The 62,818-nt window shown below is 49.4% G+C and overlaps 1 protein-coding gene and 2 long non-coding RNA genes across 4 annotated transcripts; 2 read left to right on the top strand and 1 right to left on the bottom strand.

Moving 5' to 3' along the window:
• Positions 1–3,123: 3,123 nt before the first annotated feature.
• On the bottom strand, positions 3,124–6,444 carry NXPH3 (neurexophilin 3). Its single transcript, XM_073325698.1, has 2 exons — positions 6,381–6,444; positions 3,124–5,039 (listed from the first exon to the last, which is right to left on the bottom strand). Exons 1-2 carry the CDS (start codon positions 6,435–6,437, stop codon positions 4,311–4,313), a joined length of 786 nt encoding a protein of 261 aa, XP_073181799.1. The 5' UTR covers positions 6,438–6,444; the 3' UTR covers positions 3,124–4,310.
• Positions 6,445–17,462: 11,018 nt separating this feature from the next.
• On the top strand, positions 17,463–31,691 carry LOC140903965 (uncharacterized). Its single transcript, XR_012156396.1, has 3 exons — positions 17,463–18,069; positions 20,479–20,644; positions 31,633–31,691. It is a non-coding gene; the product is annotated as an uncharacterized lncRNA (long non-coding RNA).
• Positions 31,692–34,549: 2,858 nt separating this feature from the next.
• Positions 34,550–49,953, top strand: LOC140903964 (uncharacterized). 2 transcript variants are annotated; one of them, XR_012156395.1, is made up of 4 exons: positions 34,550–34,978; positions 36,695–36,858; positions 43,881–44,055; positions 44,444–49,953. It is a non-coding gene; the product is annotated as an uncharacterized lncRNA (long non-coding RNA). The 2 variants fall into 2 exon arrangements; XR_012156394.1 differs by having other exon boundaries at positions 43,881–49,953.
• The last annotated feature ends 12,865 nt before the right edge of the window (positions 49,954–62,818 follow it).

A 62,818-nucleotide genomic window follows, 5' to 3' on the forward strand; every position in this document is an offset into this window, starting at 1 on the left:
TTCCATATTTTCGTTAAGCTTCAAAGTCTGCCATCCTTACGTTGAAATGGGCCTTTCTTTGCGACTAGTCCCATTGTAATCAATTTGACCAGCATTTCTCAACCTTTTTGGTACTAGGGACCGGCTTGCTGCCTTCCTAAACTGTGTTGGGGACATCTCTGGGACCGGTGTTGGTCCACAGACCAGTTGTTGGGAAACACTGAATTAGACCACTCAGAGTAAGGAACTACGGTAAATATGACTTAGGGTTGCATAATCAGTCCCTTAATGTCAAGTAAATATCCCATTTAACATATCCAAAACTAGCAGTGGCAGAGCTGAGTGTGGTGACTTGAGAGGAAAGACCAAAAAAATTAAAAATGTGTCATTGATCAGATGATGGCAAGGGAAAGCTACGTCTACAAGTATGTAAAGGGTCTAAATGCCCCCCAGTAAAGGAGATGGATTTAGGGTTTGGTTTAGGCAGGTACCCTGGGATGTAATTAGGAGCAATGAGATGAGAAACTAAACAAAGGAACGTTTAGGCTGAATGTAGGGATGGGGAAGACGTACTAACTATTCAAGTGTAAAATAGTCTCGTAAGGGAAATGGTGGAAGTCCCATCATCTGAACCACTGAAAATGGACAGGATAGAACCAGAGAATTTACAGTGCACAGAAGAAGCCCTCAGTGGCAGGGGGAATAGAGAAGAAGCCCTCAGTGGCAGGGGGAATAGAGAAGAAGCCCTCAGTGGCAGGGGGAATAGAGAAAATGACAACACTATAGGTGGTCTCCATCTCCAATTCCTGTGATTCTGTAGACCCTTTTCATCAGCGAAAAGTATCATGTCGCTGTTCTGTAATAACTACATTTGATTTGTTTCTCAGTAGCTTCTGGTTTTCCTGATTCTTCTTGTCCTTGGAGCAGTGGCCAGCTGGCTTCTTTCTCCCCTGGAGTTCTGACCGTGTTGACTGTTGAAAAAATGAGTTATGTTAATAGCAGGGCAAGGGTGGTTGACTTTGGCATGGGGCAATTCATTGTGGGAGGCTGAGTTTCTGAACAAGCTAAAGCAAAGGTTGAGATGCATCTTTGAGATTCATTAAAACAATTAGAAGGATTTGGTGGGGAAGGAAGAGACTCTATTAGCCAACTGGGAATTCCATACTGGAGATGGAGGAAATCACTGCCATGTACTGTGTGGTTCTACATCTCAGCCAATAGCAGATGCAATCGAGAGCTGTTCTTTCTCCTGAGACATAGATATCAGCTTCCACTCCCATTGAGTTACTCTGCATGGTGGGAGTCTGTTTATAAACAGAGATGGATGATTAACTGCAAAAATGTTTCATAAATATTGCTATGAATTTTTTTTTAATGAACTCCCCCTGTCATGGATGCATGACTTTTGGTTTTGCTTTCCACAGTTGTTCCTGGAACTGACTTTTTATTGTTCGCATTTGCAGTAATAATAGTGTCTTTCAAGTGTATGTACTCATGGGAAAATAACTTACACTTGCTTTTTGTATGCATTTGCAGCAGATATTCCATCATGAGTGCTAGACTCATCTCGTCTGGGAACAAGAACAATATTGTGTGGCCAATCTCCACTTCATAGCGCAGCTTGAAGAGTAAGCCACAGAGCAAACCAAATTAATTACAAAATAGAGCTCAATAAATTCAAGGAAATCTCCATGTATTCTCAGACATTTCCTTGAACATAAGGTGAATAAATTGTTACAAAGGGTCTCATTCGGATCTAGTTGGAACAAAGAGGGGTGAGCCACATAGTTGATAGAACGTGTATCTAGCTTGTGTGTTTTACCTTCTTTTGTTTGCCGTTTAGTTTAGTGAAATTCTCTTTTGAACATCTTGTGTTGCTTGGTTAGTTGGGAGGAGATGATTCTAATCTAGAATAATAGACGGTGCTGGTCTCCTAGTAACCACCAACTGCCCGATTGCTTTCTAAAATACTGCATCCCGTATAGCCTGGCTGTCTGTTTTTGATGCTCTGAAAATTAAAATTTTCAGAAATATCTCCAAGTGAGCAACTTTTGTGTATTTTTTGTCCTCTTATGGTGGGAGGGAAGGGGTTAACAGATTTTTCTTTATTTCTTTTCAAAGGAAGCATGAAATCTTCTGGGGATGTACCTCAGCTTGTTCCCCGAGAGATGAAAGCAGTCATTTCAAAATATCAGATATTATGACTGTTTGTTTTTTGTGTTGGTTTTTACAACTGAACTTTCAAGGTATTTTGTGCTCTGGTTTGTGAAGAGTAAAAATTCTTTGGTTATTCAACTAAAGCAAATTTTTTTAATTTTTTTTTTTTTGAGTGATGTAGTCTGGCTGGATTCTCTGTGTTACTCTGTAAATGTTCAGATACATATAATAGAGCCTCGCTGACTTTCTGTAATAACCAGAAGATCCATCGTGAATTAGCAACCAGGTAAAGAAACATTTAAAAATAAAAGCAAAACAGCACCACACTGGATAACAAAACCTACTTTAACTGTCAGTCAGTTTCAATGCATAATACAGTAGTAAATGTACTTGGATAGGAGTTTACTGATGTGATAAAGTCTTTGTAATGTGAGACCTTGGCACAGTGTGGGGGTGGGACAGGACAGAATGGAGTGCTCGCTGGGTCTGTGCGTTCTGTGCGTCAAGGTGAACTTTGTGTGGTTTTAATGTATGGGGAAAGGCAGAGAGATTTGAGGCTATGAAGCCCCGTTTAGAAACTCAGAAGCCACACATCCACTGCAGAGTTTCAACCCCATACTGTGCTTGATTTAAAATGCTAAAGGTCACACATACAAGTCCTGCAGGCTAATAAAAATGTATCCAATGCTCAGATGATAGAAAAATGAGTGTAGGGGAAGAACCTGAACAGAATAGTATATATGGGCAGTGGGGTTGGGAGAGGGCATGCTAGGAGAATGGATCATGCATTTTGCATTTCTCATTCATAACTGTGAAGATTTTGTTTTTTAGCCAGGGAAGAGACTCTTTTAAAGACCAGATGGTTCTCAGTGAAAACACTTACCCTGCCCTCTTAGCACTGGGGAAACTTTATTCTCCATTTCAAGGACAAGATTTTTTTTTTTAAATAAATTAAATGATATAGGCAGCACTTGACTTCTCTCTCTCTCTCTCTCTCTCTCTCTCTCTCACACACACACACACACACACACACACACACACACACACACACACACACACACACACACACACACACACACACACACACACACACACACACACACACACACACACACACCCACCCCCTACCTCTTTTCACCAAAATAATAATACAGAAGCTACGTAGTGTATAGGTCTGAGATGCTATGGAGCTCAGTGGCGGGTGGAAGAGATCTGCTGGAGGTAGACCAATAATGGAGAGCAGGAAGAATGTGGGGTGCTGACATGACTGAGAATGCAGATACAAGGGGAGAACAGGAGTGATGTGGGTCATGGATTTGATGAAGGGAAATTTGTGAATCCTATATACTGTGTCAGCGATTTTGACTGAGTTGACCAGGCTTTCTTTATCTGTCAATCCACAGGGCTAAGATTCTGTAAAAACTCCAGCTGTCAGGAGTGCCTAAGTCTGAAAACCCCCCAGGGAGGAGAGATGACACTTCATCTGGAAACTTGTCATCCCCAGACAATCTAATTTCCCTTCTTGGTTACTGCCTAGTTGTGGCAGAGGATCCTCCAAACATTTCTACTTCTGAGCTTTTAGCTCTTAGTCTCTGGAGGCACCTGCACTCCCAAATACAGATTGTACACATAAGACCCAATAGTCAACTCCAGCTCATACTTTGGTAGAGTTCTAAGTACATGGTTACCCACTGATGTCAAACAGCCATCTTTAATACACTAGCATGAGTCCCCTTTAATATCCTCCTCTCCAGCGAGACCTCTTACTCTAGAGCCAGACCACAGTTTGTTTGGTTTTTAAAGCATGTGTCTGAAGATCCCTTGACCCAATGTCCAGGCCTTCATTTCTTGGCCATGTGACCTAGGTCCAGGCAAATATTCTTATGTTGAGAAACCCAAATCCTGATGTTGATTTCTGTACTTCATGTCCAGGCGTCTTCTACCTAGCCCAGTCTCTAAAGACCACAGCTCTGGGTCAGGTTTAGAAACGCCAGTACCCTGAGTCTAGAATTCCTTTCTTCAATGCTTAGGCTTTTAGGGAAAATCAGTACTCCTTCCTTTTCTGTCCTGCATCAGAACTCTGGTTTCTAGAGACCCCTGCACTCTGCTTCAGCTTACAAAACCGTTTCCCCAGGACACGGGTCTCTGGGCTATCCTGAGATGGAAGAGGTCTATTATCCAGAGGGGTAATAAGGTACATCGCTGTGGTAGTTATAGTCAGGACACACCTTCTGCACTAGCCTGTAGTCTATGCTGTAGAAGGTGATGTAGATGCAAATGACTTTGAAGGGTTTGGAACAGACCCAGGAGACATGACTCTGGGTGTGCTCATAGTAGCAGGTTTTGGAAGGGTCGTAAGTACAGAGTGTGGTTTTCTTGGCACGATCCACTTTCTCATAATCCACCCGGCAGTTGAAGATCTTGGATTCTTTGGCCTCAATGAAGATCTGCTGCTCCAGGTCAAACTCCACTGTCTTGGTGGGAGGGACGAGGCTGACGGAGATAGTCCCCTGTCCAGTGGAGTTGTGCCGGAAGAAGACATTAACGGTACCGTTACCATGATCAACGACCTTCCCAGTGATCAAGAGGTTCAGTTTTACTGTCTTGATGTTGGAATAAAAATCACCCCAGCCAAAAATTTTCTTAAACTTTCCTGTGTTTGCCACGGGTTCTCTGCGTCCTCGAGAGTGTGGCCCCTGGTCCAGCTCAGACAGGTTGTCCAGGACTTCCCAGAACTCTTGTGAACTAGAGACCAACTCTAGGTGAGTCAAATTCTGCAGTGGGGTTTGAGTTAGTAGAGACTTCGGGGAGAGGTGCTCCCTCTTCTTCTGCAGTTGAGATTTGTCTTGAATTTCATTTTCACCTTGCGCAGCATCCTCCCCTTGTTCCTGTCCACAGATCACCTGAACAGGACAAGAGGTGAGAATAACAGATGTATTTTCTTCCTCCTGCTGTTCTTGTACTCTACCCTCTTTCCACTTACCTCTAGACATGTCATCACAAGTCTCCCCTCTTTCTCCTTCTTTGTTTGCTGATCCCCTTTCTCTTACATGCTTCTTTTTTCTCTGACCTTCCTCTGAATAACCTTGTCAGTCCATCTACCTTATTCTCTCTCTCCACTCATCCTTCCTTTCTGCCCTGAGTAACTCTCTCTCTTCCCTTTTGCTTGGCGGGAAACCTAATCCCTCCGACTTTCCAAAAATGTCAGCTGAGGTCAATTCCCTGGGATCTCTGCTTAAAGCTGGTGGAGAGGGGCGTAGAAGAGATGGGCAGGGGATTGGGTTAGTGCTGGCTGGATGTAATGGACTAACACCAATCACTGTTTTAAGAACGCTGGTCTTATAGCCTTTCCTCAGTTACCGAGATTTCCCCCTCCTCCCTCCCCCACCGCCCCTATGGTTCAGTTGACTATAGCCCCATCCCCTGGCCCTGCTGTGGCAGTCAAGCAGTGGGTGAGAGGGGAAGACAGAAGCAGGGTCAGCTGTGGACAGGCAGTGACAGAGCCAGTCCTTGGCAAGGTCCAGTTCTGAAGCCGGGGGGGGGGCAGTGCCTCTCCCCCCCCCTCCCCCCCACCCCTAGGCTGGCTCTCTGCCCCGGCCCGCGGAGCGCTCTCGCCGGTGGGAGGGGAGGGCAACATCTGGCCGGGAGGCAGGTGAGAGATGCAGATGTCAGGTTGCCGTGGTGATTTCAGCCACACCGCTCGGTGCGTGTCCGCCGGGGGAGACGGGAGGGCTGGCTGGGACCCTGCGGGCGTTCCGCGCTCACCTGGCGGAGGAGGATGCCCGGGATGGGGGGGAGCCACCTAGGGTCAGCGCCCTGTGCCGCCCCCCCCCCAGCGGGCAGGCAGGGGGGGACAACGGGGCACGCTCCCACGGGGGAAAGGTGCCCTTCGCCCTCTTCAACTCGCCCTCGCCCCCTCGGGCTGGGGGACGGGGAGGGGGGGGGGGAATTGGTCACACGAGTCCTTGAACTCCCCACACTTTGGGGGAGCTGCCTCCTTTCCTTTCCCCACAGCCCCCTCCCCATCAGCCAGTTTCCCTCCCCCCGTCCACGCACCCACCCACTCCAATACCAGCGGCACCGTCACACAAGTTGTGGGGGTTTTTTTTGGGGGGGGGGGGCGGTTAAAAGGCTTCTTGCAAATGCCTCCTTATACTTTGAAAGAGTCTCTCTCCCCCTCCCTCCCATCCCTTTTCCCCAGCCGGCCCCCGGGAGCTTCCCCCTGCCCCCCCCCCATCACTCACCAGCAGGGAGATGCTCCCCTGGACCAGGAAGAGCAGGCAGGAGCCAGACAGCTGCATTTTCAGCCGGCGCCTGGAAGTGAAGGGGGGCGGGGAGCTGTGGGTCCTCTTATAAGCGGGGCTCCTGGCTCCTACGGCCCCCCCACCCCCAATCCCATGATCGGTCTGGCAACTCCCCTCCAGATCTCGCTGCTGGGCAGAGGCAGGCGCCAGCGGCCGCCCCTTACACCTGCTGCCGCCGCTGGCTCCCTCCATGTGACGATCTCTCCACCCCCCCCCCCCAGCCCACCCCCCCCCGGGGCACTGTTCGCCCCCTCCCACCGGCAGGTACCGGCAGTACCTCCAGGCTTAACCCTTCCCTGCCTGCACCGCAGCTGGACGCTCCAGAGGGCAGGGTTCCTGGCAGGCTTGGGGGGCTCAGTGTGGGGAATGCTCCCAAATATGACTTGAGACCAGGCGTCCCTATCGGTGCCTGAAACATCTGGGCTGGGGGGGGGGGACACACACACACACACACACGAGAATCAGGAGCAGGAAAGATCTTTGTGCGCCTGAGCTCCCCCAGGCACTATGAGATCATCAGGCCAATGCTGAACAAAGGAGGATGAACTGTGAAAGGTAAGGAAGCGAATGAAAGTTTGGGGAAAGCAAACCCAGGACAACGGATTGTCCTCCAAGCCAGGATTTTATCTTTAGGCTCTGTACTTGGAGGAACTGGTCTCCCATTGCCCTGCTGCCCTGACTTCCAACCTTTTGAGTCCTAGGCCCACATAACAGGAAACAAAGTTTGGGGAGCCCCTGGGGGAAGGGTAGTCACGACCTGGCTGGGACCTATTTCATGAATTCAATGATCACCGTTAGAACCGGTGGGGAATTTTTTCAACCAAAATGTGTTTCATCTGCAAACGGGGATTCACAGAAATGGACACTGTTCAGGAAAAAAGGTTGGTTTTGGGTGAATGATTAGGCTTGGGGGGAAAGTATCAGTTATTCAAATGTTTTGACATTTTCGTAATGACTTTTTGTTTAGAGGTTTAAGCTAATTACAGTAAAAGCAGGTTATTTGTTTAGGTTGTTGGTTCATGAAATTTTTTTGAGCTTTATTTCTCTGTCCCATTCAGGATGGTGAAAAAACATTTGACATTTTTGTAGGACAGGAAACCTGTCCCCTTTGGGGAGGGGTAGTTGTGTTGTTTAGAAGCTATTTGACTCATTATGGGGAGATTCTATAGGAATGGAAAGAGGGGAAATGTAAACAGTGCTTAAATAATAAGAAATCAACCTTCCTCTAAAATCACTGGTTCTTGAATCGCCACTGCTTTGTGCAGCCACTTGCAGTGTGGATATAAAATGCAGTCATTCTGATTTCTGAGGTATTTTAAACTCCCCTTGCATACAGGTGTAAGCGACTTATTTAGGTGTATGGAAGTGCAGAACTGGGCCCAATATAATTGTTCCTTGTCACTATTTCTTGCACAAGAGCGGATAAAGTCGGGGAGGGAAGAGATTTGAAAAAATAAGCGTGGAATAAATTCAGAGAGATGATCTCCAGGTGAATAGTCCAGGAATGGAACCTGTATTCTTCTAAGAGACTTGAGAAGCAGTGCGGTCCAGTGCCTTGCCCATTGGGCTGAGAGTCTGGAGATCTGTTCCCAGCTGTGTCACTGACTTATTGTGTGACCTTGAGGCAGTCACTTCCCCCTCTGTTTTCCCTGCCACCCCTTTGGGTGTCTTGTCTATTTATAAACTCCTCAGGGCGGGGTGTCTCTCTTTTATGCGTACGTACAGCGCCTAGCCTTGATTTCAGGCACTACCATAATACTACCACTAGTGAATATATTGCCTATGAAAGCCCTGGTCCTGTACTATCAAAGTCCAATGAGAGCTTTGCCATTGTCTTCAATGTGCATAGGATCAGGTCCAAAGTAGGCATCTATTCAACTTGTCATTTAGCTTGTCAATTGTTCATAACATATGAAGTGCTCTAAGATAAAGCTAGGAGAGCTTAGTTTACCATATCTTCCAATGTCCAGAAACCTTGAAAGAACAGTAGTTAACTTTTGTGGTGTTTTTGTTTAGTTGACCTGGCCACTGGAGGTTCACAAGACTTTATGTATTTTGAATTTCAGCTGTAAGCCCTGCTGATCACTGACTGGCTTGGAAAACACCACAGGAAATCAGCATAGTGAATAACCTACCCCAATGCACAATCATAACTTTGACCCCTCCTCTTTCCATTTTTTGTCGTAATTTTAGCTCTGGCCTGATCTCCTCTCCCTCCTGTGTCTGAAACTCACAAGAGGCAAGGAACTGAAGAAATGTAACTTAATTCCCCCAAAGCCACTTTATTTGTATTTATATTATCCCAAAATTAAAGCAGCCATCCCAGACTCTGACCCTCTTTAAAAATATAGAATTCCCCAGTAAAATAAACAGCCCCCACTGATTGCTTCCAGCCACAACTAAGAGAGAAAACGGAGCAGTGTTTTAAATCAGTAGCTCTAGGTGGTATCATTATGCTCATTTCACAGATGAGGAAACTGAGGCACAGAAAGGGGGGGAAATGTCTTGCCCAAGGTTACTGCAGCAGGGCAGTGGCAGAGCCAACAATAGAACTCAGATCTCCTGAGTCCCAATCTAGTGCTTTAGCTACTAAACCACAGTGTCTCCCACAATAATCCCACCAGAAATATCTCTCTCTCCCTCTGCATCCTCACTAATCTCCCTCCTCCTCATGAACCAGGTAGAAAAGATGAGCCTCGCAGCACATCCTGAAGGTTAACAAACTATGGCTCAAGGAGGGCGAATTCGAAAGGTATTGGAAGGGGTACTTGTGGAAAATGCCCTGCCAGCAGCCCCATCTTTATACCAATGGGGCCCCAGCTCAGGTGCTGCCTTGTGGCAATGTGACACAGGAAGAGAGGCTGTCTCTCCAAAGGTAGGTCTCAGGCCCTTTGGGGCCAGGGGCAATCAAAAAGGACAAAGATCTGGCATAATTTTTAGCAGATGCTGAGTTAGTCATGCATTCAGAGTGCTCTTTCTGCTGCTTGTGTGGGGATATATAACCTTGTGGGTTTTTAAACCTTAAATGAAGGTGAATAAATAAGGGACATTTTAATCTCACCTTGATGTCTAGGGAGTTTCACTGGGGATTGAGTCATCCTGTCATCGATGTTTAGTTAGGGTGGCAACTTGTCATGGAAGCTTAATGCCCCATGTTATGGTTTTGGTGTTGAGTTTACAGACAGTGTTGAGATTTTCTTTTGGAGGAAGGAGGTGGGCGAGAGCACCCTCTAAACTGAAAGGGGAGGGAGGCTGTTGGATGATCCTAGTAGATATAACCAGGAGCAATGGGACCCAACCAAGGATGAATCCTGGGGGAAATCTTCCTAGCAAAGATTAAACTGCAGAATACTCATCCAAGAGAAATGGTGGAAGTGTGACATTTAAAACCTCATTGGACAGAGCATTTGTGAATGATCCTGTCCTCACCCCTGGTGGGCGGATTATATGTCATCATGGCTTGCATGTCTCTAACCACTATGATTCATATGGAGAATTGTTGCTCTTTCCTCGGTGGGAGTCCGTGGAGAGGGGAGGTGGAGGACGTTGAGAGTGTCCCCTGGCAAGCAGGAAGAGCTGGTGCAATGTTACATCCCGAATCATTTCACCCGTTGTGTTTGCAGAGTTGCAGCGTAGAGGCATTCGCTTTTCAGAAGCGCTGGTTGAGCAGGGCTCAGGACCAGTTTGTCTAATCCAGAGCTGCAGAGCCACCTGGTGGGTGGTCCAGAGGCTTTCGGGAATTAGTCCTGATGGATTCCTCTAATGTGGCCAGTTCTAGTGGCAACCCACTCCTTCCTCGTCTAGAGAAAGATACTCCTTCCCTTTTCCTGCTGAATTCATTTCACACCATGGGGCCTTGAGCCTCCTCACAGGGGACATTTTAAAAATGGACAGAGGTGTAGAAGTTGGAGAAGGAAAAGCACTCTTAGGAGAGGTAGCTTGTCCAGTGGGAGGGGTGCTGGCCTGGGATTTTGGAGACCTAGGTTTAATTCTCAGCTTTACCACTGACCTGTGTGACAGTGGGGAGGTCACTTCCCCACTCTGTGCTTCTGTTTTCCCCTCTCTGTCTTGTCTATTTCAACTGTCAGCTCTTTGGGCCAGGGACCATCTCTGACTATCAGGGGGTAGCCGTGTTAGTCTGTATCCATAAAACTAACAAGGAGTCCAGTGGCACCTTAAAGACTAACAGATTTATTTGAGCATAAGCTTTTGTGGGTAAAAACTCCTTGTCATCTCTTACTATGTGTTTGTACAGTACCTAGCACTGTGTGTGCTACTGTCATGCAAATCATAATCATCCAGTCCGTGTCCCTGGAGCTGGTGCAGGATCTCTCCCCACACCGTGTTTCTAGTATTTTGTGCAGTCTGGGTTTACAAGCAATTGGATATTTCTTGTGGGACATTCTGACGTTGCTTAGGCCAGGATTCACTGAAGCCTGGCCTGTAGGAGAGTGGTTGGTTGATTACTAGTGGGCTTGTTGAAAAACTCCAGTGTTTCCTATTCTCTGCTCAAAATAATGTCTCCGCTCTTGCAAAGCCTGGCTTGTGGTTGGAGGCCCTTTCCTGTTGGGTGTAATAAAAATGGGTCGTGGGTGAGGGATCGCAGCAACAGTGCCAGTTCTGGGTAGCGAAGAGATGATGGTGAATGAAGTGTTTGTGACCATGGTAACAGTGGCAGCTGGATGACAGAGGGATGTCAGTTGCAATGGATTATTTTTTAATGTGTTGATCCTTGCAGAACTGTCCGGCCATGGGTTCCCTTTGCTGGGTTTATGCTGCCCTCTAGTGGATCTCTTTTGTTTGGGAAAAACTTTTCCACTCAATGCATCTGATGAAGTGAGCTGGAGCTCACGAAAGCTTATGCTCAAATAAATTTCTTAGTCTCTAAGGTGCCACAAGTCCTCCTTTTCTTTTTACGGATACAGACTAACACGGCTGCTACTCTGAAACCTTTTACCAAAACAGGTTTCAGAGTAGCAGCCGTGTTAGTCCGTATCCGCAGAAAGTAAAGGAGGACATGTGGCACCTTAGAGACTAAATAAATTTGTTAGTCTCTAAGGTGCCACAAGTCCTCCTTTTCTTTTTACCAAAACAAAACGCATGGAGGTGCTATGGGAGACTGGAGTGAGGGCTTGCAATGGGTGGAAGGAGCTACCTTGGGGAAATAGTGGAGAGCAAATTAGACAGTCAATTGGGGTAATGTATTGTCTTTTCTGTCGGCACAATATTAGTATGAGGAAACCACGCGGACACAGTTGGGACCCAGATAACTGTATTTATTAACGCTATACAAACATACACGGCCTGCCTACGTATACACAGTACTGCTCTGCTAGGTTCTGGTGGCTTCTGCCGTAGAAGAGAGGGAGGCCAAGTAGAAGGCTATAGTACCCAATTCCTATACACTGTGCAGCGGAAAAGGCGCGTGTGGCTTTGGGCTGCCGATGCAGACGAGTGTCATTACAAGTAGTCCCCTTCTAACTATGCACTGCTAATGCAACTGCATCGGAAGTATTGTCTTCAGTCCAGGGAACCTCGATAACCAGAGGCATAAAGACAAGATCCAGGGAGTTCAGCGAGAGGTCATGAGGTTGGGAGGGCTCCCTTGTGTGAAGGTTAAAAGAGCTAAATATGTCTGGCTTGGCCAAGGAATTCCTGGGGTGGGAATCTAAGCCTTCAAACGTCTGAGCGTCTACATGCTGAGGAGGGCAAGGAATTATTGAGGGGGTGGTTCAAAGGGGTACAATAACATTGCCTAGCTCCTACATCGCGTTTTTCCCCTCCGTTGATTTCAAAATGCTTTCCCAAGCAGGTCAGTATTGTTATCCTCATTTTACACATGGGGAAGCAAAGGCATGGGGACAAGAAGTGTTGCCCAAGGTCATCCAGCAGGACTAGAACCCAGCTCTCCTGAGTGCTGGTCTTGTGCTCTGCCCACTGGGCTGTACTGCCCCTGAATGAGGCTAATGTGACGTAATGCCGATTGGGGGGGCGGGGGAAGAGAGAGGAGGATATTGTGCTGAATGTTGCGAGGAGGGAAGAAATTCCTACCAGCGAGAGCTCTTAAACTTTAGACTAGTCACCTGGCCAGCGGTGGCAGCCCAAAGGTTTTGAAAATTTAAGACTAAGCAAGAATATGCACTACATATTGTAGAGAAGAATCCTGCACTAGCCATTGGGGTAGGGGAGATGGGCTGACCGATTTCTCCATCTCTCATTTCAGTGACTTTGTGAATGTGCTTTCTAGTCCTCCTCAGAGCAGGAAGCCCAGTCTAGGGGTCACAACAGCGGGCTGAGAGGTAGAACTTCTCAGAACTAACACCAGCCTCCTGTCTGGCCTTGGGCAAGTCACTTAACCACCTGAGTACAATGGGTAGAGTTATTTCCACTCTCGTAAAGGTGATGGATGAAATAATTAATGCTAGTAATGCATGCTTAAGACAAAAACAGCCAGTAGTATGCCTACTAAGAAATACATTAAGGCTGATGGAATGCAGCCTGGTTAATAACACCTAGCTCTTTTTGTGCTTTCCATCAGTAAAGATGGAAGCACTTTACAAAGCAGGTAAGTGTCATTATCCCCAGCAATGGGGACACAGAGGTGAGCAGATTTGCTCCAGGTTATCCAGCAGGTCAGTGGCGAAATGAGGAATAAAAGGTTTCCAGAATCCCAGTCCACTCACCACACTATATTCTATATTGGATATAAAACCCGAGTGGGTTTCCTTAGCTGAATCTTCTAACCTGTGCACATGTCTCTGTGTGTGTACGTGTGGACATGTGTGCATGCCTGTATATATAGGTTTGTACGTTCCAAGACCAGAAGAGACCACTGTGATCATGTAGTCTGACCTCCTGTATCACACAGGCCAGAGAACTTCCCCCAAATCATTCCTAGAGCAGATCTTTTAGAAAAAACATCCAATCTCGATTTAAAAATTTCGAGTGATAGAGAATCCACCAGGACCTTTGGTAAATTGTTCCTAGGATTAATTACTCTCACTGTGGAAAAAAATTACCCCTCATTTCCAATCTGTTTTTATCTAGCTTCAACTTTCAGCCACTGGTTCAGGTTACGCTTTTCTCTGCTAGACTGACGAACCCATTTTCAACCATGTGTTCCTCATATAGGCCCTTATCGATTGTAATCAAGTCACCCCCCTAACCTTTTCTTTGTTAAGCTAAATAGATTGAGTTCCTTGAGGCTGTCACTATAAGGATGTTTTCTAATCCTTTCATCCTTCTCGTGGCTCTTCTCTGAACCCTCTCCAATTTGCCAACATCCTTCCTGAACTGTGGATACCAGAACCGGACACAGGATTCCATCAGTGGTCGCACCAGTGCCAAATCCAGAGGTAAAATAACCCCTCCTTGAGATTCCCCTGTTTATGCATCCAAGGATTGCATTAGCCTTTTTGGCTACAGCATTGCACTGGGACCTCGTGTTCCTCCCAAATCTTTTTCAGAGTCTCTGCTTCCCAGGATAGAGTCCTCCATCCTGAAAGTATGGCCGACATTCCCCAAATTGACTTGCGTGTATAATCTGTCTCTCACACACCACTGGGGATTTCCTAAATGGGATCAGAATCAAGTCCGTAGTTTTCAGCTGGCAGTGGGCCTTGGACTTCCCATTCTAACCAGAGGCTAGAGGGAGTTCTCATAAATCCCTTGTCTAAATCCCACCACCAGATTAAAGGGAGGCTTGGGGCTGATTGCCCTGTCTCTGACGGCATTCAGCCCTTCTCTGCGTACAGCTAAATCATCCCAGCAAGGTGTGATTTGTATCCACAGGGCTCATTTAAAAAAATAATCTCTGAAAAGCAATGTGTAGCCTTTGGCCTGCACCGATGCCAGGGATTTTAGAAAAGGTTATCCTAGGTTTCCTCTGCAAGGTCTTCACCCTCTATTTCATAGGGCACATCTTGAATGCTGTGCTCTATCCTCAATATACATTGTGGGTGTATATGTAGGTATGTGACCTGTATGAATGAATGAATGAAATTTAAGCGTTTCCGGGCACACGGCATTTAAATCAAGTGTCTTTGCCAAGTGGTTAGGTCTCCCTTCTTGGCTAGGCTTAAGAGAGCGTGTTTGGATTTTAAGTGGCAAAACCAATTAATAGAGTCCTCCCTGCATCTTCCCTCATCTTTGCAGGGCATGCACACACAGATCCCACGGGTTATCATAAAGGTGAAGGGGGAGGAGGAGAGACACATCTGGGGAGGGCCTTGTTAAAATACAGGTGATCCATCACCTCTTGTAATTCTGCAGGCAAAATGTCTCGTGACATAGATGCTGCCCCACATACCATGCAACAAGATGGGGCACTGCCCTGTTTGCCACCTGTAAACTCAGTGTTACTCTCATTGGTGCTAGTGTGGACTTAACACTAGTGTGACTCTCCATGGATTGCAGTGGATTTTGGGGGAGGAATAGCTCAGGGGTTTGAGCATTGGCCTGCTAAAGCCAGGGTTGTGAGTTCAATCCTTGAGGGAGCCATTTAGGGATCTGGGGCAAAAATTGGGGATTGGTCCTGCTCTGAGCAGGGGGTTGGACTAGGTGACCTCCTGAGGTCCCTTCCAACCCTGATATTCTATGATTCTATGAACTCATGGCTCACAGAGGTGCAGTGGCATCAGAAGCCCAGCCAGTGATGGGCTTTCCCAACTTGCGACTCTAGAGGGCAGCAGGGAGCTGCTGTTTGGCTACATCTGGGTGGATTGATGACTTGCTTCAATGGACCTAGCTGCTGATGGAGATGAAGATCAGTGAACGGTAGCTAGATTTCTTTATGGTGAGCTACTGATAATGTGCTATGCCCCCTGGATTTTGGTTTGGTGGCCAAAACTATTTCAGAAACATGGTATTATATATGACCAGTAGCAACTAACGATCCCATAGCTTTTTTTTTTTTTTTTTAAATCGGAAAGGAATGTTTATGTTGGTATCCTGGCCAAATTCTCACATGGGTAACTACATTCTATCTACCCCAAAATTCCCCATGCAACGTCAACTGGATGTAGCACTGATTTGTTGTGTAGAGTGGTTATGCACTGTTATAACCGTTCCCGTGTTCCACTCCAGAGACAGCTGCATTGTTTGTTCTGGTAGATATGTAATTAACAAAGTGCTTTGGGATGGAGGTAAATTTAGGGTATTAATCTAGTAAAGAGAATGATTTGCTATGCTGGAGAATGTTTCAATTATTTCTCCCCATGGGTTGCTCCCCAGATTGGCTTGTTTGATAATCTTGGTCCAAGAAAGCTCTAGAGAGAAGATTTCAGAGTAGCAGCCGTGTTAGTCTGTATTCGCAAAAAGAAAAGGAGGACTTGTGGCACCTTAGAGACTAACCAATTTATTTGAGCATAAGCTTTCGTGAGCTACAGCTCACTTCATCGTGCATGCATCCGATGAAGTGAGCTGTAGCTCACGAAAGCTTATGCTCAAATAAATTGGTTAGTCTCTAAGGTGCCACAAGTCCTCCTTTTCTTCTAGAGAGAAGAGACTTCTTGCTTCTGAGCCAAGGTGGTTGCGGATCTTACTTCTCTTTCATCAGGATCAAGGACTCTAGGAAAAGCCCCCTCACCCCCCATCTCCATGCCTGGAGGCTTCCCAGCTCTGATCTGAAGGGACTTATATTTCACCCCCCATACTGAGGGAACAATGTCTCTAATTTCACCTCCCTCCCTCCGCCAAGGCTGAGGATCATTTCATAAAAATAACACAGAAAGCAACTAAACTCTCTGGGAAAAAATAATTATGGGAAAAACAAATCAGCGCCAAAGGGGCTTTCATAAAAATATCAGGTTTGGAGAGAAGGCTGCTGAGTTTGGAACATGTGCCCTTTCGCTGAGCGGGTTAGGGCTGCAGTACAATCTCCAGCATGTTTATTTCCTTTCAAATCTCTGGCTTCCCAATGGAAATGCTACCCTCCCCCATTTATTGGGAAGTGTTTGGGTATCTTTTCCCTCTTTGTGTTCAGTGAGGGGGGCGGGAGGGACACATTATTGTGTTTTATTTTCTCAAGGGTTTCTCTCTCAGCCCTGTGGGGTTTTTTTATGTGCTCCCAAACTTCATCACTTGAGCTGTCTGCCTCTGCTAGCCCCTTTAGCCCACTCTTAATCTCATCTGTAAACTGCAGAATTTGTTTGTTTGATCCTTTATTTGTAAATACTTCCATGCAGGGCCTGGGGTCTGTCTCCCTCTCTTGTAAGGCAGCATGTGTACATTGATGGCACTAACAATAAACCTATAGGAGAGGGAAGTTTGATCTTGCTTGGTCAAGCCTTGGTCTCTCTGCTGAGATAGTGCCATTTGTGATGGGAATTCATGTGATATGGACGTGCATTCATCAGGAATTGGACAGTGACTCACCAGCTGACTTCATGCCAGGGTCAACAAATGAAGGGTAATACCTTTTGGTTATGAGGACAGATTTGAACCAACAAAGTAGAGAGGAAAGGGTTCATGTTTCATTAGCAATCTACCAAGTCAACATAGTCACGCCTCCGTAATGATTAGCGCTGATCGATGAAACAGTTTAGTTTGAAAGTGCCAATTCATAGAACCCACAATATTTCTTGGAACCATCTTGGATTCAATGGACTTTCAGTGAATCAAAGGCAGGGTTCCATGGGAAATTTGTTTGGTTTCCTGCCAACTCACTGGGTGGGCTGCTGGACAGTTTCCTCTCCCAGTTTCCAGGCTCTCTGCCATGGAGTAGAAAGTGTGGAAGTCCTGGGATGAGCTCCCACAGTCCATGGGTGTGGGACTCGGGGGGTCAGCGAGGAGCCCCAGCAGCCGCTGAGTGAAATGGACATTTATTACTGAAACAGGGTGGATGAAGTAATAGCTTTTGCTAGACCAACTTTTGTTGGTGAGAGAGACAAGCTTTCATTACTGCTAATTCAGAACAAAACCACATTTCGAAATAACAAAATTTCCTGTGAACCGGAAATCCCACACGTCAGCCAGCTCTAATAAAGATGCAAGGTAAGCATGCACAGATGCAAACTAATGGCCCCAAGATGCAAAGTTTGCAGATATCGGCATTTCTTATGCACCTCCCATGGTGATAATGATGTTAATGCAAAAAATTAAATTGGACTTGCCAGTCAAACTGTGTGACGCTTTCGTTGGGGAAGGTTAAAGGGTTGTCTGTGTTCTCCTGGAACTGGACAAGAAAGGTCAGTTTCTTGGAGGGCAAAGAGTGATCGGTGCCAGTTTAGTCTGGAAGGGTAAGAGGCTGAAATCTCTATGGTTAGCAACTTGGAAACCTGATCTGGAGTGAAAGGCTGGAAATAAGAAGGTCTCTAACCATGAGAGGAGGGAGGTTTTGGAACAGCCTCCTAACAGGACTAGAAGGGGCAAGAAACCTACCTGGTTTTAAGATGGAGCTGGATAAATTTATGAATGGCTTTATATGATGTGGATGCCTTCAACAGCAGGGGACTGCACTCTGACTCAGGAGTCCTTGCCAGTCCCATGTTCTTATGAATGGAAAATGCCTAGCAGTAAACCTCAGAGTTGAAGGCTTATTTGGGCCCCAGGAGTTTGGATGAATCTCTGCATACTGCGGCATCAGGATGGAGGTTTCAGAAGGACAGCCTTTCTCAGGGCATCTTGAAATGTAAGTAAGTGTGTGCGGAAGCTAACCAAACACTTCTGAACCTGAACATCAAACCAGTTCTAGTGTGGAGAGTAAAAGTCCAATACATTTTCTCTGATGCACCAGCCCATGTATCTGTCTGTCTTTCATTGTATCAAAATTGCAGAATCATAGTAGCTAGAGATGGAGAAGACCAATAAGATTCTATTCAGCCCAGTTCCCAGACGGCCAGTGCAGGATTGTTCCCTCTGGTATGGTTTTTTCAAGTGAGTAGTCTGGTCTGGTTTTATGTCTCTTGCATGGTGGGCTTCTACCACTTTCCTTAGGAGACTGTTCCACACCCTCCTCGCTCTCACTATTAGGGAGAATATTTTCCCTAATATTTATTCTTTATTCCCCCTTCTTAATTTCATCCTAGTTACATATAGTTGCTAAATAAGGTCAAGCAGCACCAGCCAGAACTAGTTGAACTGCATAAAATAGGGCTAGGCTTGGGGTCTAATTGCGGATCTCATGCCAGGTAATGTTCTCTTTAAAGCTCCAGCTGCTGGAGTCAAGTGACTATGTTAGACATTAAAAAAAGTATTGAATTTTCCTGGTTGCAGAGAGAGGCCTGAACATGCAGCCAAGTGCACCTGAGAGGTTTGGAAACCAGAAATCAAATGAAAAACCCCCAATGTACAATTATTTTGGGAAGTCTCATGGTTTTTAAGCCAATCTCCTGACTTTTGGGGGGCCCGACTCAAAACATTTGAATGTTGGGGTTGGTAATACTGGGGCTGTCGGAGTGGGGTGGGAAGAGGTGATCCTAAAACCAAGGGTATGTCTAGACTGCAATCAGAGGTATGACTGCAGCTCCAGGTAGGCACCCACTCTAGCTAGTCTGGCTTAAAGATAGCAGTGAAGATTTCCCTATGGATTGTACAAGCCCACCTGGAAACCTGGGTACGTACTTGCTTTGCTAGCCCATACTGGGGTCTGTGCTGCTGTGTTTTCACTGCCATTTTTAGCTATGCTGGCTAGGTCAAAGCTAGTGTGGGTACGTCCGTAAGAGCTGCAGTTTGCACTGCCAATTGCAATGTAGACGTATTCTGAGTGTAGCAATCCTCTCCCCTGCAAATGACGGCTCTGTGTGGTGCAGAGGCAGGTCAAACAGCAGCTGAGGTTTCATAGAATATCAGGGTGGGAAGGGACCTCAGGAGGTCATCTAGTCCAACCCCCTGCTCGAAGCAGGACCAATCCCCAACTTTTGCCCCAGATCCCTAAATGGCCCCCTCAAGGATTGAACTCACAACCCTGGGTTTGGCAGGCCAATGCTCAAACCACTGAGCTCTCCCTCCCCCCAAGGGGTGAGGTGATATAGCCTTGTCCCAGCCAGAGGCTGCAATGAGAAATACCACTCCCCCGCTCTCTGCTCCTTCCCTTTCCCCCGGGGCTGACAGCTGAAGCTAAGCTGTCAATATTTGATTACAGCTCTCTCTTCCCCCCACCTAGCAGGTGCTGTCAGCCCAGGGAGTGCCACTGTGGTCAGTGAAGCACAGCGGAAACTGTCCATCTGTCTGGATTAAACAGCACGGACGTGCTGATCCATGGAGGGGAGATTCTGCATCTCCAGCATCCTGGCTGAGCTGGTCCAGGCCAGGGATCGTTTTCTGAACAAACACATTAGTGTATTTTTGTTTCTCTTAGGCAGAAGGTGGCCTCCAATGAAAGTCGGCTTCACACTCTCAACCATTAGATAAGCGGAGAAAGGGTGGGGGTTTTGCTGCCCCCCCTTTCATTAATCTCCTTTCTTTGTCTCCCCATCAACCCCCTGCCTTTCTCTGTCTCTTTTCAGTCTCAGCTGCCAGTGTTGGTCCTTGGTGTTCCCATCCCTCCCTGAGCTGGCTGCAGAGTGAAGATAAGCTCTGGACTGGGAGCCATATCATAATAATAAAACTTAGTGCTAGAGTGGGTCAAAAATGGGCATCCCTCCCCACCCCCACCCCAGGAAAATTTAGACTTTTTGTTGAAAAATCAAAAACAGCAAAAGAAAATGTAGCTGAAAACTGCCCAAAGATGCGGGGGAGAAAGGGGGTTTGGGGGTCATTTTTCCAACCAAATAAGTAAATAAACCTACATTTTTTTCTGGACAGGCCTTCCACTTAGTCAAAAACCTAATTTCCCATCCAGCTGTTACAAATCACCTTTCATCCCTGGATCTCAGAGCGTTGCCTCTGAGAATTAATTTGCCCACTCCACTGCACCCTATGTGTCTTCATTCCTGTGCTCTTCAATCCATGAGCAAATAGGTTTATTTGTGATTAAATTTGCATTTCAGTAGGAGTTAGAGGCCCCAGCCCCATGTGCTAAGTGTTGCACACACGGTAATCCCTACTCTGCTTGCTTTTTCTGCTCTTTGTTAATGTCCGTCTGCATTTGACCCTGCAGGTCCGTGGAAGCATAAAAGTGAATAAGCCACAGGATTGACTACATGGTGTGGCCTAGTGGATAGAGCTCAACTGAGACTCAGGAGACCTGCATTCTAATCCTAGCTCTGACTTTAGGAAAGTCACTTCACCTCACTGTGCCTCAGTTTCCTCATCTTTAAAATCAGGTAATGATTCTGATCTGCTTTGTAAAGTGCTTTGAGATCTACTGGTGTGGAGCAAGTAAATAAGGAAGTGTTATTTATTCTTCATAATGCAAGAACTAGGGGGCACCAAATGAAATTAATAAGCAGCAGGTTTAAAACAAACAAAAGGAAGTCTTTCTTCACACAATGCACAGTCAACCTGTGGAATTCCTTGTCAGAGGATGTTGTGAAGGCCAGGACTATAACAAAGTTCAAAAAAGAACTAGATAAAGTTCCTGGAGGATACATCCATCAATGGCTACTCACCAGGATGGGCAGGGATGGTGTCCCTAGCCTCTGTAAGCTGGGAATGGGTGATAGGGGATGGATCATTTGATGATTACCTGTTCTGTTCACTCCCTCTAAAGCATCTGGCATTGGCTGCTGTTGGAAGACAGGACACTGTGCTAGATGGACCTTTGATCTAACACAGTATGGCCGTTCTTATGTTCTATCTAAGAGCTAGGTATTACAATTATTTCCTTGTGCTTCTCTGATTCTTTCGCTCTGCATCCACCTGTTATCTCTTGTCCTGCTTAGATTTTAAGCTCTTTGGGGCAGATTGTGGTTTTTGTTCTGTCTTTGTATAGCACCTAGCACCCGGGGGTCCTGGTCTGTGACTGGAGCTCCTACATGCTATGGCAATATAAATAACAATAAATCCAGGTAGGCTTGTTGCTCAGATCTGGTGCTATTGATGGCAGGAGAGGAGAAGACGGGTGTTGTGGGGTAGTGGTGTTAAGGGTTGGTGAGGTTGCGTGGCTGGGTGGTCAGAAGTGCTGGGAAGAAAACAGACAGACAATGAAGGTGGCGAGACCCACAGAATACCTTCTGAACTCCCACCCTCCCAAAGCACTTTGCACTGCAGTGGATTAGATCCTGGCGATTATTTTTGATGTACCCATGAGACAAGGTTCAGGCCAGGGAAGAACAATAACTTCTGACCCCAGTAAGCAATTCCTCCTGTGACTTGAGCTGCTTTGGGGGATTTTGCAGGCAGGGTCGCAATAATAGTGCTGTCTGCATTGTCCCATCCCCTGTTTTTGCACATGGGGATGCTAGAGCACTTCGTGCTCATGGGATCCTTTGGCATGCCTCATTTGCGGAGTTCAGGATTGAATTTTTCTGTGGCTTTGAGACTCAGAGATTCAATATGCAAAACCGTGCTCTGATGTGTCCCTAGCTTCTGTTTGCCAGAAGCTGGCAGTGGGCCACAGGGGGTGGCTCACTTGAAGATTCCCTGTTCTGTTCAATCCCTCTGAACCACCTGGCATTGGCCACTGTTGGAAGACAGGATACTGGGCTAGATGGACAATTGGTCTGACCCAGTATGGCCGTTCTTATGTTGATATCATCCGGGGCTCCAGCAATACGGATATCCTGGACCCTGACTTAACTTTCAAGTGCTTTCCATTCTCTTTCTAGCAACAGAGCTGTTCATGGGGCAAACCCCCATCATGTCGCCTGCAGTTCCAATTTCCTCATGGCCTAGTCTTTTCTCACTGCTGGGAAACCTTGAATCTAGAGGGCTGACAGCTTCCTGGAAAGCAGATTCCCCTTCACTCCCTGTTGAGGTGATGCATTTTGAGGAGAGGCTGTCTGTAATATACAGGGCCAAAATCACAGTTTGGTTGTGTCTTGCTCTTTACCCAATGCCAGCAATATGGACGTGGGCCCAGTTGCGTCCCCAGTAACCATGTTAAGTAATATACACAAACATGCTAGGCCTAGCTACAGACACACTGCTGCTCTGACTGGTTTCTGGTGGTTTCAAAAATACGTCTACACTTCACACTAAATCTGGGCTCTGACTCAGGTTGGAGCCCAAGCCTCTCTTCTTTCCACGCACAAATCAGTCTGACTCAGGTCAGGAAGCACTAAGGAATCAGTCCTAGGACCCTGCTGGGGTATGTGTCAGAGCCCGAGTCCTGCTGCACCTTGGGTCCGAGCCCTGTTTTGCAGTGTGGATGCAGCATAAGCCACAGACCCAAGTCAGAAGGTCTGGGCAGTGCATTGTGGATGCACTAGCTAAGCCCAGGTTTCCAATGCTTCATGGATGTTCAAGTGCGGGCTTGGAAACACTGAGTCCCCAAGCCCACGTCCCACAGACGTGGGTTTACTAGACATATAGACATACCCAGAGTGAGCAGCTAGCATGCTCACAAACTATTTACAGGGATTCGACAGGTTTCCCTGTACTTTTCCCTGTGAAGTGCTTGCTTCACCTCCACTTGACACCGAGCTCCAGACCACGAGTGGAGAATTACTCTCCTGGAGCAGCCCTTAGGTGTTCGTGGGCAGGCTGGAACGTTAGCAGCTGTTCCATTCAGCGCCGGGATGTTATCCAGGACATGCTCCTTTCTGTTCTCCTCCCCGCCACTCCTTCAGAGGCAGGAAAACCATTCCATTCTAAAGGCTTTTATATCCTAATAAACGCCGGGACTCGGCAGGCACCGAATCCATTTACAGAGGCCAGAGTGAAAACGGAGACAGGCTTTCTTTCTCCTGTCTGCTTTAGCTCAGGTGATGTGGGGGACAGGACCTGAATTGAAGTAGGGCCGTTAATAGGTTTAATGGCCCTGTTTTCCCTTGATCTGGAAGGGCGGGGGAGTGAATCATGTGGCTGTAAACTCACTGTGTTGGCAGCCAGCTGCCTCTGCCTTGCTCGTAAAAGTGGCCGTGGGGATCTGCATTTTGTTTCAAACCTGGGAAGCTACTTGTCTTTGAAGGGAGCCGGGGTGAAATGGATGGACGCTGCGCACGCCACATGCTGGAGCTGCCATCTCCACGGCACACTGCGCTGGGAACCTCACGGGGCGCTAAAGGGCTGCGGGGGGTGGCACGTCCAGAAAAGCCCTTTACATGCTGGGTTTTGGGTTTTTTTTTCAAAGCACGCCACTGAACTTTTAGTGTGAGGTAGCAGGATCCGCATGGCAGCAATCTAGGGCTCTGTCAATCAAATTGTTGTTTAGATAAACCCTGTGATAGCAGTTGGGAGGGATGGGATCCTACCAGGGACCAAGGCAAGACTGTTCCCTCTACTGTGTTTTCAAGGGTTTGGGATCATAGGACATACCAGATCAGACAATGGTCCATCTAATGCATTTGTCTGTCTCCTAGAGCAGACAGTATCACATGCTTCAGAGTGAAATATTAAATCCCTCAACAAGGGCTTTACCCAGCACGATATTTAATATAAGACCCTAAGGTTTGCCCAATTGGTCTATCTAGTCTGGAACCACGCCTCTTGCTGTTGTTATTATTAAATCTTCATGTTTTATTAGCATCCCAAGGCCCCAGGTGGGAACGGGGGCCCATTGTGCTGGGTGCTGTGCAAACACCAAAAGAGAGAATCTCTTCCCCAAATGGCTATACTGGCCTCCACACCACTGATCTGTTCCCCTGGCTGTAGTCAATACACAACACTTCAGAGGACCTGAGACACCCGAACCAACCCGTGACGTAACAGTCCAGCTGTGCAGCGCCTAGCCGATTTCTGTCCAACCCCTCTCGTGATCGGTGTAGATCCTGAAGCGGAAGGCTTGATTATCCTCATCTTAGGGTGTGTAACTGCAAATGAACTACGTGATCTCCGGATCCATCTGTTGTCTCTTGTCTTATACTTGGATTGTAAGAGGTCTGGGGCAGAAGCCATCTTTTGGTTCTCTGTTCGTGCAGCACCGAACACAGTGCGGGGGCGTGGTCCATAACAAGGGCTCTTAGTTGCTATGGTAATACAAGTGATAAAATAATGATGGAGCTTCCACATTCTTCCCTTGGACAGCTGTCTGTTCCGCAGTCCAGCAGACCTCGCTGTTTGGGATCTTTGTTCTGATATTCACCCTTGATTTCCCCCTGCTCAGTTTCAGCCGAATGACGCCTGGCTGGGTCCTATAAGCTGCTCGTGGGTGGGGTGTATCAAAGGCCAGGGCAGGCTAAACCTCCCCTGACCTAGGCCGTGGCCCTGTGCATGTTCCGCCCAGAGGCCCCGCCCTCCCGCCCCCTCTACCCGGAAGCCGGCGGGGGCTCAGCTCCAGCTGGCGGCCTGGGGCAGCCCAGGGCAATGCTGGAGGGGCTGGCCCGGCACTGGGGGGGCCAGCTGGAGTGGGCAGGCTGGGGCTCCTCCAGCTGTGGGGGAGGGCTCCGGTGGGCGGGGCCTCAGGCAGAAGGGGCGGGGCCCGTGGGCTAGCCTCCCCGACGCGGGCGAGGGGGTTCACCTGCTGCCCATGAAGCTGATGATGTGGGGGGATGTTTTGTTTCATGTGATAACGATTTATTCTGGCGGGGGTGGGGTATTGTTGAGTCTTCTCTTATGCTGTTATTTCCCTACCTCCCCCCACCCCCGAAAAAAGGGGAAAAAAAAGAGAGAAAAGAAAAATTTCAGAACAAAAAAGATCAGAGGGCTGCGGGTGTGGCTTTCCCAGGGAGTGCGGCAAAGGGCCCGTGAGTGAATGCAGGCAGAGGGCTGGTAGTGCACAGGCCCATGGAAGAAGTGGGTCCAGCCTGCTGCAGGCTAGCATGGCCTTTCCAGCACGCAGACCCCAACAGCGGGCTGGGTCCAACACGGGGGCAGCTCGGCCCTGGCTGAGCACCAGGCTCGGAGCTCTGTGGACTTCGGGACAGGGCGGTTTTCCGTTCCAGGGATCATGTTGCTTGTAGAAAGGGCTGTGTTGGCCGGGTGTCTTGAACTCGCACCTTGGAGGGAGCGGGATGGATTTTTCCGTCAGCGTTACTGGCATTGTGTGCCGAGGGCTTTGTTGTTGTGGCCAGGGGAAGAGTGGGGCAGGTGCCTTGTGCCTAGCAAAGATCTGGACGCATCCTTGTTTCCCGGGGATTAATTGCTTGGCATGTGCGTCATTCAGCAGCCTTGCTGGCTGGCGTCCTCATTCGCCGTCCTGCCCTGTTATTTAGGTAACAGTAACGCCTATAAGCCTTAATAAAGATGGGTGGGGTGGCCACGGCATGGGTGCTATACAACACACGAAGCAAGAGGCGCTCCCGAAGGAAGGTGAGAGCCAAAGGGAGGGAGCAGCGGCACAGAGAGGGGAAGTGACTGGCCTGAGGTCGCCCTATGGGTCGGTGCCAGGGCTGGGAACAGCACTCAGGGCTCCTCACTCCCAGTCCCGCTCTACGCCCTGTGCACTAGCCTTTTGTTGAAATTTTCAGAAGTGACTAAGTCCCACTTTCTGAAGCGACCTGGGGGCACTTAGGAGCCTAAATCTCAATATAAGTCAAATGCCCTTAGACTCCCCAGTGGCTAAATCACTTCTGCCAATAGGACTTAGGCTCCAAAGGCCCAGATCATCAGGAATTAGGCACCTAAATAACTTTGATCTGTGCCTAAGTTACTAAGACACTTCTGATAACTTTACTTCAGCTTCTTAGCAGGAAGCTCTCTCTGTTCCTCCTGGCCTCACCATGAAAGGGGGCTACCTATCTCCCATACATAATGGCCATCTTCATGAGTTGCTGGGGGGGGGGAGGAGATATGCTGGACCCCTGCTCTGCCCCAGGCCCCACTCCACTCCTTCCCCCAAACCCCCGCTCCACCTCTTTCCACCCCCACCCCACCCCGTCCCTCCCAGCACCTCCGGCACGCTGCTGAACGTCTGATGGCCGGCCGGTGGGAGGCACTGGGAGCAGGGGCAGGGGGGCTGATTGTGGGGGGCTGCCGGTGGGTGCTGAGCACCTGCAATTTTTTTTCCTGTGGGTGCTCCAGCCCTGGAGCACCCACGGAGTCAGCACCTATCCTCCCATATAAGGAGGGTGCTGCTTGCCAGAATGTTAGCAGCAATTTACGAGGTTTGCGTGGTATTTTCCATACAAGCAAGCCCCTAGGTCATGGCTCCATGTGGGTCGCTTCCCATAGTGACCGGTGCAGAGCATCTGAGTCAGCCGAGAACTCTATATCTGAGACCCGGGCAGCCCTCCTGTGCCCCCACACAGACAGGCAGAGCACAGCTAGACAAGTTTAGATACGCATATTTTGACAGACACACCTATGCTGAGCCATGCAGCATGTATGGTGCCCCTTTAGTTTCTTTACCGATCTAAGGCGTTGTCTGAAGCGTAAGTAGCTCACGAGTCGGAGAAAAAAACTGCAGTGTAGTAAATGCTGGCTTTTAAGTGCACGGGGCTGTACATGGATACTCGGAAAAACACATAGAAATGTGCATCAGGTGACATGTATCCTCAGGCATATGCCGAGTCCCTGTCAAGAGCATAGATACGCACACAGCTAAACTTCACACAGGCCAGGAGTTGCTGAGAGGCAGATGTTCAACAGTACAGTATTTCACACCTAAAACCCCCTCTAGCCAGTGGTCTCCAATGTGCTTTACAAATGCTAATGAAGCCTTAAAACACCCCTTTTACTCAGTAGCTATTGTCCTCTCGACTTGGATAGACAGGGAAAGCCAGGCACAGCAAGTTAAGCGACTTGTCCAATGTCACGGGGGCAAGTGGCAATGCTGGGAACAGAGCCTGGCTCCCAGACCTTTCTTTTACCCATTAGACGTGCTCCCTCCTTGATATGGGAGCCTGACAAGCTCAGAGGTGTATCCAGTGTGGTGCATGGATGCCCACGTTCTGGCACAAGCAGATACGAGTGCCCCTTTGCACATCTAAGCCCTGGAATGCTAGTGGGGTCGATGTGGTGCAGCCCCAGGGAGGTGAGGCAAAGAATCGGAATCGCTGCTTGTTTGCGTTCCCTGAAGCTAGAGTATTACTGTGTGAATAAACATGAGAACGTAGGTGCTGGAAGTAGGGGGGCTGCCGCCTCCCCTGGTTTGAAGTGGGTTCCATCATATCCAGGGTTTACAGTGGGGTTAATGACTCTCAGCGGTGCACCCCCACTATCCAAATTGTTCCAGCACCCTTGCATGAGAACCAAGTGCCGAGAGAGCACAAAGGCAAAAATGTCAGTAAATATTTTCCCCTCGAGCTCCTGAATGCTGGGGAGTTGTGCAATTCTGAACAGCTCCTCCAAAAGGAAACATTTTAATTCCATGCAGTTCATGCAAAGGTTAGCTAGACAAATGTTACTCTTGCCATGAAGCCAGGACCCCACTGCACCTTCCCTCCCAAAAACGCCACTCACCACCCAGGGTTGGGGCTAGTTTATTCCCTCTGACGTACGGTAAATCTGACTGCGTACATCATTCCCCAGACACCTGCACTTCCACCTTCACGCTTACTGCTTTGTTGTGTCTTTCGCTGAGAAGTCCCGTCAGGTCCAGGAAGTGGAACAGCTGGGATGGGTGGGTTGAAAGCACATTTCCCACCCCTCATTCTCTTCTCAGCTCTGCTGCCTGTGGGTGGACATGGCTTTAAGACAGCTATGTTTGATGAGTGACTCTCACCCAGCCTCTGCCCTCTCTGGTAGGTGTTGCGTGGGCAGTAGAGACGCTCAGTTTCAGAACTGTTTGTTCAAGGGTTTCCGGGGAATCCTTTCCTTTGTTCCCCTTTTTGGCTGACTTGACTTTTAAACCTTCTTGCTGCAAATGAAGGGGGCCGGGTGGGGTGTGAGACACTGGGGAATCGAGCCTCGGCTTAATAGGCAAAGACATTTCAGAGTTATAAGCCCCTCAGATTTCCCATGTTTAGTTGCAATTAGCTGCCTCTTGCCTATATGTCATGTGGATTTTTATATTTGTTTGTGTTGTTCTGAAAGTGGAATTCCTTATTCTGCTTGGAAACAGGAGCAGCCTGGGGCTGCTGAGCTTTGCCCCAGTGGTCCGGGCCTGGTAGCAGATATTTGTGTATGCGTGTGTGCATTCTTGGCTCTGTGCTGCATGGGGTTTTTGTTGACAAAGCCACCAAGCTTTAGGCTCCGTGGGAAATAATCCAGATGGGGTCACTCCTTGATAAAACCCCACTGCAGAAAAGCTGGGATGGGGGGTTTCCTGGTTATGCTGAGAGCCGGTCCCACAGCTGATGGGAAGCAGCCCAGGTCCATTGCAACCACTGGAGTAACGCTAATCCACACTAGCTGAGGAACTGGCCCTTTGGTGGGTACCACGGCCAGGCAGATGACTTGATGAAGGTTGCCTAAGGGTGTCTTGCCACCACTCACACCTTGTTTTTTGTGAACGGCACCAAAACCTGCTCATGAATCGAGGAAAACCATTTACTTTGACACTTCATAGAATCTTAGGACTGGAAGGGCCCTCGAGAGGGCATCTAATCTAGTCCCCTGCACTCATGGCAGGACTAAGTATTATCTAGACCATCCCTGACAGGGGTTTGTCCAACCTGCTCTTAAAAATCTCCAATGATGGAGATTTTACAACCTCTCTGGGCAATTTATTCCAGGGCTGAACCACCCTGACAGGAATTTTTTCCTAACATCCAACCTAAACCACCCTTGCTGCAATTTAAGCCCATTGTTTCTTGTCCTGGCCTCAGAGGTTAAGAAGAACAAATTTTGTCCCTCCTCCTTGCAACAACCTTTTATGTACATGAAAACTGTTTTCCTGTCCCCTCTCGGTCTTGACAAAAGACAATTGTTTTTTTCCGTTTTGACTGAAACCGTTTGGTGAAATTGGCACATGCTCGTGAACCGTTTTGGTCAATGTGAATTTCCATTGTTTTGTCCAAAAAAAAAAAAAAAAAAGTTTCGGCCAAAATATCTTCGTCCAGCTCTTAGTAGTAGCGAGATGAATCACAGAAAATAAAAATGGAAACCATCCAACAACACTGTAAACATTGGACCATCCAATCCATTTCCTTGCGAATGCAGGATTGTTCCCCGCAGTTGGTAACTGATTGATTGAAATGAAAGGCAAGGATAAACTGGAGATGGGGAACAACTACCTAGTAATGAGATCACAGACTGAGGAATAGTCTCCCAAGGGAAGCAACGGAAGCTGCATTTCTTGAGACAAATAGCTGCAGAACATACCGTGGTGGTTGGAAGCAATCCTCCATTTACCTGGTAATGGAGAAGTTGTTCAGATAGAAGATGCCTATCTCTGATGTCTGTAATTCAAGGAGCTTCTAGGATTCTAACTTCTATGGGCATACTTACATTGCAATTGGACACTTGCGGCTGGCCTGTGCCAGCTGACTTGGGCTTACTGGACTCGGGCTAAGGGGCTGTTTAATTGCCATGTAGACATTCAGGATCAGGCTGCAGCTGGAGCTCTGGGATCCTCTCACGGTCCTAGAGCTTGGGCTGCAGCCCCAGCCTGAATGCTACATCACAATTAAACAGCCCCAGCCTAGCAAGCCCGAGTCAGTTGGCATGGGCTAGCTGTGGGTTTTTAATGACAGTGTGGACGTACCCTATGAGAAGGAGGAGTTAGCTCATTAGCTCAACAGATGGGGGTGCTTAGGAGACAGATGAACAAGTTGGTGACCAATAGAGGTCTTCAAGGCCAAAAGCCCCCCTAGCTAATTTACCTACTTAATCTAAGGGGATCAGTGATTCACAGCTGTTAATCCTCCCCTAGTCACTTCTGAAAATGCAGACCTACTAGCACATTTGGGGGCCATCAAATTTTAGGTGCACAAGCTGAGATTCCTTAAAGGGACCTGATTTTCAGAAAGTGACTGCCATAGGCTCTTAGATGTGAAGGCCAGACAGGGACCGTTATATCATCTAGTCAGATCTGCATTACACCAGCCAGAGGACCTCAGCCAGTGATCTTTGCATCAAGCCCGTAACTTCCTTTTGAGCTGGAGCACATCTTTTAGAAAGATTTAGGGGGAGGTTTAGGTTGGATATTAGGAACAACGTTTTCACTAGGAGGGTGGTGAAACACTGGAATGCGTTACCTAGGGAGGTGGTGGAATCTCCTTCCTTAGAAGTTTTTAAGGTCAGGCTTGACAAAGCCCTGGCTGGGATGATTTAATTGGGGATTGGTCCTGCTTTGAGCAGGGGGTTAGATTAGATGACCTCCTGAGGTCCCTTCCAACCCTGATATTCTATGATTCTAAGAGACCCAGTCCTGATTTAAAGACATGGAGTGATGGAGATTCCACCTTGTTCCAATGGCTACTTGCCCTGCCTGTTAAAAATGTGTCCCTTTATTTCTAACTTGAATTTGTCAAGCTTCAGGTTCCCAGCCAGTGGATCTCATTATGCCTTTTTCTGCTAGATTAAAGAACATCCACTGGGAGAAATTTAAAGTGGCTCAAACTGCCCCACCAACAGTCATGTCCTCTCCCCGCAAAAAATCAACAGTTGCTTTTGAAAAAGCAGGCCATAATTTAGAAGTAGGCCTCCATGTCTTTGTTTCAGAGTAGCAGCCGTGTTAGTCTGTATTCGCAAAAAGAACAGGAGGACTTGTGGCACCTTAGAGACTAACCAATTTATTTGAGCATAAGCTGTAGCTCACGAAAGCTTATGCTCAAATAAATTTGTTAGTCTCTAAGGTGCCACAAGTCCTCCTTATCTCTTTGTTTGTCACTCTTAAGCTCCTGGGATGGGCTCAACGCTGGCTCCTGTCAGTTATCACCTTTGACCAGAGACAGGAAAGAAACAAGTTTGTAGAACTGAGCCACATTGTGGCTTCTGAGGTTTTAGAGAATTAAAACAACAAATTGCCCATTTCTGTGAAACCTACACTTTGCTGGAGCTCCCAGAGGAATCTTAGCTCCCAAGCCAAAAATCCGGAAGAGCTGTGGGAGAAAAATCAATCTTTTTTTTTTTTTTTTTTTTAAATACTAACCTCGATACTTTTCCTTCCGCAAATCCCTTTTTGGCTCAGATTTTAACATTTCCTTTTGCAAGTGACAAAGAGATGCAGACAACCAGCTGTCTTTTTTCCACTCCACTAAGCGCAGCTCTCAAGGACAGAGCATTGTGCTGGAAACCAAACTCTCTCCTCTAGTCATTTTAATAGAGAGAAATACTATGCTGGTTACTTAACTAAAGACCTTTTCCAACCCAGCAAATTTTTTTTAACTTAATTGGATTTGCTCTCTCTAGTTCTATGCTTTTATGTTTCTTATTTTGTTTTTTATAGGAAACATCTGTCCAAGTGGGAGCCTGCCTTTGCTTAAGAGCCCCTCTGAGAAATTCTACTCCTAAATTATTGGGAGCTCCCAGCAGATCCAGGTTTGTCTTCCATTTTTCTATGCCACAGAGGTGGATTAATCCCCACCAGGTACAGGGTTAGAACAAGTGAGGGACTGAAACATTAGTGGGGGATTGGTGTTGAGGCAACGGGTCTGGGAGTTAAGGGGGTAATTGCTGAGAGCAATTGGCATATGATGGAACCTGCATCCTAAATTTCTTCTGGGTACTAGATACCTGGGATGAAATCCTGGCCCCACTGAAGTTAATAACAAAGCTCCCAATTATTTCAATGGAAGCCAAAATTCACCCTGATGGGTTTCATGTGGTTAAGGAATGGAAGCTGTCTATTGACGCTTTTGCTGTAACTAACTAGATAAGCCATTGTCAAACAGCTGAAGAAAGCAGGTGCCCATCATCTTATTGAATCTGCAAATGAGTCTCCGAAGGAATGGTGTAGAAGCTCCTGTTGCTTGAGTCATTTAATTTAGATGGGAGAGAGCACTGGAGAATAGACTGCAGGGGTAAGGAACAATCCAGGAACAGATGGGGAATGGGCTAATAATAATAAATAGTTACATACAAGTAATCAACACAATTAGCGTCTATAATTAATCTCAACTTGATTAAGTACAGTAGGATCTGAGATTTTCAAAGCCAGGCAGGAGACTGAGCTGCGTAGTTCCCCTTGAATATATGACCTCTCCTAGCTGACTTTGAAAGTCTCAGACCATGTCTTTTCCATCTTTCACTTCTGCAAAACCAGCGCTCGAGTGTTTTGTACCCATGATGACGATAACATACGTAGACTGGGTATCTGCCGTTTCCTCCCTCTGACGATCTTCCAGCCCTTTACAAACAATAAATTAAGCATCTTGCATGGTTACAAGTGGGGGAAAGCTGAGCCCAGGGAGGTGAAGTAACTTGCTGTAGGGTCATGCAACAAATCTGTGGCTTGAACGCAGGTCTCCTGACTATGCTTTAACCAAAACATCGTCCTTCCTCATTCTCCTGGCAGCTCAAGAGTATCCTCTGGTGTTTTTTCAGGATGTGCTGGGTGCTATGCAAACATCAGATAGCCCCTGCCACCAGAGACCTTATAGTAGAGGTTAAAGACAAGGAGAGTAACACAAGCAAATGTGTAGGGATGGGCCCACCTGCCCTTTTTAGTGCGGTCTTATGCTTGTGAAACCACTAATGGTACAGGCTAAGATTTTTAAAAGTGATCAGTTTTGTGGCCTTGGGTTTTGGATGCCTAACTTGAGACACCTTAAAGGGGACTTCATTTTCAGGCTGCGGGTCCTGAGCGCTTGCTAACAATCGGGTCCCTCACTGTGCCTCAGCTTTCCCATCTGCAAAATGGGGATAATGAACCTTGCCCACCTTTGCTCCAAGATCTAATATGCTCCAAGATCTACTGATGACAAGCACTAGATAAGAGCTAAATATTGTTGTTTGTTTATTTTATTATTTGAAGGCCTGTCGAGTTGGACACTCACAATCACTAGTCTTGGCTACAGCAGTTTCCTCACCAATCAAAAACAGCAAATCAGTTTCGTAAGGGGGAGATAGAATTTTGTAGGCTGCTTTATCTGCGCATAAAACCAGTTGTGTGCTGCACCATTTCCACCTGGAACTTTGAAAGCATCAGAACACAGCGGTGGCATATCAGCTGTCCCTCCCCAGGCTGCTAGTCAGTAGGCAGCATGTTAAAAGATGATGAATATCAGGACGCTGCCCGCATTTGCATGCGGGAGCTCTAACTGCCTGCTGGGTTTCTGTCTTACTGTTGTACGATGTTACACGAACGTTTTAATTTGTATCGTGAAGCACGGCTGACAAATGGACAGATCTGTCTGTGCAAAGAGGATCGGCTACCGATGATTTACAACGAGGCTCATGCACGCCAGCTCAGGAGCGTTTCAACATGACGGCCTAATGGTTATTAATTCGGCTGGAATTTACTGCAGTGCCTTTAATCCTGATGGACTCGTTGTGTATTTAATATAAATATTCTAAGTGCTTCTGTGGGATTTTCTCCTAGAACTTGGCATTTAGCTAAAAGGCCCGTGTACGGCAGCTACTGTTTCGTACTGAGTCTTCTCTCTGCATTTTCTCTTGTTGGACAATCGTTGGGCCAGATTCTGTGCTGCGTCTCCAGAGAGACGGAACGCACAGAAGGCACAATCCAGGCAGGGCCAAGGTGGCTTTATGCCACCTTTGCTGCCCAGATACCAGGCTGCTGCAGGGGCCAAAATGGTCCCTGGCATAATTTAGAGCAGCCCCCAACTGCTCCAACTTATGGCAGCCTTTTCTGGGAGGCAATGCAGCTCAGAATCTCCTTAGCATTGAGGACTATGGTTACTGCCCCTCCTGTCCCAGTGTAGCTTCTCCTCCTGGACTTGTGAGGGTGGCAGTGAAAAGTCAATGACGTCAGCTCTGCTGAGTTCTGCCTGATCACACAATGCTCTTTGTGGCTCCTGTCCATGGCTGGATCGATGCATGAGGGTAGTAGTGGGGGTCCGGAATGGGTCTCATTGACTATTAGGGTGCAAGAAGTCCGGGAGGGGTATCTGAGTTTTGAACACAGACCATTCCGCCTAAATCGGCTCTGGGGATCTGGGAAATCTGTCCCCCGCTTCGTTCGGCCTAGTTCACAGCTGTGTGTGGTTTTTACTAAAGTTTTTAATTTCCTCTCCTTTTTGTGCTCTGAAAGGCATTTTTTTGCCCGCCCCCCTTCCCCCCCCAAGAGCCACCGAATCTCTCATATTCCAGGTTAGCTCTGGCCCTGTCTAATCGATCCCTGATCCAGACCTTTTCCTCACACAGGTTGATTTGTGTGTGTGTACACACGCTCCCTGGCAAGGTGAAGCTCAGCCATGTGTTTCTGTTTAGAGGAAGTTGGCCTGACAGTTCCAGCCCTCCTCCTCGGTGGGAAACGCTGGGTTCCAAAGCCCTGGAAACATGTGAAGGCTGCAATTTGACTCCCTTGGCTTCCACTTCCCGGCAGAAAAAGAACCGCTGGTGCCAAAATTCAATCCTCCCGGGGAGGCTGGAAATATTTAGGACACCGTCCAAGGATCAATAAAATAAAGAACAGGCCAGGATTGTTGGGCTCCTTCAAACAATAAATTCCGAGCCCTGGGGATACAGCGGCGGTGAGGAAGGCCAGTCCAGAAGGCCGAAGTCGCCATGATTCTTGGGGCATCACGGTCGTGCTGGAGAATTCAGGCCCCGATTCCTTAGAAAGCCTGTTGCTGTAGAGGGGGAGAGACATGATGTTGAGTTAATGCTGGGTGAGTATGTGTTCCCTATGGACATCCAAGGGCAGCAGTCCCGGTCCCCGGTTCCTACTGAAAGGGGGTAATTAGGTTAACCCCAGGTGTGGGATAGTTGTGGCTTTCTCAAGTGTTCACTCATTATTTAGCTGTATTAATGGAACGCCTAGGAGTCCCAGTCATGGGCCAGGACCTCACTGTTCTAGGTGCTGTACAAAAACAAATAGTGCTTGTCCCAAGGGTTTACAATCAAAGTATAGCTGGAGGCATCATCCCAAGGACGGGATCCTTGCGCGGGCTCAGAGAGCAAAACCCCTTCCAAGGAAAGAGAGGACGGGGCTGCAAGTAGCATCTCCTCTCTTTATGGGGAATAATTCCCTGCTCTTTGCCCTCCGGCTGCAACTGTGGCATTAGTGGATTGGGCTGGGAGTTGGGAGACCTGGGTCCTAGCTCTGCCACAGACTCGCTGTGTGACCTTGGGCAAGTCCCTTAAGCTCTCTGTTCCTTCATTGCCTCAGCTGTGTACAGGGGATGCTTGCTCTAGAATTGGCATCTTGGCTTGGTCCTATCTTCCTGGCATTCTAGACTTGCCAGGCGCTGTGAGCATTTGCTGGGAAGTAGCAATCAGAGCTAATGCCCTTTCCTTGGTTCTTCTGATTTGCCATCTTTCTGTTATATTCGTCTAATGTTATGTTCACAGGATGATTAGATAGTGGATGAAAACATACACACTCTTGCTGGAAAATTGCCATGTAGCACAACTTTATTTCTTAGAATTCGAATGATAGCACCCAAGAAACCAAAAACACAGAGAGAGAAAACAGGCTGCTCCCTAAGACGGTGAAGGCACAACTCACCCCACCTTGCTTTAAACCCGTTTTTTCCAAACTGAATCAGATGACCCAGTTCACATGGCTTTTGTCAGAGCCCTGCAAGCAGGACCAGGAAATTCCTCATACGCATTGATCGTGTGTCACTGTTCACCAGTTTCCCAATATGCCACCTTTAGGAATTCATCTCTACCCAAACTGGGGGGCCATGAGGTCTCCGAGTAGCCCAATGCCCTCGGTCATTCACTTAAGGAATTGGTCTGAGCTGGGATAACCCATGCTGGAATTTGATGGATGAGAAAAAGAAATGGATGGTGATGATGATACATTGGAAACAAAGGACCCTTTGAAGCTCTTGTGGCTTGCCAGTTAATGTCCCGGTCTTCCCCTTTGACAAATAGAGAAGGGTGTCCCAAGTTATCTTTCTTCTGAGTTAGCAGCTTTATTCCTTTTCTCTGCACAATCTGGAGCTCCTTAGCCAAAAGTGAATCCAGATACCAGGCAATTTCATCCATTTATCCTGTAGGATCACAGCTCTTTCTCTGTCTCCAACCTTGACCACTGTCCAACAACCTGTCCCCCAACCCCCAGCTGCTCTCTGTCATTCCCCTGCATCTGTTTGTCTTCCACCCCCCTCGGTTTACAGCTTGTGTGTGTGTGTGTGTTTGCACCAGCCCCCTTTGAAGTTGCTTGGTTGTGCGTTTGGCCTCCCCTTCCCTTTTCTCTCCACACCCCTTGCCTGCCCCTGGTGTGTGCATTTCTGGCTGAACGCTGCCTCTCTGTCTGTGTTGGCTGAAATGAAGGAAACGGGTCACCATCTGTGACCTCCTTTATGAACCAAAATGTTGGAGTTTGGCTCCTGTTACAGCTGGTCTAATGCAATTGCTTCCTCCCTGTCCAACAGACACACCCTGGGAACGAGGTGGAGAAACGGGCTTTTCCCAAAACCTTTGAGGATATGGAGCCTGAACGGGTCTGGAGATTATAATCCAGAATTTGCATAATTTGCCACCGTCCTTCCTCCAGCTAGGAGATCTGCGCCCAGGGAGAAATTGACAGGAGTTGGAGGTGAGGCCTTTTCAGTGCTTATTTCTGAGGCCTTGTCTGCAGTGGTGTTTTAGCCGAGGCCGCAGCTGCTGCACTGGAGCAAACCCCTGGCGTAGGCCCTAATTTGCACTAATGAAAATTCTGCGGCACCACTTTAAACTGTCTGCGCTAGGGCTTCGCATTGGTGTGTCTTAAATCTCGCAGTAGGCGAGGCCTCCGGGCATGTCTGCACTGGAGCTGGAAGGTGTCAATTGCAGCTCAGGTAGACCCTACCCCTGCCAGTTGTGATTGGAGCTAGTGCGCTAAAAACCAGCAGCCTAGCCATGGCTGGCTGTCCCAAGTATGGACCTAGGATCTTGGACAGGATTGTCCTGAGGACGACTCACCCCTCCTGCCATTGCAGCTATGTGGCTATTTTTAGCACACTAGCTCCATCCCAGCTAGCATGGGTATGTCTGCCTGAGCTGGAACTTGTATCTTCTAGCTCCCGTGTACACATTCCTTAAGTGACGTGGTCTCAGACACGATCAAGACCTACTCTGATCGAATTACCTCCGGACCCCAGGGTAAAACCCACCTATGATGATAGAAGCTACGGAGAATGAGGAGGGAGATTAAGAGGAAGCAGAGGAAAGAGACACCCCTGAGAAATCCTTTAAAGGGCCATCTGCCATCAAAACCATGTTGCTCCCTTGGCCGGCTTTCTGTGCGCACAACTGTTAAACAGCTGCCGAGCCTCTCCCCAGAGGTGGCTGCACGTTCTGAAGTTTACAGCCTTGTAAAGGCATTTGGGGGCCCCCTCTGGATGAAAGGCCCACGGTTAAATGCCAGCTCATTATCACTAATATTGTTGTTAAATTCCAAGTGAAACACTTAAGGCTGAGCGTCCTCTAATGATGGGATAATTAGGGAGGCGGCTCCGTTGCTGTAGTTTTACAAGGCTGTAATGAAGTTCTCACAGGGACGGGCTCTTGCTTCAGGCAGGGTGAGGGAATTGGGTGCTTGCCGAGGAAATGGTGAACGGGAGCCGTCTATTATTATTATGCTGCCGATGTAACAATGGGCACCATTAATAAGAATCCAGCTTCTTCTACAACCCACCCCCTTCCCAGCAGCTTGGGAGGAACCCCCTTGGTTTCGTGGCCAACCAGGAGATGCGTGGAAGAGAATTCATCTAAGGGCCACTTCCGCTCTCCCTGCTGTGGCTGCTGCCTTTGCATGGAGTTCAGTGGCTTGCTGAGGCGCTGGGAAAAGGGTGGCCTTGGGGCGTAGCAGAGCGGAGGTGGGGATGGGGCAACCGGGATAGGCTTTGCGGAGGAGGAGAGAGCAGTGGGGATAGGAGAGCGGAGGAAAGAGCAAGTGTGGAGCAAGAACCCGGGTTCAGCATAGCCCTTCCGCGCCCCCCGCCAGCGTTAAATAAGTGGGCGCTGGCATGGCACGGGTTGCTACAGCACCCACTGCTTCGAGCCTGCTGTCAAAGCTCCCCGACACCAGCCAGTCTTCTGCTGACCCAGCGCTGCCAGCCAGTCTGCCGTGGAGCTCTGGAAACCTCTGGCTGTCTCTGCTATCCGCCAGACGTTCTGATTCCAGGCCACTTTGTTTCCAGCATTTGTGCCTGATGTCAGCGAGGGCTTCAAGGCTCGCTCCCTGCTGGCAGGAAACTCACTGGCACATCCGGCGGTGCCAAGAATAATACATGTCTGTGCTAAAGGCCTGGGTCTCATCTGAAGACCCGCAAGTCTCATGACAGATAAAGGACTGTGGGAGGAAGGAGGCTTAGAATTACTGTTAAGCCTTGGATGGGAATATGAAAGAAGCATATGTGGGAAAGAGACAGGACTGTCAGTCTCCTGGGGGTAGGATCCACAGGCAGTGAGAGTTTGAGATATCTATCCTAGGTACTGATATGGTCCTCATCTGAGCGCCTCACAATCGTTAATGCATTTATCCTTGCACAATCTCTGTGAGACAGTCCAGTTATCCCCATTTTAGAGATGGGGAAACCTAGGCACAGAGAAGCTAAGTGACTTGCCCAAGGGCACCCAGGAAGTCCGTGGTGGAGCAGGGAATGGAATCTGGGTTTCCCTAGTTCTAGGCTAGTGCTCCTAATCACTGGATCATCCTTCCCCTCTTTAACCTGCTAAGGGAATGTGCCTTTGGGCCTAAAACAAATGGCCAAAGATGCGTGTTTGTGCCACACTGAAAAGGGAAGCTGCGGGGTAGTGTAAAGGAAATTGAATGTGATGTCAAAATACATTGTACAGATTGTATCAATCACTGCTGATGAAAGAGGGATCAGATGTTTACATGGATAACAAGAAGAGTCGGAGTTAGAACCGTTATACTAACAAAAAGATGTAGGGAAAGAGAGAATCCTCAGGGTTTGGATTTTAAAGCCATCTCTAAACCAGTCTCTCAATCCTAATCTAAAGTTAGGGTGATGCCTTCATGGGGGGCAGATTATCCCACATTTGTCTACTGCATGATTCTTACACCTGCCTCTGAGCTGGCATCTGCTGGTGGCCACTGTCAGAGACAGTGCCTGGATCTCATCCATCCTGGCAACTCCTCTGTACATCTTAAATTCACTAACAACCTCAATTTTAAACAAGATGTCATATGCTGCCTCTATTCCCAGAATTGCCTCCAGTTTGCCAGGGTCTAGGGACCCTGGTGCTGAGTGTAGGTACCAGCATATCATGGAGTGCACAGGGCGAATGACTGAGTTTTTTCCAAAAAAGATTAGCGACTGTGAGTGCTCCAATTTTGAGGGCCCAAATTCAGCCACCTTTAAAGGGGTGAGTGCTCAGGGCCTTCTGAAAACCAGGCCTCTTTAAGATGACCTCAGAGGGGTCCCAACATCATGAGTCAATTCTGACCGTGGTTTATGACTCCCTGTCTCAGACAGGGTAATGCATGGGAATGCAGCACGGATTAGTGAGGATGTTGCGAGCTGCACTTCCCCTACACCTGGGGAGACCAGAATCCCATCTTACGGTTCTTTTCCTGCTTATGAAGCAGTGTGATTTCATGGTCGCTGGATGTCAGCTGTCACTGGCTGTCTTGCAAGATGCCAAAATTCTATCCCCATCCCCAACTTTGATGTCTTGTCTTTATCAGCCTGGCGCTTTCCCCTTGGTCTGCAGCCTCTCACACAGAGGAATGGCTCGCTGTAGCCATGTTACTGGCTCAAGGCTGTCAGCTAGCCTGAGCCCTGCTGCTGGTGTGATGACCGTGGTAGGCCTTTCAAAACACGGGTGGTCTCGCTGGAATTGTTGCTGGCTATCAAACAGGGTCTGCTTGTCCGAGCTGGTCTCTTTAGAGCTCCCAGCTGGCTTCCTACAAACCACAGATCTGTCCTGAACCCTTTAAAAATCCCTTCAGATGGGAACTGGGGAGGATCTGTGTGAGAGGAAGCTGGGATCATGTGATAATCTGCCAGGCAATCAACCTGGGAAATCGGAGACATTTCCAACAAGAAATAGAAAAATTCAGGCAGGTGTCAGTCCGGGAAGGAAAATGCAAAATCTTTAATGCTGCACAGTGCTGTCCGGCCAGGATCCATATAATAATGTATGGATGCCTCTTTCCCGTACCACCCATCTACTGAAGGAGGCCACGTGGGCTACTGCAAAGGCACCGACTGGGAACCAGGAGAGCTGGGTGCTATCCCCAGCTCTGCCACTGACCTTCTGCGTGATCCCGGGCAAGTCGCTTCCCCTCTCTGTGCCTCTGTTTCCCCTCCCAACCTTTGTCGTGACTCTTCAGGTTTTCTAAGCCCTTCGGGACAGGGCTGGTCTCTCGCTGTGTCTTTGCGCCGTGCCTGGCCCAATGGAGCCCTGACCGCTGCAGAGGTTTGAAGGTGCTATTGTAATACAAATAATACTAAATACTCGCTGCTGTGCCTCCTTTATACAGCACTAGTCTGTTAGGCTCTAGCTACTATTCCACATGCAACCCCCCCCACGCCCCGCCCCGCTAGTGTGCGTACACTGATGCCCCGTCTTGTGCAGGGACACCCTCTTTTTTGGGGAGGGGAGAAAGGCTTCAGGCATTGAAGACTGGCTTGGGATCCTGCTTCAATTCCTGGCTGGGCCACAGACTTCCTTTGTAACCTTGGCCACGTCATTTAATCTCTCTCTACCTTGGGTCACCATCTGTAAGCTGGGGATATACTGGCTGTGTCTCGTTAGATTGTAAGCTCTTGGGAGGCAGGGACTGTGTCTCTGGGCAATGCCTAGCATAATGAGGCCCTGTCGGTGGAAATAGTGATGTACATAGCATGTGATGGGGCATCCACACCCCACACTGGCCAGGAGCAGGGTAATGATCAGCTCTAGCTGCAGTAAGTGTCCGTTTTGGGTGGAGGGGTTAAATTGGGAGGGGGCTGGTGAAGAGCCCAGCTCAGCTGGGAGCTGGCTGGCTGAGAGGGAGAGCAGACCACCAGCTCCCTCCTTGTGAGAGGAGCTGGGCCCAGGCACTGACTCCGGACTGCGGCCTGCCAGAGCCTCCCGGAGGAAAGACGGGGTGACATGGGGCTGTTGGTTTGATTTGCTCCCAGTCACTTTGTCTGTTGTTGTTGAGTAAGGACAGCAACAGCCAGATAAACACTGGCTGGCTTTTACACCCAACCAGGAACACAGCAGAGAGTTTTGCTCCCAGACTTGCAACAACCATCACGCAGCCCTGTCTGTACAGGGCCATGGTATCCATGTATACCCGACACTTGTGCATCTCAGCCCACACACCTGCCGTCTTCCTTCCTCCAGCATCTCCCTCCCTCGCTGATGCACGTGGCCCACTTCCATTTCACCCAGGCTGCATCAGAGCCCCCTTCCCCCACATTCAGACTCTGGGGTGGAGACTTTATAGGGTCTCGTACACAGCTTTCTCCTTCTGCATGTCGTCGTGGGCTATTTCACAATGATTTCTTGCTTTCATTTGCTCGCTGGCTCCAGTGACTGTGTTTACTAAATGTATTCTAATGTAGTCACCTTTCACCCCCCGACTAGACGCCTATTGATCCAGTATAGATCCCAACGAAAGGCTGTTACGAAAACAAAAGCTCCCAGGCTCTGTCAGCACTGTCAACAGCTTCACTGGAGAGAATGGGATGTGGGAATGGAGACTTCTGGGATGGCGGCTAGCAGCAGAGGGCACTCTTGCCAATCTTTAGTGTTATGTTCATAGCATACACCCAGAGAAGTTGGATAAAAATCTAAAATACTCTTGCTGGAAGCCTGCAATGTAACATGACTGTCGTTCTTGGAATTCAGGATGATAACGCTCAAGAACCCCAAAACAGAGCAAGACAAAGCAGGCTGCTCCCTAAGGCCCAACTCAGCCCACCTTACTCTAGGCTGGCTCTCTGCAGACTGATTGCGCAGGATCCAGATCACACAACCCTTAGTGTTCGAGCAGGACCAGGAAATGTGATGTCTTGTAATTTTAAGACAGTTTTCAGTGTACCATAACTAGCTGCTCTGTCGGAAAGGAATCACAAAGGCTGAAGTAGGGGGGTGGAAATGCCTTCTTTTTGCCTGCTTGATCACTGTGGGAGAGCAGCCCCGAGGGCTGAAAGTATAGAGCATGGCCATGCTCCTTGGAGTCAATACAAGACATGCTCAGACGGATTAATGAAATGTCTTAATCATCCGAGTAACCAAGGAAAGGTGGTCTTATTCTCAGAGCCTGTGACTCTGGAGATCTGGGCTCAATTCCCAGCTCTGCCACAGACTCCCTGTGTCACTCTGGGCAAGTCACTTAATCCCCCCGTGCCTCAGTTTCCCCCTTATCTGTAATACAAGGATGATAACACGAAAGGGTGATGGTACCAAAGGAAACATTCAGCAGTGGTTGTGAAGGGCTCAGATGCTGCAGTGACAGGCATGGTATAAGTATCGAGAGAGAGAGAGCTCACTGAAAGAACCATGCTGCAGAAGGGTACTGCAGAATGTGAAAGTGGACCAAAGGAAGAGACTGTGGGTGGAATAACTCCTCAGCCAGGTCACTGAAGAAGCCACTCGGGGGCTGTTGGAAGGCAGGGCCTGCCAGTTCCTGACATATACCGTATGTTACTTGTACCCTCCTGTGTCCAGCTCCGCTTGGGTGGGAGGGCTATTTTGGCACCATAAAACACAGCTTTCTGACAGCTGTTTCCTGCTGGAGCCGCAGTTGGCACGGGAGAGGGGATCAGTTTTCGATGGGAGACACCTCGCAAATTTTTAGACCGGAGAGCTCCATTGGTCCAGTGGAAGGAGCTTCCGGAAAACACAGCAGGGGTCAGGGGCCAAGTGGAGCTACTGGACAATGGGACTGCACTCAGGATGCTGAAGTGTCTCTTATTGCCTGGAGAGTGGGTCACTACTCCACGCTGAAGTGGGCATGTGCAGGGGAGATTTATCAATGTGGTAATTTGTGATTCGCAGTGTCCTGGGAAGACCTAGGATTGCTAATACGCCTCATGCAAGCAAGTGCCCCTGGCTGCCTGATCCACAGCCCCTCCTGCTCCCACACGTTCACCGATGACACACGCACTGCTGCGCTGGCCCCAGCAATCTGCACACGCCTGACAACACGCATGGCGCTGACCTTTCCACAGCAACCTGGCAGATCACCTAGGTGGATACGCTGCTGAGCCAGCCCGCCAGATCTGGAATTGCTTTGTACCCCTTAAATAGCCATTCAGATGCACAAGTTCAGGTTGGGCCTTGTAGATCAGCATCTGACTAGGCATGCCCGGTTGGCTCATGTAGCGGATGGGAGACACAAGAAGGCTGGCCCCACTCTTGGGAGCAGGGTATGGGTACGGTGGGGCACCAGTCGAAGGGATAAGAAAGATGGCGACTTTCTCCGGCTCAACTTGTGCGATAGTGGAAGTGAATTGCACAGCCATGGCCCCTCCATGGACCGTGTCCCCTCCCCACCCCCTCCGGCGATTGTGCATGGCAGAGTTGGACTCTTTGGATAAAGTACTGCAATAAAAGACAGGAAGTAGCTGTCAATCGCTTTTTATTTAACATCCACTCCCCTTCTCTCCCCAGCTTCTCTAAGGAATGGCCGTCCCAGAGGCAATGGAGGGAACCAACACGAGAAAGAAGGCTCCTGGAATATGCTGCACGGCTGCCAAACATCAACATGTGTGACCATAAAACGCAGCCCCAGGAAGCGGAATGCGATAATCTCGAACCTGAAATTGTGAGCCAGGGGAGGTGAGAGGTAAGAGCCGAGATGTACCAGCTGCTTCTCCCCAGGTGTCCTCCTCATGGCACTGGGAAAGGGCACTCTCTTGGGGTGCTAAGAATGAGGTCATGTCCAGGCTCCTGACTGTCTGTGGGGCAAGGGGGGGGGGGGATTCTTCCCAGAGGCACTCATATCCTAATTCCCTCCCCCTTCTCCCTCCCCCGCTCCCTCCATGCAAAGCCTCACTCAGCCTCCTGCCACACAGCTGGGCTGCAGCCCTGGGAGATGGGAGCACATAAAACCCCTTTCCAGAACGAATCTGAGGGGCTTTAATCTCTTGGCTCCTTCTCTGAGCTGCATCAGACACTTGACACATTTAAACCCTGTGACCCTCAGCCCCGCTCCAGTCTCCTCTCTTTAGCAGGACCGAATCAACAAAGGGTGGATGTTAAAGGAAGGCCAAATAGGACCACTGAGCAACCTGGGACTTACAAGGGATGGTGTATGGAGAGCACAGTGATGCTTCAGCAGAGGAAGGAGATTGGAGAAATCTCTCTCTTTCTCTGGTCGAAGAATCTGTCCCTCGGCTGACGTTTTGAGTGACTTGTTGGTTGAGCCCAGCTGCAGAAGAGCTTGTGATGAGCCATCTCCGCTCTCCCCGGCCCAAAAGATGCTGTCGTAGTGACTTGGTGCCTCCAGAGACCAAGAGGTTCACAGGAGAACTTAACCTTACATGAAAAGCATCAACGCATGTGAAAAAATATGCAGGGCTGCTAAACTGCAGAGTGAACTAACAGCTCCCTGGAGATCCATGTGAGCTGAACCCTAAAGGGCAGCTGGCCAGGGATTTATCCCCACAACTACTTAAAAATCAAACATTTCTATTTTTGGGGAGGAGGGGGGAAGCCCTTCTGGGTGAAGTTTAATGCAGATGAATGTGAGACGGCTGGTGGGACTCATACCAGGCGGAGATTAGAAAGGGTCTATGTCACGGTTTTGCTTTCTTCTGTTCCTCTCCTGCCATGCAGCTCAGATGATACACCTCATTGCTGCCTGGCAGCATCCTAGGCTGTTGTTTCAATCCTTCGCCCTTCGGCAACCTGGTTAATGCCCCTCTGTTCTGACCTGCAGCAGCCGCGTTCTGTCTCGGGCTGGGCAGAAGAGTGCAGCGATGCCGTCAAAGTGGCAGGAAAGGGGGGTTGAGCTTTGGCATTCCTGCTTGGACTCGAATGAGAAGCAGCAAGTGTGGAGAGAAGGGAGAGGCAGTGAGTGATAAATCCAAGAGAGGATCAAAGACCCGGACAAGAGATTTTAGTTGCAGAGGGGAAAGAGTTGGATTTTAGAGACACGAAAGAAGTGACAGGACTTCACGAGGGACAGACTATGCGGGGAGAAGGCGAGAGCTGAAAGTCGACCGTGGAGTTGTCAGTGGTGACAGAGAAGGGCAGCTTAGGATGAGGAGAAGAGTTTTCAGGTTTGAAGCGAGGGTGGCAGCATGTCTGGTGTGCCAAGCTGGTGAGAAAGTGGCAGGTGGGTGATGGAGAGGTTGGTGCTGTAGATAACACTCTGGGAACAAGATCTAAATGGAAAGAGCTGTAGGTAGAGTTGGCAGGGACTGGAGGTGCAAAGGTCTATCAGGAGAAGCGTGAATGGAGGGAAGGGATTGACCTTAAAGTGAAGGATCTCAGCAGAGTTCGAGCAAGAGTAGAGGGAGCGAATGCTGTGGGTTAGAGGCACAGAGGAAGCAAGAGGCCAGACTGTACATCAACAGGAGAAACTGATTCAGTGTCACTTTCCACACTATTTCAGCTAGGGACTCGTCTCCAGCCTTCCTGACCCTGCACCCCCGCTATTCCTCTCTCCCCACCCTTCCAACCAGCCTCCTTTCTGACCTGCAGTGACCCTGGTCAAGGCAGGTCGAAACATTTTCCATCAACCCTTTTAACTTTTTTTAACGGGAAATTGGATTTTCGACTGAACGGGAAATGGTTGCAGAAAGTGCCTGCTTTAATTGAGAGAAATCCAAATGCTTTTTGTTGGGAAACTGAAAATTAGCATCTGAAGGGTACTGAAATGAAAGTGTTTTTCACTGCCAAAAATGGAGAGGGGGAAAAAAAAGATTAGTTTCTGTGTTCAATGTGTCTTATCTGTGGGAAGCTTCCTTCACAAGGGTAGATCAGCCTGGTGTGGGCTTCAAACTTGAACCACCCAAGCCCCAGCTGGCTTTGCTTTTACCCCAAACTTGGGCTGGAAAGACCTAGCACTGCTCTTTGGCCTGAAGCCCCTAACCAAGCTCTGAGGAGATGATCAGCTGGTGCAACCGCCAGGGGGATGCTTGAAGCTGGATCTTGGTGCGGGGGTCAGGGGGAAGCAGATAGTGACAAACGTTCAGTGAATCCCAACGGCCCCAGGGCAGAGGCAGCGGGTCTAGAGTAGGGAGGATGTGCGATCATTGCCTTACCTGGTTCTTCAAACCTCCAGGGAAAGGGCGGCCAAGCAGCCTGAGACTTAACAGACCCCACTTCTATCAATTTCTCTCTCACAAGTTTCCTTGGGCAAGTCGCTTAGTCACCCAGTGTCTCAATTCTTATCCCTCTGCCTGTCCAGATCCACCCCAGGGCAGAGGCTTTTTATGGCCTGTGTTTGTACAGTGCAAGCACAATGTCTGGTTCGTGTCTGGGGCCCATAGCTGTGGCTATGATACAAATAAATAACAATCAGAGTGGTGATGCTGCGTTCGCATTTTCGCCCCATTCTCCGCTATCACCTGCAGTCGCTGTGGGGAGCTGAGAGATCCACACTCTTCGCGGACCAATTGCATCCCTCGGCTTCCGGCACTGGAGAAAGCCAGGTGTCGCCCCAGTTTAATTTGTTTTAAATTAATTTGCAGAGGGGGGAGCTGGAGGAGGCTGAAAGGTGAAAAGGGCTTTTCCTGGAGCCTTGCCAACTGGGAAATATCCTTTGCAACTTCTTTGTGAAAGCTCTGGTGGCTTCCCAGGGAGGGAGACCTAAATTCTATTCAATTAGGGGTAATAAAGGCCCATGTTTTCCTGCCTCCTAATCCCCAGCAAGGTTGGGAATTTACATGGGCAATCAGTTAATCCATCTACCACTCTCATCGCCAGCCCCTCTGAAGCATGGTTTTGCTTTCTTAAGCCAGCACACAGGAGCGGAAAGCTTCAGGTTAGAAGGACCGGGCAGGCTTTACGGTGAGGCTTGCCCACCAAAGTAGCCTGAGTTGGATATTCTGCAATGCGATTGTTCAGTCCCTGATCATACATCTGGGGCCTTTCTTCCAGGGAGACCTCTTTCCAGGGTGAAAAGAAGCACCATTCATCAATTCCAAGGCCAGCAGGGACCCCGTGATCATCCAGTCTAATCTCCTGCATAACACAGGCCAGAGAACTTCATCAGAATAATCCCTATTTGAATTAGTGCAGATCTTTCCAAAAACTGTCCAATCTTGATTTAAAAACTGCGAGTGGTGGAGAATCTACCACAGCCCTTGGTAAAATTGTTCTAGTGGTTAATTACTCACCCTCACTGTTAAAAATGTACACGTTGTTTCTAGTCTGAGTTTGTCTAGCTTCAACTTCTAGCTTTTGGATCCTGTTAGATCTTTGCCTGCTTGACTGAACTATTTGTAGGTTATGAACTGGAATCAAGTCACTCCTTAATCTTCTCTTTCCCCCCCCCCCACCCCCCTCCCCCAGCTAAATAGAGTGAGTTCCTTGAGCCTTTCACTACTAAGGCACCATCATAGGCAGAAAGCATCAGCTGGGAAAAGTCGGCCCAATCTTGGGTGGACTGAATCCAGGGTTAGAAGTGAATGGTTCTTGGGTTCGAATCCTGGCTCTGCCACAACTTCCTGTGTTCTCCGAGTCATGTTGCTGCTCGGTGCCTCAGTTTCCCTATCTGGAAAAGGGTGATAATGCTGCTTCCCTACCTTATTTGTTAATGTTTGTGCACCGCTTGGGAAATATAGCATGTCCCACAAATGCTAAAGATTATTTTGTAACAGATCCATGACCATCTAGAACATCACAGCAGTCACTATGCTGTATGGTGTGAACATCCTGACAGCAAGGTAGATAGTTCCCATATTCTCCTGCTCTATGAAGCACAAGCTCCCTCTACAACTGAACTTAAAAGTGACTCTCCATTAGCTATGAGCTGTATAGGGCCTATGACACACCATTGAGCAATTCTGATTCTGATCAGTAGAAGACAGCAGTGACACATGCTAGCCAATTAGTTACAACGCAGATGCCAAAGGGTGTTGACTGTTGTTGAATTTCACACACACACAGGCCACGCTATGTGAGTGAGGCATGAGATGGGACTGACACGGGAGACAAGTAGGGTCCGCAAGAAGGATGATGCCAGACCTTGCCTCTATGCAGGCACTAGAGAAAGCTGTCCATGTGCTCCAAAAGTCAGAGGGCTGTCGAGACAAACACAGCTGCAGATAAAGGGAAGGGAATGGTATCAACAAAGCAGGGCATTGACTTAGTCTCTGTTGCAAGGAAGTTGGTGTAAGCACCTCAGAGTTGAAATAGGCCTGTGATCTTGGAAAGGTCTCCCTCCCGACTAGTTCTCTAGTTCATCGGTATCTTCTAGGATAAGACTGTGTTGTGGTCCAAAGGCCTGTCAAGAGAGGCGTCTCTCAGCCAGACCATGGTCTGAGAAGAACTAGGGCGCTGTTTGTCTTTGGGAGACTCCTCCCTTGCGAGTGGGGAATTGTTGGTACGGGTCTCTGCGGTGCAGTCACAGCCCCCCAGCCGGGGACTGCACGGGTTTCATGGAGTGGGCTGTGAAGGGAGGCGAGAAACACCCAGAGTCTCAGTGCAGGGATCCCCCCGTGCTCACGCATGAAACAAGCGCTGCTGTATTTCAAAGGAGCTGTGGGTGGAAGCTTTGCAGGGGTGAACTAGGCTTTGCTGGGCCCCGGAGAAGGAGTGAGAATGAGATGGGGAAAAGGGATTTCTCAGCTGCAGGGGCATTCCCGGGGGGAGATGACTTCTTGTTTGACAAGCACAGACCAGCGTGCCAGGAACTGAGGGAAAGTCGTTTGATAATGTGAGCTGAGGGCCGGGCGGAGAATGTCACTGGCCTGATTGGTGAAGCATTGAGGCTTCCCAGCTGCTTCATCCCATGGGCCGTAAACAAGGGAGTCTCTGGGATCCATCCACAGCTGCTTTGATACTGGACTGTAACCTCAGGGCTGGGGTCCAGTAATTCCCATCTGCTTTAGCCCATGGACAGTAGAAGGAAAAGGATGCTTTCAGTCCCTAGTATCAGACAGATCTGGGTTCAACAGAGCCCTGGGGCGGACAACAGGGGCCCTGGATTGAGCCAGTGCCTGGCTCCTATGCGCTGAATTCCCCCGACTCACCACCCTCTGCAGCATCCCCCTCCCCGCCCCCCGCTGTCATTGACACGAAGCGTCGCATGACTGTCCCTGCTGGTTCCCAGCCCGGGGGCAAAGATCGCCATCTGTTCCGTCCTCACCACGGCTCTCTCTTCATTCGGGACTTTGCCACGATCACCTCTCTGCTGCGGTTATCGTCTCACTAACCCCAGTCTGGCGCTCATTTCTCCATCTCCTTCACCGCCCCATCCAGCTTGCCACCACCCCCACTGTTGTCATCCTTGCAGCCGTGTGCTGACACATCACAAAGCAGCCTCTTGGTTCGCCTTAAATAAAGGAGTGATTTCCAGGGAAGGGGGAGAGAGCTAGCCAGCCTGGATGCTGCTCTGCCACTCCCCTTCTCAGCATTGCTTTGTCTTTAGAGGAGTTAATGAAAGCCAGGTGCAGGCTAGAACATGAATTGCAACAGTGCACATGTGTCTATTTCCAGGCATCAGGTGTTCTAGTTAATTCATAGGCCACAGAATTGTATAATTAACTCTTCAGCGGCTGAATAAAAAATATAGTGCAAAAGTCGTCCCGCTCTATTGCATGTCTAATTACCACCCTTACCATTTGCCCTGTGCGGTGTGCAATCATTCACACCCATGCAAAATAGCTGCAATGTGCTCGCAGTCCAACCTGGTGGCATTCTGTGCTGGGGCAAAGACTATACAAGCTGGAGTGTGGTGAATCGAGACTCATGGCCTCTTTCCTTTCCCATTATTGTCCCTCGCCCACTGTTGCCATCAGCATCAATGTGTCTGTCGCTCTTGCTGTCCTCTCTGATGCATGGCGCGAATGCTGCCCGGTGGGGTTGCTGTGTCTGTGGGGTCCACCTTTAATGGGCTACTCAGCGCATCAGCTCTCTCCTCTTTGAAAGAGGCCCAGGCTTCCAGAGGAGGTCAGCACAGAGTAATTATGGGGAGGATGGGGTTTCAGAGGAGGCTGTGATTTAAGAACGACTCTGATCCATTATTATCTCAAGCCATGATAATAAACTCAAGACGGGCACTTTGTCCCCCTAGAAACCTCTCGGTGAAAGGCAGGATGGGCAAATGGGAGGCATGAGATGAAATGAGGAGGTCCCCCGGGAGCCAGGGCTGCAGCGCTCTTCCTGGAGCTGATCTTTCATAATTGGGTTTCTAGATGCCGCCCGCTCAGCGCACTCCTCCTCCAGACTCCTTGGGCCTAATTTCATAACGTGGCCGCTGATGGTGGGAACAGAAGACAGAGTAACATCATTCCCAGTAACACTATCGCCTCCCATTTGATCTGTGAGAGAGGCACATAACAATCAGAATTAGGAAGTCGGAGATAAAGTTACCCTCATTTGGTCCATGGATGGAAAAGATTTTCCTCTGAAAACAGGAAATTTCATACGCTTAAAAGTATATATAATGTGTAAACAGTGTTCAAGCTTTTAAATGCCTTCTGGCCCCTACTGATTCACAAGCAAACGGGTCCAGGCAGAGGGCCAGGGAGGGATTCCTCAGATTGGATCGATTTTGATGTCGCTTTTCAAGTCCCATTTTTGATTTCTCTGTGTGTGTGGCTGTGTAAAAGGCTTGCTGAGAAACTCAAAACCCTGTGAAACTTGCCAAGCTTTGGAGATTATGGTGAGCACTAAACTCAGAGCAGATTTGCACAGACGGTTCAGTAAAGTTCAGCGGCCTTTGGAGCAGAGTTAGACTCAAAACGGGGGCTGAGTTGTTGCAAATCAGCTTATTTTATGTAGTTTGGGGAAGGGTTGGTCAAAGAGCGGAATGACAAACCTGATCTCTGAAAACGTTCCCAAGAAAGGAGCTGATTTTGCCAAGGGGTGTGTGTGTGGGCGGGGTCACATTCTGGGTGTCTGTCCAGCCACCCCCTGGGTTTTTGTTAATAGTGAGTGTTGCACAGATGTTTGGTTGATAGAGAATTCATGTAAGAGGTTGGTCATTTGTCATTCTCCTCTTTAAAAAAATAGTAAGTTTGTCAACCAATCGGGGAGCAAAAAAAACCCAAATAAAATAAAATAAAATAAAATTCAACCACGTGTTATAAACGAAGGATAAAGCTCTACACTGTTTGGGTCCTGTATATGACCCTGGTATCTGAGCCCTTCACAATCTTTAATGGGTTTATCCTCACAATCCCCCTGTGAGGTAGGGCAATTATCCCATTGTAATGAGGGGAAACTGAGGCATAGGGAGACTAGGTAACATGCCCAAGGTCATGCAAGAAGCCTGTGGTAGTGTAAGGACTTGAACTCTCAACTTTCAAGCCCAAGTGTCTGAGATGGGTCAGAACCCAGGTCTCTACAGTCCTAGTTGAGTGTGCTGTCCACTAGGCCACATTGTCTCCACCTCAGTATCATTCCACCCCACCATGATTATTCTTTATTACTTGTAATGCAGTAGTGCCTAGGAGTCCCAGTCATGGCCCAGAACAAAAAGACGGGCCCTGCCCCAAAGAACCTGTTCAGAGAGCACAATTCTTCACTAATTTTTCACTACAATCAGTTGGCTTTTTTGAGCCCTTATTACAATATGCTCCCATTTAGCCGAAACCCTATTGTGCAAACCCCATCTTATCTGAATCCCTTCCTAGTCCCCCAGCATAAGCTATAGGGGGATTGATGCCCGCTACAGCACGTATCTCATGCAAGGGGACATGGGAGGGATATCACAGAGGTTTTGGATAAGAGAGCAGAAACCACCAGCCAGGACTGCATGGAGAAGGGGGACCACAACAAGCCCATGGCTGCGGGGCAGGTCACTGCAGCCCCCTACTCTCATCACTGGAGTGAATGAGTGGGGCCATGACAAGGGAGCTGCAGAGGGCCCCCTGCATTGCCGGAGGTCCACCGTTACCTGATCCCGGCAGTTGCGGGGTACAGGGGGTGGGAAGTCTAGGGAGGCTGTGCTCCTGGTGGACAGAGCAGCCCCCCCGGGCAAGACAGCGAGGAGGAGGGAGAGGAAGACTAGCCCCCGGATGTGAAGGAGACCACCCTGCTGCTGAAAGGCTCCGAATAAAATCTGTCCCCCACATGCAATGCAGGTAATCGGGAGTATGCTGGTAATAGTGTAATATGTGTATTGTGATAGACACCCCCCCACACACAATCATGATGGCGGCCCTGTTGTGCTGAGGACAATGCTGAGACACAATGAGAGACCATCCCTACCCCCAAGAGCCAACCAGTTCAACAGGCAAGACGGAGAAAGGAAGTACCGTTATCCCTGTTTTACACAGGTCGGGAACGGAGCCCCGAAGACAGAAAGTGACTTTGCCCCATGCAGATGGTGGGAGAGCCAGAAACTGAACCTGACTCCTTGGCCAGCGCCTTAGAACAGACGATTAGGGCGAGAGCGAAAGAACCACTGTGCTGATTTCACACAAAATTGTCTCTTCTTGTGAGAAAAGGCTTGTGTTCCCAAAGCAACCGCCCGGCAGGCGCTTGGTCTGTGATAATAATAATAATCACAGTTAATAATGCTTGGCTGTACCATGGCTCAGTGCCTTCTCCTGGCCCCTGCTTTGAGCTTAAATCCATGTTATTGCAGCTGAGAAATAACCATTTAAAAAGCAGTTAAGTAGCCTGCTCAGGGAGTGTTTTTCATAGTTCTAGCAAATCAAGGGTTCAGTTTCACTAAGTGTGGTGGAAAAACAGGCTATGGAGAGATTCCCATGAGCATCCGCAGGACCTAGAGCATCCTATATAACCCAGGCGTTTGCCAAGTTGGAGGGGTCAGGCAAGTTCTTCCCGGGTTATTAGGAGTTGAAGATTATGCCATGGGTCATTTGGGAGTTTAGTTTCCATAGATCAGCAGTAATGTCCTGGATTCAACCCATGGGAACTTGTTCACTCGTACTGTAAAATATACAGGGTTCCTCACAGAGGGTACTGGAGAACATTTAATCAAGTGGGCATGAGGAGAGGAGGAGTCCAGAGCTGAGAAAAAGCAAGAGGAACTGCTCCGAGTGGGGTGGGAGGGGATTGTTGTGTCTAGTACAGTCATTTCCACAGTGGATACAGCTGAGCTCAAGGTTTCATTGGGCTCCCTGCTTGTCGTGCAGTAAAACGCAGTCCAGAGAGTTGACAGAGCCATGGACTGAGGTCTCTTGCTCCCCATTTCTTCGCCTTAATGCCCCCCACTGGGTGCCACCTTTAGACTGAGCATCAGGGAATAATAATTGCCTCCCACAGTCAGGGGGCAAAGCCCCATTTCTTGGGAGCCTTAAAACCTACATTGGACAAAACACTAAACCAGGGGGTCTCAATCTTTTTCTTTCTGAGGACCTTCCAACATGCTGTAAAAACTCCATGGCCCACCAGTGCCTCAACAACTGGTTTTCTGCATGTAAAAGCCAGGGCCGGCATTAGGGGGTAGCAAGCAGGGCAATTGCCTGGGGCTCAGGACCCCAGGCTTCAGCCCTGCACAGCGGGGCTTCATCTTTCTGACTTGGGCCCCAGTGAATATAACATTGGCCCTGCTTGGTGGACCCCAGGGGGCCCCTGGTTGAAAACAACTGCACTAGGCAATCTTCAGCAGGGAATAATCTTGCATTAGCGGGGTATGGGGGTGAGGGAGATGGAGCAGGTGGACCAACTGGTCTTTTCCACGTCTATTGAGAGTCTATGACACTGGCTTAGACTGTGCAGGTACCCAGGTTTCCCTTCCCACCCTCTGTCTGTCTTGTCTAATTAGACTGTAAACTCTCCAGGGCAGGGACGGCCTATCCCTGTGTACCTAGCACAATGGAGCCCTGAGCGAGTTCTGTTGAGGCTTCTAAGGGCAATTGCAATGAATAACACTCCAGAAAAAAGCTGGATGCAGGGAGCCATGAGGTCCTCTAGCCGAGTGGGGGGGGGGGGGCCCTTCGTTTTTAAAAGTATCTACTCCAACCCTTCCAGAGGACAGGCTGACGTGTACCTGTGACTAATCACTGAACAGTGCTGTGCATTGTTGCAGGCAGAGGAGGAGTGGGAGCGGAGCAGGAAAGAAAGACTGAATGGGGTGCCCTTCTCTTTCTCTCCCTGCTTGAGTGGGAGCTCAGCATTGTAACCCTGGCCCTGATCCCTGGGCCTATTTATGCAACATTAGACCAGGATGGTTTGATTGCCAGGAAGAGCTCACTGCAAGTTGTTGCCACACTTGAAGGGTGGCTGGTGGTACTTGTCCTTCGCAGTGGGAACCGGCAGAGTCCTGAGGGCCTCAGACCCACGTGTTATTGCTGACGTACTTGGCCGAGCTGCAGCTCCGCATCAGAGCGGGACGCAAACCTGAAGCTCTGTGGCAGCAGAGAAATGCAGCTGGGGGTAGAGGGGGAAGCATATGGGCACGAAAAGCTTGTGTGAGCCTTGCCTCTCAGCGTCCTGGTGGGGGTTAGAGGATGTCAAGCCCTCTGCTTTGCATAGAGCACTCAGCAGACCTGGGTTCTTGCCGGGACTCTGCCACTGAGCTCCTGGGGGCCCTTGGGCTTGTCCCCTGAGGGAACAGGGCTCCGTTGTGGGCAGCGCTGTACGCCAGACTGTTCCCCAAAGAGTTTACAGTCTAGGTTGGGCTGTTATTGAGAGGCAGTGTAGGCTAGCGGGCAGGCCAGCGTCCTGACTCGGTGGAGGAAGCTCAAACAAATGGCAGCAGCAAAAGGACCCCCCCACCCCACCCCTGGCCCCACTCAAGTCAGCAGCTGGTTTGTATCTTCCAGATTGGGTGGAATGGGATTGGTGCGGCTACACAGTCTCCCCCTTGGAGGATTCTTGGCATACAGGGAAAGCCACGTGTCTCCCCACAGGCCACGTGGGCTGGAGACACATTCCAGATTGCTCTCGTTTAACCCTTTCACCGCAACTGCCCTGCAAAGAGCCGGGAGCCAGAAAAGATATGAACGCGCGCACCCCCTCCTGTGCATTCGCTTGCCCGGCAGCCTGGGAAGTGCCGGTGTTTGAAGGGTTGCGGCCCTGACACTCCCCGGCTCTGATGGGTGGTGGGGATGTCTGTAGCGTCGTGTGCGAGGGGAGAAGGAAAAGGCTGAATTGTCCGAGCACTCGCCCTGTGATTATGGGGCCATTTGAGGGACCCATGCCCTGTTCCCAGCAGGAGCTTCACTGAACCATTATGTTCTGTTGTCACAAGCCCTATATGCTGGTCAGAGGGGTTGCTCTGTGCCAGGGGTCCTCGGCCTTTTTCATACTATGACCTGACGTTCAGCTGCTGGCATCGTTAGGGCCCCATCCCAGGGCCCGTTGGGCCAGTTCCCAAGAGATGCTGATGGAACCAATGCAGTGGGTTATTGGGCACAATGTGTGGCTGGGCAAGTCCTCTTCAGTGGAAGGTCACAGCTGGGATGGGAACAGCTTGTTCCTCTTTCCCACAAAGACACTGGTAGGATTTCCTGCTAAGGACGTCGACCTTGTTAAGGGCAGGACCTAGGAACGAGCGCTGAGGCTTCCCTCCAAATGACGGGGCCTAAAACAACTTGCTACCACTTCCCGCTCGGGGAGTTCTCCTTTGGCTTGAATGGCAGGGACCTGTGGCTTGGAACTGAAGGACGTGGGTGCTCGTCCTAGCCTTGCACGTATGATCGGTAATGGCAGAGGCTGCCTACAGCAGAGGACCTACACGGGGGATCGGGAGCCAGTCTGAGCTGTGCCACCCCACGCAATGGCCCAACAAGTGCAGGGCTGAGGCCAGGGCAGAAGGTGGAGCTGTGATGTTTTCTGGAGCATCAGCGGAGGCAGCTGATGGAGAAGGGGAGACGGATCTCTCAGGCTTCCCATATGGCGCAGGAGACCCTCTGGCTGCAGCTGTCCTGTCCAGCTTGAGGCGAGCTGGGTAATGAAAGGGCCGGGCCCTGTCTACCTGCTCCCTTCTGATCTTATCTCACCACTGCAGTCTGCTCTGGGCTCCCCAGTCGCCATCCCCAACTTCGCAGGGAGTGGATCAAAGAGCAGCAGGTGCTGACATGTCCTGGTTACAGAGAACTTGAGCCCCCTGTAGTGAGCTGGGCCCCATTGTCAGAGGAGTAACCTTAGCCAGCGGAGGAGATGTCTGGAGAGAAAAGAGATCCGGGATGGGGATGGCAAGATGGGTGTAATTTTGTAAGCCGACCTCCTTTCCTTTCACTCCGGACAAAGCGGGAGAGAACTCCGGTGATTACTGCCGCTTCATTGTCCAGGTGCAGACAGCCAGCTTCTGTGCTCGGGCCTGTGACCCAATTCCATCACCTTTCAGACACATTGTAACAACACGACTTCCTCTGTCCTCCCGTGGGTCTGAAATGCCTCCGCTCCCACCTGGTTTGTCTGTTGGAGTCGGTGGGATCAATACCCTGTCAGGGTGATAATGCAGCCGGGGGCAAATGAACAGCTGATCAGAGCTCTGAGCCACTTTCATTGCAAGTCCGTCTTCCACCCTCTTTGTCGGGACACTCTCCTCCCCATGCCAAGCGATCTCCTGTCTTTAACTCCAGGGTCCTTGATCTTCCTCGCGAGTGAAGCAGCCCTGGTTGGGGGAACCCCACGCCTCCCCCTCTTCTGTAGATATTGTCCACCATGGTTTAAAGAAGACAAGAACGGCCACATTGGGTCAGACCAAAGGTCCATCTAGCCCAGTGTCCTGTCTTCTGACAGCGGCCAGGGCCGGGTGCCCCTGAGGGAATGAACAGACCAGTCAACCAAAGAATGATCCATCCCCTGTCGCCCGTTCCCAGCTTCTGGCAAACAGAGGCTAGGGACACCCTCCCTGCCCATCCTGGCAAACAGATGTTTTTGTGGGTTTTCCCGCAGCCGTAAGACACCTCAGAATGGCATCTCATGGCACCATCGCCCGTGCTGTCACTGGCTTCTTCTGCCCATCCACCCCCGCAGGCTGTGGACTGGCACAAATCATCTTTAGATGCTGCAGTTTCTGTGCATGGGTCCTGCAGAGACGCGACTGCTAGGAACTGACCCTGAAATAAGCTGCTGCTGTCCCGTCTCAGAATTCTGTGTCTTTCCCCTCGATTCCACGACCCAGTGCCCGGTAGTTCTCCACCGTTCCAGTCCTGTGCCCAGCAACGCCCTCCATCTCCTGCTGCAGCTACTTTTTATAGTCAGTTGAGCTGTTCGGCGTAGCACCTCATCGTGTGCGCCTCTTCTGTGAGGGACAGCTTGAAATGCCAAGCCGTGATAGTCCATCGAGGGCAGGGGAATGAGGAATTCCTGGGTGGAAGGGAGCCAGCTGAGAGGTCTTGGCAAAAGACCTCCTGTGAACAAGGATTCTGGCTTCTAATGCCTTTCTGAGCCACTAAGTTACTGCATCCAGCTTCAGCCAAGTGACTTGACTTCTTACCTGTGTGTCAGTCAAACCCAGATCAAACCAGACTAGAGAGAAGATGGGAGCATGAGAGTGTGTGTGTGTGTGTGTGTGTTTTTTTGGGTGGGTGGAACATTCCTTCCATCCGAGATGGCACTTTCCCAGGGGGCCTATGTTTTGCTTATTTGTTTTTTACGAAACTCCTATATTGGATGCTACTTGTCAGCCTGGAGCCAATTCCTGTCTAGTAAATATTTAGGTTTGGAAGGATTTGACTTCTATCAGTAAATGTCAATTTCACCACCACACACGTACAAGCCGACAAAGAATATTTCCATCAATAATAATCAAAATGTCCAGACGGGCAAAGTAGGAGAAATGTATAGTTGGACGTGATGTTGACGCAGCAGAACAAACGGTTGGGTGTGGACTAGAATAGAGACACGGGTTCCCCTTCCCGCCCTCCACCCATGGCACGTGCCCCACTGGACCAAGTGTCAGGGACTAAACCAGCTCTGCTCGTGGCACTTTGGTGACTTGCCTGAGCTGTGTTTCTCTTGCCAGAAAGACATGCCGCTCTCTCAGGACGGAAGGACCTGGTGTCTGCTGGAGCTAGAGATGGGTCCCAGCTGGCCTGGCTAGTGATGTAGCTCTGGGTGAAAAGGGGGGAGGTTTGTTGTGGGAGCTGGGCACGGAGTGAGCATCAAGCAATATGTGTGGGGACTATGGGCTGGGTGGGATTAAGGGATCAAGTTTGAGCCGAGAGAAGGAAATTCGAATCAAATCAGCTTCTGGCGTCTGCTGGAAACCGACAGGCCCATTGATGGCTTGTGGGGGCAGGTGAGGGCGCAGAAGGCCGAGTGGGGGATGCAGCCCAACGGAGACGGGGAACCGTAGCTCGTCTCCATCTCACTCTCTCGACCTTCCCCGGCAGCAGTGGACCCCACAGGATCCTAAAGGGCCCTTCTCTCGCTGCCCCACGACTTCCTCCTCCTTCCTGAAGATGAAGGGCACGTGCGCTTCCTCCCCACCCATCCTGAGCAGGGTGGGAAGTGGCTCCATGTGTTTATTGTTTCAAGAAGAAAGATGATCGGGCGAGAGCTGGTCTTTTCTTAACCTTTGCCGTCACCGCGTGTTCTCAGGGCCAATGGAAGTGGAAGCACATGGGCGGGCAGTAAACCCCTGCCAGTCATCTGGAGTTCCTCAGCCAGGAGCGGGGCTGTCTCTGGCTCCATTGTTCTTTGTTCATCCCTCAAGCTGTGGGAAGCAGAGGGTGAGCGGGAAGGCAGACCCCCTGCAGAGCTGGGTCATCCCCTCTGCTCTGGGCAGAAGAGGGTGAAGGGCCTCTCTGTAATAATAATAATACTGTAGCCCCTTTTTCCGACACCGATGTCCTGCTCTGACACCAGCGGTAGCAGGGGCCTGGAGCCTTCTACAGCAGCTTCCCAGTGAAGGAGAAATCAAGTATATTCTAAGTGGAAGCGTTTTCCATATACACCCTCACCCAATCCTGGAACAGAGGTGGTCAAACAGCATGCAGGGCCAATCCCTTCTTTCAGGAATCTCAGCTCACCCCCAATGCCCGCTCCTCAGAGAACCCCTCTTCCTCAAAAACTGACTTTCAGCAGAGACCGAACCAGAGTGCAAACTCTCCTGCTGCTGACCCAGCCCCCCTCCACACAACCGCTTATAACCGAGAATTAACCTTTCTTCTAAGGCTAAAATCTGGCTTGACCACTAAGAAAAAGAACTCAACAGGCCTACGGTATGTCTACACTACAAACCCCTTCTGGCAGAGAGTCTCAGAGCCCAGATCCAGTCACCTGGGCTTGAGGCCAGGCTAAAAAATAGCCATGTCGAGGTTCTCATACGGGCTGGAACCAGACTCTGAACCCCGGTGCGGTGGGAGGTTCTCAGAGCCCCCCTGGCAATGTCTAGACTGCTATTTTTAGCTCAGTAACGCGAGCCCGAGTCAGCCAAGCCTGGCTCTGAGATTTGCTGCTGCAGTTGTGTATTTGCAGTGTGGACGTACCCACAGTGTAACAGCACCGCCGGCCAACACCTGCCAGGACAAGGCTTCCCATTTTGATAGTAACTTTCAGTCAAAGCATTTTTGCAGACACTGATTCTTAGCTGGTGCCAATCAATATAAGTCCATTGGCTTGCACGGTGCTATGCTTTTATACCAGGCCCTCACTTCACACTTCAGCCTCACGCCCTCACGCTGTTTGAAGTAGGTAAGCATGATGTATCCATTTATCACTAAGGGGCAGAACAGTTAAGCGACTTAACTGAGGCCATGCAGTGAGTCAGTGGCAGGGCCGAGGGTGGAACCCAGGAGTCCTGAGCTCCTGAGCTTCTGCTCCTCATCTACATCGAGGTTCCTTCTAGAATGTGTTACGTGACCCCTAAGCCTTGGGGACAGGGGAGGTTACGAGGCCCCTGGAATGCCAGGGAGGCATTCCATGCCCCACTCTGGCCCCTACATACCACTCAGCAGCGTAAAGGGGCTATGAATAGCTCACAAGAGAACAGTTTCTCCACTGCAGATGCTGTGCTGGGCAGCCATAGGTGGCTTTATGCTGCCCCCCATTACGCAAGCCCCCATACAGGGGATATGCTGGGGGGCACAGGCTGCTCCCACCATCTTGACTTGAGCCACAGTACTGGGGCGGCTACAGCAGCCCAGAATCTTATTGGGAGGGACCCAGAGGATTTCCCTTTGGGCAGCGCCTCCCGGAGGTACAGCCCAGAATCTACCCCCAGGTCTTGGGGCTGAGAACTAGCAGGGCCCTGAGGAGCGTATGGCTGGTTCGTTGGGTTTTGGTGAGAGGAGCGCTTTGTTGAAGGCTGAGCTGGGCTGAGGGGGCCTGATGTGACAGGGAATCCCTGGGATTCGTCTGGTTTAGGGGGATTAGGGGAAATTTGGTGAAGGATTGAAGATTTTTCTGGAACTGCCTGGAGACTGAGGGAGGAGAAGAGAGTGGCTGGGTACGGGACAGAGAGCAAGAGGGAGTAGGAGATATGGAAGCGAGGGGCAGCTCAGAGCCGGCCCAGTAGAAGCAGGAGCTCGTTAGCACCCTGGGAGGTTGTTTTGACCTAACCCACGGTGTCCTACATCTTCCCCGCAAGCCGCAGAGCGAGCAGTGAGGGAGAGCTGGCCACGGAGTAACCAAGCTCTGCTGCGTGGGGAACCAGCTCCTGGGAAGAGAAGGTGCTCAGAGGCTTTTGAAGGGTTGGGGCTGCGGTTTTGCAGGCGCAGGGTGTGAGGGGGGTAGGAAGAGCTGTGGCCTGCGGGGAAGCCGCTAATGAAACCCAGACCTCAGTCGCTGCGGGGGGGATGCTCTGGAGGGAAGGCAGCGAGTCGAGACTAAATGAGGGCAATTAAATAAAAACAAACCACCTGTGACTCCCCTGCTCTTCATCTCCGTTTCTCCTCCTCAGCTCTCTTCCTCGCCTCACTGGCTCACTCTTCCCCTTTCTCAGCTCCTCTTTAGGGGCCTGATCCTTCTCCCACTGGCTTCTATGGGAGGTGAAATGGGAATCGGCAGACCTGGGCTCTCTGCCTGACTCTGCCAATGACCTTGGGCAAGTCACATCCCCTCTTGTCTACTGAGATGGCGAGCGCTTGGGGCAGTAAATGTCTTTATGTGCAGCGCCTAGCACAATGGAGCCGTGATCTCAGTTGGACCCTCTAGGTGTTACCAAATCCAAATAGATTGAAAACCAAAGATTGAGTTCCCCTTTTCTCTTTGTTTTGCTTTTCCTCTCTCTCGTCTCTTTCTTTTTCTTGCTTTCTAGCTCCTGCTATTGCTGATTCTTTCTCTTCCCCCTCTCTGTTCTCCTTTTCCTTCCATCATCATCCTTTTTCTGTTTTACCACTCAGTGGCTCCTTCTCTACCCAGCATGGCACATGGGCTCCTTCCCATCACAGCCAGCCTTTAGGAGGGGGTGGAAGAAGCGGGGAGGGATAGCTCAGTGGTTTGATCATTGGCCTGCTAAACTCAGGGTTGTGAGTTCAATCCCCGAGGGGCCCATTTAGGGATCTGGGGCAAAAATTGGGGACTGGTCCTGCTTTGAGCAGGGGGTTGGACTAGATGACCTCCTGAGGTCCCTTCCATCCCTGATATTCTATGATTCTGTGATAATAGAGGCATCTTCTGCTTAGAGAGCAACACTCACCCATCCCACCTCTTCCCTTATAGCCTAATTCAAGACCCAGCTATCTCTGCCCTTAGGTAGCCTCATCTTGTCTCTCTCTTTCAATATAAGTGTGTTTGTGGGGGCTGGGGAGCTGATGGGCTTGGGGTGGCAAGAATGGGCTGTAAATGAAGAAAATTGATCACAGAGATAATTGAAACCAGAATCCTGACAGCTGTTCACAGACAGGGAGCAGCTTTTCCTGACCCAATTAGAGGGTTGGTTTTTTGTTTTGTTTTTTAAAGACGCGAAGCAAATCCACATGGTTGGAAATACATTTCCCAGGAACTTTGGCCTTGGCTCAATTATAAATGTCCCAACCTCTTCACTTGGAGTGTGAAATGAGGATGTTTGAAGGGAAATAGTTTGTTTGGCCTTGCCAAAATGCCGGCTCGCCCCTAGTAATATCTGCCACCCGTGAGCACGGCCCTGTGATCTTCCCCTGCCCCGCCCGGTGCCCATTCAGTGGAGAGGGCGTAGCCAATCATTACAGGAAGAAGCATCTCTGGATGAGGCTGCAGGTTGAACAGAGAAGCTATTGGTTAAAGTAATAAGCTGGGTTTTTGGAGCCAAGATTCAACTTCCTAATTTGCCGCAGGCATCTTGGGTAACCTCTGGCAAATCACTTACTCCCCACCAGGCTAATACCTGTCTGCAGTGCTCATACACCCACCCACCCCCATTCGCGTAGTAGCTGAGTGCTTTACCCTCTTTAACAGATTTAGCCTCACAACCCACCGGGGGAGTTTGAAGATGGGAAACTGATGCACAGAGAGGCTAAGTGACCTGGCTAAGGTCACACAGGTCTTGTAGCAAAGCAAGGACTCGAACCCGCGTCTCCTATAGCCAGGCAAACACCCGAACTACCAGGCTGTCCTTACCTGGCTGGTGCCGCGAGGATCAATAG

The sequence above is a fragment of the Lepidochelys kempii genome, chromosome 27, assembly GCF_965140265.1.
Source record: "Lepidochelys kempii isolate rLepKem1 chromosome 27, rLepKem1.hap2, whole genome shotgun sequence".
Lineage (NCBI taxonomy): Eukaryota > Metazoa > Chordata > Testudines > Cheloniidae > Lepidochelys > Lepidochelys kempii.

What these genes read in the sequence shown, in the direction of transcription:
- NXPH3 (XM_073325698.1), bottom strand. Translation starts at nt 6,437, where the DNA reads ATGCAGCTGTCTGGCTCCTGCCTGCTCTTCCTGGTCCAGGGGAGCATC. An exon ending in AGGGGAGCATCTCCCTGCTG is followed by an intron (nt 5,040 to 6,380) that starts GTGAGTGATGGG and finishes TGTCCTGTTCAG; the next exon opens with GTGATCTGTGGACAGGAACA.